Source organism: Lactuca virosa, chromosome 3 (assembly GCF_052849685.1).
Source record: "Lactuca virosa cultivar CGN04683 chromosome 3, Lactuca_virosa_CGN04683_v6, whole genome shotgun sequence".
NCBI lineage: Eukaryota > Viridiplantae > Streptophyta > Magnoliopsida > Asterales > Asteraceae > Lactuca > Lactuca virosa.
The window spans coordinates 217,555,072-217,627,160 of record NC_136428.1 but is presented as its reverse complement, the minus strand read 5'-3'; the positions used below and the strand labels follow the sequence as shown (position 1 = coordinate 217,627,160).

General features: G+C 35.4%; 1 protein-coding gene and 1 long non-coding RNA gene across 7 annotated transcripts; both read right to left on the bottom strand.

The window, feature by feature from the left end:
• Window positions 1–21,918: 21,918 nt before the first annotated feature.
• On the bottom strand, window positions 21,919–24,163 carry LOC145166985 (uncharacterized). 6 transcript variants are annotated; one of them, XR_013740840.1, is made up of 5 exons: window positions 23,953–24,163; window positions 23,674–23,709; window positions 23,286–23,354; window positions 22,871–23,190; window positions 22,313–22,622 (listed from the first exon to the last, which is right to left on the bottom strand). It is a non-coding gene; the product is annotated as an uncharacterized LOC145166985 (long non-coding RNA). The 6 variants fall into 6 exon arrangements; XR_013740839.1 differs by adding an exon at window positions 21,919–22,083 and having other exon boundaries at window positions 22,465–22,622; window positions 23,286–24,163; XR_013740842.1 differs by having other exon boundaries at window positions 22,871–23,022; window positions 23,116–23,190; window positions 23,286–24,163.
• Window positions 24,164–45,797: 21,634 nt separating this feature from the next.
• Window positions 45,798–52,227, bottom strand: LOC145166984 (7-ethoxycoumarin O-deethylase-like). Its single transcript, XM_079086054.1, has 2 exons — window positions 51,266–52,227; window positions 45,798–46,534 (listed from the first exon to the last, which is right to left on the bottom strand). Exons 1-2 carry the CDS (start codon window positions 52,139–52,141, stop codon window positions 45,926–45,928), a joined length of 1,485 nt encoding a protein of 494 aa, XP_078942180.1. The 5' UTR covers window positions 52,142–52,227; the 3' UTR covers window positions 45,798–45,925.
• Between the last annotated feature and the right edge of the window lie 19,862 nt (window positions 52,228–72,089).

The window sequence follows — 72,089 nt, the reverse complement described above, 5'->3', positions numbered from 1 at the left end:
AAAGGTATATTTAACTATTATTAACATGTTTTATTATCATCTTCATTATTGTGGTTATTTGTTATTCTTATTTTGTTAAATATCATAGGAAAAGCTTCATATTCTGGAGTTTTAACCGATGGTGTGTTGGATGAGAGAGGTTTAAAAATGAGCAAATCCTTGGGTAATATTGTTTATCCACGTTTGATAATTGAAGGAGGCAAGAATCAAGAGCTTAATCATAGCATCTCATTTTAAATTCTTCCTATTCTACTTCAAAAAACTAGTTTTCTGAAATTACAAAGTAAAACTATAATGTTACAACATTGCTATTTTAGCATAATCTTTTAGTATAGTAGCAGATTAACTGTTTCCAGTTTTTTTTATAGGAATCACCTTCCTATGGAGCAGATGTTCTTAGGCTTTTGGTCTGAAGTGTAGATTATTTTCTTGAAAACATTTCTGTAACCATTGTTCATTCTTCAATAAACTAAATTCCTCACAAATAAATTAATATCTGATATCATTCTTTTAAAACGACTGAACTTACAACAATCTATCTGAATTGGTTTAGAGAGCTTGTGGATATTTCAAATACTAACTTTGGTCATAATCTCTATGTTCGGTTCATATCTCCCAACTCGGTATGTCTATTATTCTTTATGAATAGCAATGCTTCAATATTTATTTATTTATTTATTTTAGAACAGCTAGCAATGTTTCATTTACATTGCAATGTCTTGATCAAAATTAATGTGTTCTTCATGATCAACATGCAGTAGACAAGAGTCATGAAAATAACTTGACCCACAAGCTTGTAGAGGGTGTGTTTGGTTCTTTTTAAAAGGTATGATAACTAGTCCCTAAAACATCATTATTATTACTTCATGGCTTGTAGAGGGCATGTTTGGTTCTTTCATTTGTTGTATTTTCAGATTTTAAGGTTTTTGATTATGTGATTAATATTTTTTTTTTGTTTCAGCTAATGCTTCAAGCCCTTACTTGCCATCCACGCCCGGTGGACAACCGCACATGACACCAAGTTCAACATTTTTTACCTAGTGTACCAGGTGGCAAACCAATGACACAAAGAATTTTTTACATGATATGTGAAACAAGAAGGTGTCCCTTAATAGCAATGTAGTATCAGGTTATATAGTTAGGGAAAACCCCTTACTAACAATGTACTATCTGATCACCTTAATATCCGTGTATTACAATTTTTTGATAATTTGATTGACACGATACTGGATGAAATTGATTGTTTTGGTATATATTTGTTTCCATATATTTGTATTATGTGTAAATAAACATCGTAAAGGCATTTCGTAAATGGTTGCTGAGTTTTATGACATACAAATGTGTGTCATCTTTATTTATGACAGAGGCTTTAATGATACGCAATGCGTGTCGTAAATACGCGTCGTAAGGTTATGACACGCAAATTCATGTCGTCTTCCTTTATGACAGGGCCTTCCTTGACACACAATGCGTGTCGTAAATGTGCGTCGTAAATGCTCGTCGTTAGTTTACGACACGCAAAAGCGTGCTGTCTTCCTTTATCACAGGGCCTTCCTTGACACAAATTTGTGTGTCATTTATGGCTTTTACGACATGCAATGCATGTCATTAAAGGGTATTTTTTTGTAGTGGAGGTTCATTGATGGCTTGAAGTCTTAAAATCACATTTTTTGCTAAGTCACCTTCATCATTTTCAACCTCTTTAGAACCAATAGCTTCCATTTCCACAACTTCCTCATCGGTAGATTCATCTCGGAGTGCATAGTCCGAGATTGGTTTCCATTGTATCGTTCTTCTTTCTCCCCCTCTTGCATGGGAAGGACTTTCCTCCGATGCAAGTACAAATTCCAACTTGATCTCCTCTAACCGTTCAAATAATCGTTGAAAACTTCTATTGAGCTTCTTGGTGAGTGCATCATATGCCTCAATTGTAGGAGCTTGAGCTTTGAGGTGAGCAAAGGTTTCATCAAGAATAACAAGCATTTCATCAAATTTGTGGTTTTGAACATCCACAATATGTCAGGTTGAACGAATGATCTTGATGAGCACCTCTTGAATGACCATGTTCATGGCATCTTTTTGACGAATCTCTTTCTCAAGCATTTGAATTTGCTTCTCACAATGAACATGAGTCTGCATGATAAGTTCATTGCTAGCAATAATCATAGCGTCATGGATTTTAAGCATGATGGTGGTGGTGGAGATGTGATGTTCGAGACTGTCATTGTATTTTTGCTCAACTTCTTCGATGGTACGCTTGAGACGAAGAAAAATAAGTTGATCTAAATGGTTGGCTCTGTCAAGTTCCGAGGGAGCAGCAACTTGGATCTCGGAAAGAGACTTGAGGATGAGTTCGAGCTTGGAATCAAGACCTGTGACTTTATGTTCAAGTTTTGTATTAAGTCCTGCTACTTTCTGATCAAGTGTATCGACTTTGGAATTGGCTGAGGCAATGGTATCTAGGAGTTGCAACATGGCAAAAGGATCCGTAATGTTTCTCATCTGAGGATCCCTGTCCGAGGTGGAACTTTCTGATTTCTTATTTTCATCAACATTTAGATATGTAGGCTTGGAATCATCAATTGGAGTATCTTGAGTTTTGTCACCTTGATCACCTTTCAAAGTACCTTCAGGAAGAGGAGTGGAGTGCTTGTTTCCTTCAAGATTTTCTTCTTCTTCAGATTCTTCGGAGGAAGAGGAAAGACCAAAATCAAAATGTGGTTTTGAGGAAGAAGGTTTCTGCAGAAGATTGAAGGTAGTGGGAATTGGAATAGCACCAACTGTAGTGTTGTCATCTTCAAACATGATCTCATCAGAAAAATCATCTTCGACATCAGTTTTAGGATCTTCTGTACCAACAAAATTTGAAGGATCATTCGAAGTATTGGTAGAATTTGGTACATCTCCTTCTACAGTGACAACATTCTGAGGATAAAAATTAATTTTGTTGTCAGGAGTTCGAACGTCTTCACTCATAGTCTTCTTCATGGAATCGATGAAAGGTTGAAGCTCTTGATCTATCTCTTCGATCAATGGAAAGGTGAAAGGAATACAACTTCAGAGACCTCGTTGGCGCATGGAAATGAGTGTGTATTCAACTTGTTCTTTGGTGAGGTCTGAATGCTCGTATGAGCATTGTCTACAAAATCAGACCAATCTTTGTCAAAAATACCCGATCATCCTTTACCTGAATTAGGTATCAGATCGGTTGTGGATTTCGAAGTAGGAGGGACTACTCCAACTTTCTAAAGCTTGGAATCAGAGGCAGGGGCGCCTGATTGTGCTTGTGAAGAAATGAGAGGTATTTCCAAGATGACTCGTGAGTGTGTCCTAGGGAGCTTTAAGTGACTTTGTTAAATACCAGCACCATCTTTTTGAGAAGATGGGGGTAGATTATAAGGAAAATCGTCATACGTGTGTGAAAGTGATTTTGAAGCTCCGAAGGATACTTCGGAAGAGTGGCCAGGTGGGGTAAGTTGTGACCCAGTGTCAGGTCGAATGCTGATTTGCGAATCCTTTTGAGAAGATTCACGAGCTTTAATTCTCTTTTTGGCTCGGACTTTTGAAGAGGATGCCTTCCATTTGGCATTCTATTTGATGCATCCTCTAGAGGTGGTTGATTTGTTCTCATTTGAGGTTGTATCATCCGAGATTGGGGCAGGTTGTGTTGGGACAAACACAACCGAGATCTCAAGATGATGTTTGAGATGTGGTGAGTCGGATGGAATAGTGGGCAACATATGTTCAGGTAGATGTCTAATAGGTCCGAAATCATATTGAATCGGTAACCTATAAGTCTTAATAGTTTTGAAAGAGTAGTATACCTCTCGGATGTCTGAATTGAGTGGAATGGCTTCATGTTTCTCGGAGTAGTGTTGTTGCAGAGTTGGAGCCCAGAATCTCGGACTTAGAATTTTGTTAGGTTTCCTCTTGACGGTAAACTTGCGAAAATCTTGACATAGAACCACTGGTAGGTTGACAACATTAGCTCTTTCGGTGAAAATGTTGTATACCACGTACAACCAATCTTTGCTCATGGTGTCTGTACCACCATGTTTTCCAGACAGACCTCTAAGGATGAGGTACATCAAGATGGTCCATAAGCTAGGAACGGCTAATTTCTTGAACTCCTTTCCCTTGAATTCTCCATTGTAACTAATTTGGGATAAGAACGACTGAAACTCTTCAGACGTTGGTTCCTGCAGTTGAAAACCTTTGGGGTTTTCTGAAATTCTGATTGCCTTGAGAAACATACTCTTGTGAACCGGTACAATCCTGTCATCTGTTATCTTTACTTCAAGAACATCTTTATCGATCTTCACTCTTTTAAAGGCTTTGTGAAGAAGCCTAAGAGGGAAATTAGGGTTAGGGATTTTAGTGAGAGGAAAAACTATGGGATGGCGTGAGATAAACTCGATCATGATTCGTACATATTCATCATAATCCATGGGCTCGAAAGAAAACAATTGGGTTGTATCTCTGAGAATGATATCAGTGAAGGAAGATGAAGCACACCCATTTAATGATTTCTTCTTTGTTGACATTTTTGAGGATTTGGATGCCATTTCAGAAGGTTTGGACGCCATTGAAGGAGTTTGGAAAAGCTTTGAAGAGCAGAGTACGGAAGAAATCGCTCTAAGAAGAAGATAGCCAAAGAGAAAAGTTGGAACAATTAGGATTTAAAATCCTTATATAGGTTGGAAGTTTCGGGTCGGGTCGAAGAATAAAATGATGATACCCGAAAACCAAAACGATTTGTATTTAATGCCTAGCCCAAAAAGGCTTCCTAAGTGACAATTAAGAACAAAAATATGGGACGTTTGTTTGATCAAAAAGGGAAACCGTCGATTCAGTTCAGAAAACACGCAGTACTTTATTGAGACATGTGCTAAAGCGTGTTTATTGAGAATTAAGAGGAAAATCCGTTAATATATTCATGAAATTTTTTTGGAATAAAAACTTTAATGATAACCTTAAAATTCATTTATTGAAGAGAATTTCAGAATAATCAGATTCCGAGATGGGATGTCATAAAATCCTTATATAGGTTGGAAGTTTCGGGTCGGGTCGAAGAATAAAATGATGATACCCGAAAACCAAAACGAGTTGTATTTAATGCCTAGCCCAAAAAGGCTTCCTAAGTGACAATTGAGAACAAAAATATGGGACGTTTGTTTGATCAAAAAGGGAAACCGTCGATTCAGTTCAGAAAATACTCAGTACTTTATTGAGACATGTGCTAAAGCGTGTTTATTGAGAATTAAGAGGAAAATCCGTTAATATATTCATGAAATTTTTTTTGGAATAAAAGCTTTAATGATAACCTTAAAATTCATTTATTGAAGAGAATTTCAGAATAATCAGATTCCGAGATGGGATGTCATAAGATATTTGGAAAGAATTTGAACACAACATAAGTACTTGATATAGAGAATTTCAGAATAATCAGATTCCGAGATGGGACTTTATAATGTTTCCATTAGAGAGAACAAACTTCTTGGGAGAATTGAGGATCATGCATCATCATTCCCATTTTGTTCAGAAACCCATTAAAATTGGTTTCGACTAATGCCTTAGTAAAGACATCAGCAATTTCATCATCAGATGGAACAAAAATGAGATCAATGTTACATTTTAGAACATGATCCTTAATAAAATGGTACCTAATATCAATGTGTTTGGTCATGGACTGCTGAATTGGATTGTGAGAGATAGCAATTGCACTTTGAGAGTCATAATACATAGGATTCTATTAAAATTGATAACCATAGTCCAAAAGCTGAGATTTCATAAATAGAACTTGTGAGGTGCAACTTGCAGCAACAATGTATTTCGCTTTAACTATTGAAAGACCAATACAATTCTTTTTCTTGGATGACCAGGTAACCAATCTTCCACCCAAAAATTGATAACCACAAGAAGTGCTTTTTCTATCAACATGAAGTCATCCATAGTTTGAGTCGGAATAAGCTTGAAGAAGGAAACTTTCATTTGCAGGATACCAAATTATGAGGTTCTTAGTTCCTTTGAGATATCAGAAGATTTGCTCGACAGCCAAAAGATGAGACATCTTCAGATTAACCTGGAATCTAGCACCGAAACATGTAGAGAACATGATGTCCGGATGACTTGCAGTGGGGTAGAGTAGTGATCCAATCATTCCCCTATACTTCTTCTGATCAACATCAACACCTGATGGGTCCGAGAAGATATTGTGTCTGAAACCCATTGGAACCTTTGCAGAGGCACAGGTGTCCATAGAATATTTCTTCAGAATTTCAGAAATGTATTTCTCTTGATAAATTAAGATTCCTCTGTTGGTTTGTTTAACTTGTAGTCTGAGGAAGAAGCTTAATTCACGATTCATACTCATCTGGAATAGACTAATTATTAGCTTTGCAAAATCAGCAACCATCATCAGAATAGTTGATCCAAAGATGATGCCATCGAAATATATTTGAACTAACATGAGATGGTTTCTATTCGATCTTTGGAATAATGTAGGATCAATAATTCCTCTTAGTGAGTGTCTCGTACCAGGCGCGTGGAACTTGCTTGAGGCCATAAACAACTTTTTGAAGTTTGTAACAGTAGTTCCGATACAAAAGATTTACAAACCCAGGAGGTTGTTGAAGATATACTTCAGTATCAAGTTCACCGTTGACAAAAGCACTTTTGACATCAATTTGGTAAACTTTAAAGCCGTTGTGAGCAATATAAGCGAGAAAGAATCGGATAGCTTCAAGACGAGCCACAGGAGCAAAGGTCTTGTCATAGTCAAGTCCTTCAATTTGAGTAAATCATTTGGATACCAATTTCGCTTTGTTTCTAATTATGACTCCAGCATCGTCGAGTTTGTTTCGGAAGACCCAACTTGTACCAACAATAGGGTGATCCTGAGGAGGAGGGACAAGAGTCCACACTTGATTTTTGTCAAAATATACTAGCTCTTCTTGCATCGTTGTAATCCAATCGGAGTGTTATAAGTCTTCTTTGATGGATTTATGTTCAACCATAGATATGAATGCCGAAAAGTGACACTCGTTTTGAATGTTAGCAGCAGAGCGAGTTTGAACTCCAGCGTTAAGATTTCCAATAACTTGATTCGGAGTATGATCCTTTGTTGATATATGCAATCGTGGAAGTTCATGTGCAGTAGATGATCCGATATCAACAATGGGGTGATGTTGCTCCACCCTGAACTTCTGAACCAGATATGTTAGTGTCATCATCATTTGGAAAGTCAAAGAAGTTGACATTATCTTCATTTTTGTTCAGAATGGGAGCAAATTCAGTGAATTGATCTGTTGCATCTTGAAATCTATCAACATTTGATTCTAGGGTTGTATGACTATTCTCCCCCTAAACCTATGAAGGTTGAAATGGATCGAGATCAAATGGATGAAATGTTAGGGTCGAACTAGAGACATTTTGAGAAACCGGAGCGTCATTTAAGGAAGGTCTTGATTCTGATTTTTAATCTAGAGCAGTCTCTATTGGTCCATTCACACTTTCAAAATCAAATTCATAGATAATTTGATGATTCAGAGACCCAGGAGGTGGAGCATCGGACTCCATGATGTGTGTTGTAACATGAGTAGGATCTGAGTTCCGAACAAAAATATCATCAAAAATGATATCAAAAGTTTCTTCAATTACATGTGCTCTACGATTAAGAAATCTGTAAGCTTTAGACTTGGCTGAGTATCCCTGGAAGATGGCTTCATCGGATTTTGGTTGAAACTTGGTGAGTTGAACATGGTCATTTTTTATAAAGCATCTACAACCAAAAATGTGTAAGAACGGGATACTCGACTCTCGACAATTCATTGCTTCATATGGTGTCATGTTGAGACGACGATTGATGATGCTTTGATTTTGAGTGAAGAAGCAGTGGAGACGGCTTCGGCCCAAAGATAGAGACGAAGGTTTGCAAAGTTCAACATCGATCAAGCGGCTTCAACAAGAGTTCGATTTCTTCTTTCAACCAACTCCATTTTTTGAGAAGTGTAGTGAGCATAGAAATTGTGATTGATGCCTTTTTCAATGAGAAACTTCTCAATGGTGGCATTTGTGAACTCAGATCGATTGTCACTTCGAATTCTTTGAACAAGAAGTTTAACAAGAACTTCAATTCCTTTGATGAAGTTTATGAGTTCAGACGCTGTTTCAGACTTTAGGCTTAGGAAGAAAACCCAAGTGAACCTTGTGTAGTCATCAAAAATCACAAGAATATACTTTTTGTGATGTAAAATTTCTACTGCAGATGGTCCACAAAGATCGATGTGAAGAAGTTCTAGTGGTTCCAGAATGGACTTTTTAATAATCACAGGATGACCTTTCTTTGATTGCTTCCCACATTCACATGTGGCGCATAGATGATCGTTTTCAAATTTGAGGAGTGGCAGACCTCGAACCATTTCACCAGAAACCAGATCATTCATGTATCGTAAGTTGAGATGAGCGAGCCTCCGATGCCATAGCCAACTTAAGTCAGGAACGACCTGTTGGATTAGTGTCTAAGTCCATAAATATAATTGGTATATACTTGACCCGACCCGGCATGGTCCATTTGGGTTGCATGGCATCAGAACATTTGGGTAGACCTTTTAATGAGAAGAAGATATTTGTGACATATTAATATATTATAAGTTCTAATATATTAATATGAAATCATATTTTTTGATAACTTGACCATGGCCAATCCCTATTTGCAAAAGTAAACATATGGACTCTTTGTAAGGATAAGTTTTTCCGCAAGTTTTAAAAAATAAAAGAAAAGTTTTGATTTTATTTAGTTTAAGTATCCTTACAAAGGCATTTGTGAAAAATTGTTGTTTGTTGCCATTGATAAGCAATATTGGAAAAATAAATTTGATTCTTTCGTTTGTGGTAGTGTCATAATTTATCAAATAAGGAAAAATTCTCATCACCCAAGTTTCAGTTGGATAGAAACTTGGAATCATGCAAGTTGTATTGTGTGATGAATGAGATTTTTCATCTTTGGTAAATTAAGACTAATTCCTTGTTCACATTCGCATGTGAGTCAAGCGAAGGACTAAAGGATCGGGTACATTAGGTTGTGCACTAGTCAGTTCCACCACAAAGGTTGATAAGATTATTCGTTATGATTTACTAAAGTTTAGTAAATATGATTATGCTTACAAGTTTAAGTGTAATTCTGAAACATTGGAAAAGTTTCAATATATGGCAGAATGAATAAGAAAGAATCAAATAAGGTAGAAAGATAAAAGTTTCTCCAATCTGAAGAGATGGGAGAGTACTTGTGTATCTTGTTTTATGATTATCTTAGTGATTATGGAACCATATCACAATTGATCCTCTAAGGACACCTTAGTGCATTTGTTGGCTAAGGAGAGGAATCGTGAATTGTGGAAATGGTTAAATCAAAAGATAAATGATACTTCATTCCAAAATAAAATTTTAGAGTCATACTCCAAGATTGAGCCTTGAGTGATATAATCTTAAGAAAGATTTAAAACACTTGTCAAATGTAGAGTAAAATGTTTTCTTACTCTTGTACATTTGAAATTGGTAAGTTGTGATGTTTTGGATAAAACAAAGACCAACTAAGGCCAATTGTGTGAAGTGTTTGTAAAAGAATCCGCACTATCTCTTGAATATTTGGCAAGAGATTCTTATATGTCAAGAGGACAGTGGGAGTCTAAAAGATCTTAAGATAGTTTCAAGAACTAATCAAGAGTATTGTTAATCACTAGCCCACGACTTGAGGTTTGTAACCTATCGTATTGACATATTCTTATTTCTGTGTCCATTCCAGTTAAAATTTGACTATGCTTGTGAGTTCTATGAGTTCTCAATTGTTTGCATAACAACCTGGAAGCAATGGTAGGCCCTTGTGCTGCCGGGTGGCAAGAAATTAAGATTGAACAAGTTCAGTCCATATGTGTTTGGATTTGCCACTAACCTTGTCTTGTGACTATGGTTATGACAAATTCACATGGATAGGAACACTTACACCATAAAAATCTAAGTGTCATAAGGTTTCTCTTCGATTCATGAAAATGATGGTGAGGAAACTCTTTCACTAAGCAGATTTTAAGTAGATAGCAATTGTGAGAATGACAAAAGGTCTAAACATTATGATTACGGCATCCCTCTTCATAATTGTTTAGACACACAAGTGAGCTATCTAAGGAAAGGTGTATGATTTTGATAAAGTCTTATCAAAGCATCTCGTATCAGAAATCTGAACTTTGGTAAGAAAGTCAATAAAGTATTGTTTTTCTATAAGTCCAGCTGATTTCTGAATACATGTCAAAGCTAGTGGGAGCATCAGTGTTATGCTAGTAAGATAATAATCATTATGCTAGTGGGAGCATGATGATTATGTTGCAAGTTAGCAATGTTAATTATAGAAAACAAAAGTTTCAATTCGCTTTGAAAAGTTGTTTTGCTATAATTAAGGGAGAGGATTTTATAGTTCATTCCAATTCTACAAGCTTAGATTGAGACTTTAATCAACTTTAGTCAAGAATATATATGAATGTTATGTTGGAATGGTTCAACATAAGGAAATTGTATATATGTTGCGTTCTCAAAATTCGTTTATGATTACGGCATCCCTCTTCATAGTTCAAATTGTGAGAACATGGCAAATAAAAAAATTTATAGCATGAATCGTGTCCAATATGCTTCGGGTATAGGATCGATTACATGAGCTATAATAGTTATCCTTTCTAAATCTTCCTAACTGGATATGACTAAAATGATTAAGCAATTATCGAGGACAATTTGAGGTTTACCAAAGATTGGTTACTCATGGACAATTGGAAGTATAGAGTAAGGACCATATTGACATATTTTGAAAAGAGGCAACTCTTGTTCAAAAGTGATGGTCAAAATGGGAATGTGGAATTGTTTCCATAGGTGGAAGTTATTCTTTGAATCTGTGTAAGATTAGAGAACTTAATGCAAGAAGGATGTTCAAAGGAATGTACCTTGAATTTGAGACTTCGTTTCCATGGAATTGATCTCCATTGGAATTCTCTGTAATGTTTGTTGCCAAGTCTTTTTGACTTTTGGGTATAGTCATTACAAGAGGATCATTGCATTAAGTTTAGAGTCTAACAGATTACAGTAAATGGCAAGAGTTCGGTATTCTTACATTTACAAAAGGGATTGGGATTGTGAAATGAGCATTGTTGGAGTCGTGTTCAATTGATCTATTTCACAAAAGAAAAGACCATTAGTAAACATAGTATGCATGCTTGGTGCATGGCATGACTATTTTTTCAATTCAAGTATTAAGTTGATTAATCGAAACATGAATAATGAGTAATCAATATGGTGCTTAGATAAAAGGTGTTTTTTATTTACACTCAAAGTGTTGGGGCCATACAGGATTAGTATTATTTTTGTGTTTCACTTTGCATGTTTTGACTTCCAGAATAACTAGGTCATTCTTCCCGAATGACTAAGTTATTCAAACCATCCACAGTCGGTCATATGTTGGAAGTAGATATGAATCAAGACTGTCATGAATTTGGCTTGTATGATTTGTCTAATGTGCATTAGACATAGCAGTGGTTGCTACAACATTCAGGAGTGATCATAAGTCCTGAGTATTGGATTCAACCCACGCTCATTTGGATTCACTTCATGGATTTTATCACGAGTGAATCATGAGACGATAATATCTTATATTCTTCAAACCTAGAGATATGAGTTGTTGACTACGAGTTGGTTATACATTGATTGCACGAAAATGCATTGCTAACTCGATGTTATAAAACGTGCCTTTGTGTATGATTAAACAAGTAGTCAGTACAAGCATATGAGTCGAATTTTATCCATTTCTTTTACCCTCAAAGGGATAAAAGCGATATCTGTGGGCCCCTCGATGATTTAGTGATGACAAAATGTAAGTGCTCGGCCGGGACTGGACTGATTTGATTTGTTCAGTTAGTCAGTCGTCATAAATCGGAAATCGGGAAACAACAAATGGACAGAGAGAATGATTATAATCCATGTCTCAGTCCATATGATATCTAGAATGGAGGAATATATGATCACTTATCTAATGGAAGCGTCATTGATTTGTTTAGAGTTCGGCAGAAGCTTTTAAGAGCTACGATTGCTGGTCAGGTTGTGAAGTTATACTTGCAATAATAGTTATTAGACTTATCCAAGTGGGAGACTGTTGGATTAGTGTCTAAGTCCATAACTATAATTGGTATATACTTGACCCGACCCGGCATGGTCCATTTGGGTTGCATGGCATCGGAACATTTGGGTAGATCTTTTAATGAGAAGAAGATATTTGTGACATATTAATATATTATAAGTTCTAATATATTAATATGAAATCATATTATTTAATTAGTATTGATCAAGAATTAATTTGGAATTAATTTAGTGATCAAAAAGAAACTAATTAAATATATGGGGATTGATTGTGTAAATCATTAATTCTTATATATGTGGGCTTGTGATCCATGATTCTTTATGTTGGGTTTAACCCATGTGGTGGCCCATGGATACTCCATGGAGGTTAAAACCCATGGAGCATAAGGAATGGGTAAAGTCATGGGTTACATGGTGTAACCCTAATAGCCACACTATATAAAGACCCCATTGGTTGGAGAAATTGGCACTAGTGCATAATATAGAGGGCAAGCCAATTTCTATGAACTCATATCTTCTCTCATGGTTATTCCAAATGTTTATGATGTTGTGTGAACCATTTGAGGTGTCACACTTGGGGCACTAGACTCTTAAGCTCCATGGAATCAAGCACCAAACAAAGAGGTATGTAATTCTACTAGTCTTATATTACTTGTACTTCATAATATGCTAGTTAGGATAATACCTTGGAAAAATTGATATTTGCATGTATAATAGAGAAAACATAGATCCAAGGTATTTACGGTTGCATGTACACCATAGGAGTGTTAGAATGCTCATAACCCAACACGACCTTTGAAAGAAGAAAAGGTTGAGGCTTTACGATGATCATGTTGATGTCTAAAGGATAGATATTTTATATGCGATCTGATTTGATAAGACATTTTTTCAGTCTTTTGTCATAACGTAACTATGCTTCTTGAAAAATTCAACTCTCTGGTTTGCATCAGTGAGTTGAGAAACACAAATTAGATTGTGCTTGAGATCAACTACATACGGCACATTAGAGACAGAGAAATTCCCATTGGTCAAGACTCCATATCCTCGAATTTAAGAATTTGAATTGTTGCCATAAGTAACATAACCAACATTTAGATCAAACTTCAGATCACACAGAAAATATTTTTGCCCAGTCAAGTGCATGGAACAAGAAAATCAATATACCATATTGTATCTTGTATCGAAGCACAAAAAGCCTGCAAAATCAGTGAGTTTTGGAGTTTTTAGGCTCTGAGTTAGGGTTAGGGACTTTAGCATGGGCTTTGGATTTGGTTTGTGATTTCTGAGGAGCTTGTATCTCGGTAGGCTTTTTTCGAGACTCTTTTGGAAAGAAGCAGAATGTTAAGGTCTTTTCATTTATCCAAAGGTCATACTTAACCATTGGTTGTTTGGGCACTGCTTTCCTCGGGGGGAAAGTTTTCCGAGATGTTGTTGGAAGATCTTTTTTCATAGGTGTTTCAGTTGTGTTTTTTAGACTTCTTCACTTTCCATTCAAATTTTTGTTTCAAACCTTTAAAAAGGTTTCTGAGAAATAGTGTTATGAGCATCTTTTCCTTTGTTTGCTCCATTCGAAGGCACATTAGGTTTTGGAAGTTGTTTAGGTTTAAACATCATGCCATCCGAGGTAGCAATAAACACATAAGAAGAAAATGTCCGAGGAGCACTCGTTTTCTTAGATGAGGTGTAAACAGTAACATTTTTCACACTACTATTGACAGATGTGTTCCGAATATCTGAATTAATAGGAATAGATGGGCTCTTAAGTACCCTAACAAGCATGAAGGTATTATGATTCCTAGTAGCTAGACTAACTATTTGAGACACTTTCTTTTCGAATCTCTCAAGAAACCTAGAGCATTGCCTAGACCTAGTTTCTTTTTCAAGAGCTTTCCTAGCTTCGGTCTGTGGGTTAACAATGTCTTTCTAGTTCAGCCAGGGTTTCTTCTGAGAGTCAGATGATGATTTGGAAGTTTGTCCAATCGATGGATTGTTGAAACGAGGCTTAATAGGCACTAGAGTCGATTTTGAGACCACCTTAGAATTGGAGACACATGAGTCAGACGATATGTCATCATCACTCTTAAGTTCTACATCACTATCAAGAGACGCCTAAAATGAATTGGATTGGTCTGATTCATGTCCGTTTGTCAGAAAATAAACTCCAGTACATTATCTGTTAGGTAAGGATTTTGAAGACTGATTCTGGTCTAAGGATATCAGAGGCGGAAGTGGCATGGAATCAGGACATTTAACAGTGATAGGTTTGAACTCAGGAATCAGAGATTGATATTTGTCTGAAGTCTCATGAAGGGACGACAATGGTGAGACAGGGGTATCTGAATAAATATGGCTCGGAATGTATCCCTGAACGTTAGGTTTTGACGTTCCTTCAAAGGATGAGCAATGAGTTTCAGAAACTCGCTTTCGAGACCAGGTGCTTTGGACCAAGGGTGAAGAAAATTATGTGTCATCCTTTTGTTAGCTTCAAGAACATCAATAGAATTATGCAAAGCATCAATTTTAGCATTAAAATGTTTATTATCAGTAACTAAGATGTTCCTTTCACTAAAAGTAATTTCATATTTGTCTTTCAAGATAATACATTCATCCTTAGCCATTACAAGTTCTCTCTGTAATGATTCAATCTTAAGCTTGCGGTCTTCAAAACGTAATCTAAGACGAGTCAACTCACTATCCAACTTCTTAATAACTTGTATGGCAGACTCATAGGCTCTATGCATAACTGTCATATCTGATTGAATTTGAATTAGATAAAGCTCACAAACAGACAAATCAAAATTATTAGTTGTGATCATAGATTTTACTTGTTGGATGATGCTTCGGCCAGGTGGATCATTTGCTGCCATGTAGCAGTAGTTTGGCTCAGCATCATCATCATCATCTTCCGAACCAGAAGACCAATAACCTTCATCACATTCAATTGACTGTCTAGCTACTAGACACAAATTCCTTGCAGATGTTTCTTCACCCTCATCATCGGACGACCAATAGCCATCAACATTCCTTGAAACCGTGGTAACAAAAGCCTTTGTCACTTCCAGCGAGTTCTTGTGCTCTACGAGCATAGTAGTCAGAGTCTTTTACCTTTGGTTTTCGAGGAGTTTTAGCCAAATAGTCCTTTCCAAATTGGTTTCTGAGGCCGCATTTGTGACATATAATCTTAGGTTAGACTGGTTCCAGTACTTCCTGAGGATCCAAGGGGTGATTTGGAATGTTGGGTTGATATGCCGGTGGATTTTCATTGGGTTTAGGGTAAGGTTGAGGATTTCTTTGGTGTGGAGCTTGAAATCGGTTCTGATATGGTTTTTGATTGGGGTTCAGAGGACATCTATACTTCATAGATAGAAGAGAAAACTCTTGCTAGAAATGAAGTTCATAATCACCAGCTTCTAGATCAAGTTGTACATCGTACGGGTAGTTCAGAATCGAAGATACATGTGTGATTGCTTAAGTGGGTCAGGTAAGTTGAACATGTGGGATGACTCCAAAAGGATCCGAAACAGATGGGTTCAGAATCAGTGGATTGATAGAGCTTACTAAAGCGTGAGGACCTCCTGAGAGTTCTCTCGACGTTTGAGCAACGCTGGATTCATGACCTTGTATTCTGCCAAACAACTGATACAGTTTCAGTTTCTTCAGAGATCCATTACTCTGAAGACAGGACTTAACATTTCCCCATCCTTTTCCAATGATATTAATGAACTTGAGATTGTACTCGAGTGGAGTTCAAACTACACCATGTGCTTTCATGTTGTTCACAACGATCATGTACCGATTTGATACACAGGCTACCAATTCACCAAGGGTTGTAGTGTATCCCAAATCTCTTTGGAGGATTCACCAAAGTCGTTTACAACTGATCGTTGACGCTTATCCTTCATGTTCTCAGACCCTTCGAACAAGTCTTGAAGTGTATCCCAAATCTCTTTGGCAGATTTGCATGATTTTATGTGCTCAAAGAGAGAAGGAGGAACACCAAACACCATTTATGAGAAAGCAATCTGGTATGCATGAAGCTTCTCAAGGTCGGATGCAGTTAGTGGCGCGAAACGGAGCTCTTCTTGACCCATGAGTGTAGCAGCAACATCTCTGACCAGTTGTCTTACAGGAACATGAGGACCTTCTTTCACTGATCTCTATATCTCTTCACCTTTTTATTTACCAAGCAAAGTCTCTCCATTTTAACTTTCTAGTGATCATACTCTTTAACAACTAGCAATGGGGCACGCGTTGGGAAATCCACGCTATTTGCTATTTTCATTGAATATATTTGTTGAGTTTGATTAGAAGCAGCCATTTAAGTTAAGATATTAGAGCTGAAGTGGTATATAGAAGAACTTTTGTTATGAGCACATAAATGATTAAGATACCAAAGTAATCTTCAATCAACTATAATCTATTCTTATGGATTCAAAGGACAACCACTTAGGCTCTGATACCAATTGTGAAAGCAAAAACATCCGCGCGGACAAGGTTTGAGAACTCAAACCTTGAATTAAATTAAGATCAATGTCTGCTGCTAATGATGATCTAGTCAAGTCATGTAAACCAGTATTGTCTCGAAATTAAAATATTCAACAAAGTACTAAAGATATGAATGATTAATAAGTATGAACAATGTAAATTGATTTAAGAGAAATAAGAATGTAACAGAGGATGACAAGCAGTGATAAAAAGACAAATCTGATAAAGTGCATGGACTAGAAGACATCTGTAGATCAACAGACTGACATAACTACTTGTGTTGATCTTGTTCCATGTATTGTACTATAAAAAAATAACTACAAAAAAATAGTACTAGGAACATTTAGTGCACATTACAAACTCAAAATAATAAGAAACAAAAGATGCATCTATGACTGATTGTCACTTCGGAATCAGCTCCACTTCAGAAGACATCTTACTTTGGAATTCTCTATCTCGGATTGCTAAAGGATCACTTTTTCATGTATCAACACCTTCACCTGGAGCTCTATCTCAATCTCCTGCCTCCTCGCGACCTCCTGAAGCTCAGCGAGAGTACCATAACGTTGGGTGGACACGAAATGAAGGATATCTGTCTTGAGCATGCTCAAGTACCGGGTCCTCTGATCCTGCTCAGAAGCAGCAAACTCAGTGCAAAAAAGAATCCTCTCAGTAAACATCTTGGTGATCTCTGTCACCATCTTAGTCCCTTGTCTCAGATCCAGATACTCCTGAGCCAGCCTCTCCCTCTCCACCAAGGGAACATACCTCGTGTGGAACATCTCCGAGAACTGCTCCCAAGTAACAGTAGCTCTCTGCTTAAGAGTGTAAGAGCCACTCACCAATCCTTCGCCCCTGACCAGAGAAGGTTCAGGGTGCACTTGACCTTCTGGTTAGCAGGGTAAGAACATGTGAAGAGACAACCCTCCACATCAGACAACCACCTCGTTGCCACAATCGGCTAGTAGACCCCATCGAACTCCGGGGGCTTCGTATTGTCGAAGTACCGGTACTGGAAGGATCTTTCCTTTCGAATCCCTTCTGTAGAAACATTTGCGATTGCTGTAGCAACAACAGCCTCAGAAATAGCAGCATATTGATCATCAAAGAGCTCCATCATAGCCGTCTTCATAGACAAAACATCTCCGACATAGACCTCTGGACAGCATCAGCCACCTTAGTGGCGATGATCTCCAAAATCTGATCATTAGTCAACCCTGGCCTACCCTGGCCACACGCTCCAGATCCAGAACCTGATCCCCTCGTGAACACCATACCGAAAAACGAACCAGAAATTATCACAAATTCTGCAATTCATACCATAAAAATCCTTCCAGATAAACGAAACCCTTGGGGTTTGTGACTTCATTGATACGCATGTGGGACCTATGCTTTTAGTAGTACGGGCCCATACTACCTTCCATACCTTCCTGTATTTTTCTCAAATATCATTACACCCGCCCAAAACAGATACAACAACTAGGTTTCGCATACATCCTATCCTCACTCCCTAGATAGTGGTCAATCATGCCTCATTTGACCGACTGATCACACACCTACTCACCCATGAAACTTCCACCAACCCTGCAGTCACTCGTCCATGCTAATCATACATAACACTTGATCCTATAGACAGTTGAATACTTGTTTTTACCTTAAGCCCACAACCAGAAAAGGAAAACGAAATAAGGCTAAACCAAACATTCTCAGGCTATAAAATCTTAGTTATGTACACTTATGATGCATATACTAAGAAACTATAGTCATGATGCCAATTTCATACAAGAATACCTCCTATGCTATTAGCCATCATACACAAGCAATTCTATCATGCAATTCCTGAAGATCCCTAACCTACCACTAGCATGAAGTTCTACCATAAACATCATATTAAATAAAAGTGTGGGTAACTTAGGGTATACTTTCTTGCTCCGACTGATCGTACACATCACATCCTTCCTTGATTACTTTTGAAAACAATTTGAAAACCATTTTAAAACCTTTGTAGTTCCTTATTTTGAGTATGGATTCACACGAATGTTTATCCAATTCTATCAAACCAAGGCTCTGATATCAACTTCTAACATCCCAAAAATCTTAGAAATTTAAATTTTTCAAAAACAACCTATCAACCATAAAGTGTTTACAAAAAGACCATTGTTTTAAAAGTATAATCATAATCAGAGTATCTCAAGATCCAATGTCATAAAAACAGGAAGACGTGCACGATCATGTCTTTTCTTTCCCATGATCCTCTAGAGTACCTAAAAAATAAACTGAAATCGTAAGCCAAAGCTTAGTGAGTTCCCCCAAAGCACCACCACACAACATAACAACCAACAACATGCAAATATGAGCCTTCAGCCTGACTGGACAGCCTCGCAGGGCCTACAACCTATTTTGACCGCTCTCCGGGCCTTCGGCCTAACTTAACTGCCTCCCAGGGCCTACAGCCTATCCGGAGCGGCCCGGGTGTCTTGGCCTTCAGCACAAAGCAGAACCACCTCAACCCAACTACAAAATGTCGACATATATAACATATAAACATAAACACATATCCAGTAAATACAGGTAATCATACATATCTAATAATCTATTATATAACCAGTATAACATCATCCTATATAACCACATACATAACCCAATGGGCAGGAATTGGTGCCTTCGACCCACAAGTACAGTGACGAAATCTCACCTCTCAGCCCGAAGTCTGAACAAATCGCTGAATAGGTCTGCGCTCCGAATATCAGCTCTACCCGTCACCGATTCATCAAATAGTGACCAATCTCAAATACAACTCAAAATACCCAAAATACCCTTGAGTCAAACTTGGTCAAAGTCAAAGTTAATTATAGTAGGTTGCCACGTCGTGGCCACTAAATGACAAAACAGGCGAGTCTGAGCCCAACCGCCACGCCATGGAAACCTAGGCCATGTCGTGGGCACTGCACTCCCAACAGCTTAATGGATTAAGTCAATTTCCTTAATCTTAAGGGATTCAAAGCCCATAGCTGGTCCATTCTAAGATCCAAGTGGATAAAGTTTCTAACTTTATCCCTTTATACTCTCTAAGGGATAGAGATCCCATTTCTAGATCTAAATAGGGCAAAAACCTAACTTGGCTTTGCCCATTATGCACTTTCACTTGAAGACTACTAGATCTCCATTTCTAGAACGTTTCTAGCATCAAATAACAACATAAAAATCCTTACTTTCTAAACATGCATGTCTAATGCATGTCTTGGACTCTATTAGGTCCAAATGAGGGTTTTTGGCCAAATCTTCCATACATGATGCTAAAACTCAATATTACTCCAGATCAAAAGCATCAAAGGCCCAAAATGACCTGGAGATTCATAAAGTTGCAAACTTTATGATATCTCACTACCCAATAATCAAGGACATGAAGATTAAGGCATAGAAACCTATATCTATGCACAACAAACCAAAAAGCTTGGAACTTCAGGACCTACAAGAGTCCAAAAGATGCACAATAAGATGGTGAGAATAGTTATTTGCTAAATCCAAGTCTAGAAGTCACCTCCTTCTTCTTCTAATCCCTAAAAATCAACAAAAAAAAAAAGCTTAGAGAGCAAAAATGGAGATTATGGTTTGCTTGGAGACTGAGTGAGTGTGATGGAGGTTGAGGGTGAGCAACCCTAGCCATTACATTCCCTTAAATAGGGTGCGAACCCCGAATATTAAAGTTTCTCATTAAACAGCTGTCACACCGTGGCCATAGGATGACACGCCGTGGTGGTCATTTGAAACCCGTGATACATAAACCATCACCACGTCGTGGGATGCCTTCACCACGACGTGGTACCGCCTAAAATCCAAAATAGATTACATTTAAATATCTCCAAAAATCCGGATGTTACATTATTAAGCAAAATAACTCTTGATCTACAAGTAAAAGATAAAAGACTAGATCAAGAGCCTTACAAATGATCCAACAAGATGCTTTCAGAGGTTGGGGAGTGTTTTTTGTTGGTCTCTTGCACAAAATATTCCTCCACTCTCTTTAAAATCACCAAAATCTAGCAAAAGAGCTTCAAAAGCTTCAAAGAAGATAAGGGTAAGGGTTTCCGAGGGTTTGAGAGTGATGGAGGCTAAGGATGAATAAACCCTAGCCTCCTCATTCGCTTAAATAAGGCGCAAAGCCTGGAAATTAGGGTTTCATTAAATACAACTGCAACGTCGTGGCACATATGGCCATGCCGTGGCGGATCTTTTAAATCCCGTGATCTTTGAAAACATCACCACTCCGTGGTGAGGCTCCACCACGTCGTGGCCACCTAAAATGAAGACTTAAAATATGATGGATTAGTTCATACCTGAACCGTGTGTTACAACTTCCTTGCTTAATTATGAACAATTATAACTAGTTTCATACCTATCCGGTGGACAGATTGACAAATGTATAAGTACAATATATTGATTTTACATTGTTTTATAGCATATTTTTTTTATTTGTTCCCATGTTAGCAATGAAAATGACAAATCTACCCGATTATTTTTCATATTCTGAAATAATATCTAGAATTATCTTGGAGTCGATGCTTCACACAACCTTCAAATTATTACTAAATATATACAAAAAAAAGACCATAAAACCCTTATTGTCATTTTCAATAAAAAGAACATACAAGGCAAACCAATGTTTCCTTTCCTTATACCTACAATAACCTCAATCATTCACTGAAGAGAGAGTATGTGTTTTTGGTTAAATGTTAATCTTATAAAAATATATCATTTCCTATTAGATTAACATGAGGAATGTTGGTTATATTTCTAAAATGTCCATTTTGCCCTTGTACTATTGAATTACAAAATCCAACGGATGCACATACCTTTATCTTGCATTTTCCATAAATAAATTACTTTGTTTATTTTTACATTTTTAGTATTAGATAAAATCGCTTTTGTTGTATGCAATCAATCAAATAAAATTGATACAAAAGCAATATTAAAAAATAAGGATTTTCTTTAATAAATGTAGAAATGGACCAAAATACCCCTTAAAAGTGGAATTGCAACAAATCATTAAAACAACTAAGACAGTTTTGTAAGCTAATTATATAAATATGACAGTTTTGCCCCTGCCAAATTATACCCCTGTGGATTTATACCCCCCCCCCCCCCCCCCCCCCCATTTTAAACAGCTGTAACCATATGCTACTTTCATATAATGCACCTTTGACGCTTATTTGGATAACTTATTAATAGATTAAAACAAATAACATAGTTAAGTAAAATACAATTTACAATGCAAGATTATTTATACAATATACAAGGAATAAATGGTTAAATAGTTTTTTTTGTTTCTTGTATTCAACAGTGAATCAACCCCCACCCCAAAAAAGTGTTTCACCATATTCAATTTTCTGATCATGCTCTTGTCCGCAATTGAACCGTCCCGTCGACATTCTGAAACCGGCAGAGTTTTTGTATTACCAAATGCTTTAAAAAATGGTTAGTTATCTAAAAAAAGTACAATTATTTAATATGCATTTTTCTGTAAAAGTAAGTTAACTAATGGATGCACATTGATTTATCTGGCATTTTCCATAAACACATTACTTTCTTTATTTTTACATTTTTAGTATTACATACACATGTCTTAAAAAATGAGGATTTTCTTTAATAAATGCAGAAATGGACCAAAATACCCCTTAAAAGTGGAATTGCAACAAATCATTAAAACAACAAAGAATATCCTTTCCCCTGCCAATCTTGGACTCGATGCTGAAGACAGCCTTCATATTATGTATTGCAATTAAATGTAAACAAACAAAAAGACCATAATACCCTTTTTTTGTCATTTTCAAAAGAAAAAAAAAAAAGAACATGCATTGGCTTCCATCTTCCCCTTGTAAAAATATTCCTTCCGGTGTGACTTGCTTAAGATCTTGTTTGTATTCAGACAAACCAAAATCTCCAAGATCTGGATACATGCTTCTGTCAAGCTGCATCAAAATCAGAATCATGTATTCAACCAAAATATTTGAAAAGGGAAATGTCATTTGCTTTTTTTAAGGATGCTAGATGATGCCAATTATAATGTCTTTGTTTGGATTGAATCAATCGGTTGTTTCCAAAAACCCAAATTAAAGAAGATTGATTAAAACAACACCCTTGAATCATTAACCATAAAAATTTTCATTTAAATCATCATAAAATATATGAGTTAAACGATAAGAAATATCCAATTAACCTGGTGGGACCAACTCTATCTCCTTCTTAAACTGTCCAAGATCTTCATCAGAAATTACACCATAATCCTATTTATCTTCAGAAAATCATCAAATCGATCAAATTCACTCCACAGATTTTAAAAAATACAAATAAATCTCCTTTTTGTTGCACCTTTTAGAATAAAAAACAAATATTAAAAAGATATTGGAAAATAACTATAAATTAGGGCTAGAATAAAGCATCAGGCTGCAGTAGAACACATACCAACATAGTTCTTTACCTCTTTCACTTGAAACAAAATACAAAACATCAACAAAATCGAGCATCAAACCATGTAGTCTGCACATAACACAGACACAACACGAAATTACTAAATATGATAGTTGTCGTTGATAGCTAGAGGTCGCTAACTATTGTCTTGAAAATAAAGTTACCTTCTTGAAATTGGAAAGTATTGTTTATAGTGAACATCTAGGCCTCCTTCTAGATATCTGTAAAATTAACTAAAAAAATAGAAGTATAGAGTGATGTCAAGTGAGAGAACGCCAAGCGGATCAACTACCAAAATCGAACTTTCTCCCCAAAAAAGATTAAAATCGCAAACTAAAAAATTCACGTAAAGCATCAAAAACCCAGAAACAAATAAGAATGGGAAGATAATCACAATCAAAACCCCTACTGAACATTAATTCTTCAATGAGTTGCACAAATCATGCACACTATGAGTTTGTAGAAGGAATAGGTGGAGATTGTGGATGTATTTATACTAATGAGTCAACAATAATCGTGAATTAGGGTTGTAGGATGAGTCGCAAAACGTACCTGTAGTAGCCACCGCCGGTAAGGAAGAAGACGTACCTATAAAACGAAGGAGCAACAACGAAGGAATCATGCATAGATGTTAAATGGTTGTTCTTATGTGGGGTTTATGAGAGATTGGGAAAGGTCAAAGAAGGAGACATGCTGAATCGAAGCTTATTAAGAGCAACATACATGACATTAATTTCCATCGATGAATCAGACAACAAAAAGAATGGCAACCGCAAACAAATGCAAATGAAATACAAAGAATCGAAATCGATTACACAATTGAATTTTTACCTTAGGTGAAGGTATGTCAGACGAATTGGAAGCCATAGGATCAACTGAAGCAACTGTTTTTACCAATTGAAAGCTGTAAACATATCTAACAGCGAACCATCAATTTATAGGCGGATGAGGACGAACTGATGCGGCAGTTACAGGCATGGACGCAGTTGTGGGTAGAGACGGGATCGTGGGGAGAAGAAGCAGGAGGCGATGTTTATGAGGCCCAGATTGAAAGAACGTCGAGTTTATAATAGGATTAATAATTTAGCCTTTTAATTAATTCCATATTAATTATGATTAATGATTAATTAATTCCAATCATTTTTAATTAATTTATTAATCATATAATAAATTAACAAATCACTTTATCTCTTTGCTAAAGTCATTTCTAGCTTTTTGTAATTATTAAGGGAAACCCAAAAAGGAATTTACATGTATTCCATAAAGTTATACCAATTTAATTATAATCTTGACCAATTTAGTTATAACCTTAGACACCTATTCCAACAATCTATCACTTGGACTAGTCATGAACTATAAATGCAAATATAGACTTCGAATAACTAGCAAAATGTGCCTTCCACAGTCACTGCCGAACTCTGAAATAATCAAATGTTGGCGCTTTGATAATTGATAAGCTATTCCTTCATTTTGCAAGATATTGTATGGACACGAGACATGGATACATATCAATCTCATATTCCAATATTCTGTTTCCCGATTTTCGATTTATGATAACTAAATTCAGACTACAAATTGAACACATCAATTTAGTATGAACTAGGCCTAACATATTAACATCAACATCAAATCAGAAAGGGGCACAAAGATAACACTTTTCCTCTTAAGGAAAAAGAAACGAATAAACTCCGACTACATAATTATAACCTTGATTCATCATGTTATGCATGAAACTACATTTTATAACATCCACTTACGGGTACGTCTATTTAATACCAATGTACAACAGATTTGCAAACTACAAGTTATGCATCATTTCTTGAAGAATATAATATATTATCCTCTCAAAATCATGATAGAATCCATGAAGTAATCTCTAAGCGAGCAGTTTGTTCGAATAATTAAATACTTATGAGTATTAGCAGCAATCTTCATGCCATGCCCAATCACAATGGCCAATCTACTAATACTCCATGACAATCTTAATTCAATACTAACTCCCAAGAGTGTGGGTGATTGTAGAGTTTCGAGCAAATTAATCACTCAAGAAGAAACACGCAAAATGAAACACAATAATAAACTAATTGTCTATGGTATCGTCATTTCTCATGTCTATGCCCTTAGCATGCATATCATGTTTTCTTTTGGTCATCACCATTGTGAACAAACCATTAGAAAGATATTCACTTCACAATACATTTCTATCCTTGACTTTTTTTTGAATTTAGTGGAATTTTCTCTTTCTATGCATTGACCATCTGTTATCTCAATGATCATTAGTCAACACGACTGTACCTTCACAAAATATTTTCCAATGTCAATTGGTTACTCAAAAAAACTCAAAGTTCAAGTATGAAGTTTTTCAGTCTAGGTACGCTCCTCAGATACTTCACTTGCACTAATGTAGTCTTACTCACATTGTTGAGTCTACCACCATCTCCTACATGAAACCTTTCATTCTCACAAGTATCCATTTAGACGATGAATCAAAGTCATTTCTAAAATTCATGTCACTTTAGCTCTTGTTAATCATGTTCTCTATTGTCTACAAGCAACCAATCCTTGAGATCTCTTAAATACCTTAAAATGTTCTTGACAATTGTCTATCGATTCATTCGCGTAAATTTTCAATACTCTCTCACGATGATCAAGCCATGTGAGACATCAAAACAAGCACAATTCATAGGAACATGATAAATCATATATCTGAAGCATATGGAGCTTGACTCATCTTATCATTGTCATGACTAGAACATATAACTTTGAGATCCACTCAACTCGTGACTATGATGCATAGGAACAATCCTATTCATAGAATTTTCCAAGTTGAAACCTTTCAATACATCATTTATGTATGTTCTTTGACTGAGTCCTACTAAACATTTCGATTCCCCATGTCCATCGCAGTGAAACAATTCCCAAGTTTTTGTACTTTGCAATTTAGGGACATTGTTTATTATGAGCAATATTGTCATCAACATGCAATACCAAGAAGAAAACAACACTCCTCTAGCTTTGACATGTGCTTAATACTTTTCCGTACTTCTAAAAAGACAATACTCTTTGACTCTTCTCCTGGAAGCACCTATTCCTTGCCATGCAATGCTTGTCTAGACCTATAAATACACTTCTCAAGCTTATACACCTTGTTTGGATACTTTATATGTTAAAATACTTTTCGGATGTGTCATACATCCTTTGAAAGTTTCATGTTAAGGAAAGTCGTTTAAACATCCATTTTACCATATCTTATCATCAAAGAAGGCAAAAAATGGTAACAAATAACTAAAGAAACCTTTTCTCAGCTACTAATGAGAATGTCTCCTCGTTGAGTCTGAGCAAAACCCCCTTTCACCATACTCGATTTGAATGTTTGTACATTCATATCCATGTTAGTCTTCAAATTTAACATCTAGTTCCAACCCACAGTCATAAGACTAGGCATTGGATCAATCAATTTCAAAGTTGGTTATCGTTCATGGACTGAATTTTGTTATCATTCGACCCTTCTCATTGGTAGCCTCAAGGTCCACCATTGCTTCCTAGTATCTATTAGGCCTATCCAAATTGATCAGTGTTTTATCACTAGTCAACATGTCTCCTTCTGCAGTTAAACGAAACTCATAAAACTCGGGAGGTGCTCTAACTCTACTAGATCTGCGAAGAGGTAAGGCAATGTCATTTGAATCAACTAGTATTTCAACTTCAAGTTCAGAGCTAGTGCCAACTATAGGTTCAATTTCGGTCATTTATTGAGTTTTTTCAAGGTCAATATGACTCCTACTAACTTCTTGAAATGTATATGTTCTTTCTCTCATGGAACATTCCTTTTGAGATATAAGACCACATTGTCATGGGTCATTAAAACAAATATCAAAAGTATTCAGTGAATACCCGACAATGTAACACTTCTTAGATCTTGATTCAAGTTGGTCATTGGTTTCTTTTCTAATGAAAGACCTCACAACACCTGACCTAAAACTGGAGAAACTTCCCAACTACATATTTCTTGAGGTGTCTTGAAAACCAACTTAATCGGTTACAAGGTTTCAAATATGATCTACAATTTTAAGTGTATATTTCCCAAAATGTAAATGTTAGTGAAGCATGACTTATCATAGATCGAAGCATATAACATTTGGTTTTCCCTTTCAGCAACACCGTTATGGTATGATGTTCTTGGAGGATCCAATTGGGAAACTATTCCATAGTCTCTATGATAATCATTGAACTCGATACCAAGGCATTCTCCTTTCCTTTCGGATTGGAGACCCTTTATATTCCTATCCAATCGATTCCCTACTTTGTGTTGATACTCTTTGAAACTTTTCAAGGTGTCATACTTATGCTTAATCATATAAACACAATCATATTTGTCGATCCTTATGTCGGATTTGATGGGTCAACACACATCAGTGTGTACAAGATCCAAAAATCCTTCACATCATTCACATATCCATTGGAATGGTGATTTAGTCATCTTTCTAATAACCAAGACTCGCATACATCATCCAACTCTAAGTTGAGTGATTCCAAGACCCGATCCAATTTGAGCTTGGCGATGCAATTCTTACTTAAGGGGCCAAGGCGATTATGCCACAAGCATGTTCTTATCTAAACTATTAGAGGAATCAATATTAAAGTTAACCTTACTATTATTAGAAAAACAAACTACAATTTCATGAATGCCAATTTCAAGAAGATGTTTTAAACATAAAACCACCATCTTTATAAACTGGAATACTACCTTTCCATTCTTAAATGAGATTGATATTTACGTTTATACAACGCATAAATGAAATTTGGTTTCTAGACATCTCTGAAGAGTAATGAAAAATAAATGGATTTCTTTTGACTCGATTACTAAGCATAAGCTCAAAATCTTTAATCATCGAGGCATGCAACATTTGTCCATTCCCATGATTGGATTTAGCTCTTAATGCTTAAGCTTCCTTCTTTCCATTTGATCCTATAATATTGTCCAAATGTGATTATCACATCATGCATCAAGGGTCCATGAATTGAAAGTATTTGGAGTTTGATTATTCAAGTACTTGATGTAAACTCAAACATTTGACTTTACCATCTCCAAGTACTTAGGGCAACTTCATTTCTTATGATCCCTTGTCATTGCATTGATTGCAAGTTGCCTTTTCGAATCATGATTATGAGGATAGGACATACCAGTTCCATTCCCTCATAATGAGAAGTTCAAGAAAAAACTGATCCTTTCCATTTAGGATTAGAACGTTTTCTCTTATTTCCACCAAGATTCAGAATGAAGAGAACTAGAACTCGATGAGAAATCTAACCAATCCAATTTCCATAGTTTGGAGAAGGTTTAAGAATTCCATCGATGTTTTCTCCATACTATTCATTTGCTAAATCAAGTTGAAGTTATCATAAGAACTAGTGAAAGATCAAAGAACAAGATCTATTGATAACACTCTTGTCAGGGAAAACATTGAGATTCTCAAGTTTGTCCATGTAGCTCTGATTCAGCATATACAAAATTGCCTCGTATGCAATTAGGAACTTTTTACAATTTACAAATCACTCTTGCCTTGCCTTTTGGTGAAACATTTCACTCTTTTTCAAATTCATTTCATATGTTCACATGTTCACAAAATATCATCTTGGAATATCGAGGAAATAGATATAATGATGCAAGATACCTTTTCTGATAAATCTACATATTTATGGGAATAATAATTTCTTTAAAGTTCATGCATTATTCATTTGAGGGACATGCTCATCGAGGACATCTTTCCCATTAACCAATCGAGGAAGATTCCATAATAAATGGGTTATTCCTGATAGAGAACATAAAGAAAACATAATTTGAAAGTGTGCGAGAAGGTATGAGAGGATTTCCATATAACCTAAGAGAGAAAGTACAAAGAAGTCGATTCAATCCTTACTTACTAACACAATTTTAAATTAAGGCTAGGATCCATATTTTCGATTTGAAATATAAAGAGGGATGTCGTAATCACATCACGAATCTATTTTAGGTAGGTAATACACTTTACTAATTTCAACCATCATGAAACTCCTAGACCTCTTAAGATTCATTGAACTATCAATGGTGTGTTAATCTCAAATTATGCTCTTACATTTGTGACTGGGATACCGAGGATAACAAATAAGAAATGAATAACCAAGCAAACCTGCGTGACACCCGCGTACTCATTTATGATTTCTCATTGATGGGTTGGTTACCCACACATGCTCCATTACCAATCATAAACTTGATTTGTCTCAATATTTTTACTTTATAGTCTTAAATTAGTGTGCCGGTTACCCACACACGCTACACTAACGACTCATAAAGAAATGATGTGCGTTTTCATGGATTAGCATACAAGTTCACATTTTTCCTAAGTAACTAGAGTAGGGTTTTATGTTCTAGTACTTTATGTTATAGTTTTAACAAGATATACGTCCTATCAGAACCCTTTCAGCTAACGAAAGTCCACCACACAAAAAAGTGATGAGTAAAAAAGGACATTCATTCAACGGTCATTATATAGGTCATTTCCTTATACCTTTCTTATAGCATAGCTTCATGAATGAGGCATAGTCGTGATTCGACTGACAAATTATTATTCTTTTACATATAGTATTATATACTCTTATAAATATACGTAAGGGTGTATTTTAAATGTTTAAGAATACAAGGTTTAAATATTTTACATATAGTATTATTCTTTTACATATAGTATTATATACTCTTATAAGAATACAAGGTTTAAATCTTACTAACTTAATTAACTTTTAATTGATTAATATTTAAACCATTCAATATTTAATAATTATCTTTTAATTAAACATATAACTAATTATAGACAAAATTTCACAAATAGTCCTTTTGCATTTTAATTTTTCTTTAAAATAGTCCTTATGGAACCTTTTTTTGCATAGATGGTCCTTTTGGAGCAAATTTTGCATACAAATGGTCCTTATGACTAACTTTGTTAACATAATTTGTTAAGTGTATGTGAAATGAAGAAAATGCCTTTTGTTTTATTTCACACAAACAATCCTTGTCTCTCTCTCTATCTATCTCTCTCTCTCTCTCTCTCTCTCTCTCTCTCTCTCTCTTCAAATTTAGGAATAAGGTCTGACATTGAAGAACAAGATGGAGATTGTAAAATATAGATGGAGATTGTAAAATAATAATCGATGCTCGTCGTGAAATCATGAATGTTTATCAATTTTGTAAGAAGCCTAGGATCTCTATCATTATTCAATTTCAAGTCTGGTACCAATCTCTAATTGTAATTCTCATAGGAAAGGCGGTAACCTAAGTTCAAAGGCGGAAAAACACAAAAAGTAGAGGGAGAGAAGGGGATGTCAAAACAAGGAGTCACATAGTCGATAATTATGACTTGCAAGATGGTCCCTTTGGAGAAAACCTTGCATGGATGGTCCCTTTCGTCTCTTCCCGATCAGTTGCCAATCAATCATCAAAAGCAAGGCGACGTGGACCAAAATAGGGCGACTGGGAGACCTCTTCTCTCACAACCATCACCGACCACTGCTATACCATCCAACAACTAATTGTATCTGTAAATCAGACCTGTTGGGGTATTCACAACAAGAATTTCGTACGTAATTTTGAAGGTTTTCTTACTTATGTGCTACAATGGATAACAACTCCCAGAATTTCAGTTCCCATGTATTCTTGATGATAAACCGAAGCGCGTTCTTTAAGTCTTGAAAACTGATTTTCTAAACATGCGTTTTAGTCTAACTTTGTTCTTCAGGTCAAACTTTGGTCAACAACAAGAACAAGCCACACCCATTCCCAATACATATGAGTTCTTCATCTCTGATTTCTTTCAAAAAAAGGGTATTTTAAATTCTTCGATTTCTCATGTTTACAATTTTTATTCACCCATTTGTTCATGGTAAGTTGTTTTATGGGGTTGCCAATCAAGAACATATCATAGGTCTAAATGCTCCTAATTTGGGTGTTTCTGGTTCAGTCCCCGATAACACAATCGGAAAACTCAAAAAACTTCAATATTTGGATCTAAGCAGTAATCAGATCACAAATTTGCCTTATGATATTTGGAGTTTGGGTTCACTTGCAACTGTAGCTACCTCCCTGCCGGAAAGGATCTGCATCACAAGGTTGGGGAACACAAAAATGGAGGTCCAGTTTGTTTCAATTATGAATAGGATTTTATTTTGAAATTGTGTGAACGTTTAATAAACCTTTTGATACAGGTTTGATGTTGGTTTTGGTTTTAATTTCATCTGTTTTGGTTTGATGTTGTGTGTATGTGTGTGTGTGTGAGAGAGAGAGAGATAGAGAGAGAGAGATAAAGATAAAGACTATTTGTGTGCAAAACACAAAGTGTATTTTCATCACTTCACATACACTTAACAAAATTTATTAAAAAAGTTAGTCATGTGGACCATTTGTGTGCAAGGTTTTCTCCAAAGGGACCATCCATGCAAAAATGGTTTCATAAGGACTATTTTAGGGAAAAATTAAAAATAAAAATGACCATTTCTTAAATTTTGTCTTAATTATATTAAATCTTTTAAGAATTAAGTAATTATTTTAATTAGACTTTTAATTAAATTTTTTTTCTTTCTTCCTCAATTTTCGAAATTAGGGTTTATCTAATTACCTAGTTTAAATGTTCATATTTTAAACAATTAAAGTAATCATTTATATCTAGTAATTATCCTATAGTTTGGAAAAGGCAAGAAAATCCCGAGACCCAATGTGCAAGGCAGGGTGCACCGCGCTAGCAGAGAGGCGCACTGCACCTGCGATTCAGCAGGGTTTTTCTTGGTTTTCAGTTTTTACAGTGTTTCACCAATACACGTATAATAGAAAATTCTAGGCTTTGATACTACTGATGAGTTTTCTAGGTAACAATAAAACAAAAACAATGCAGCGGAATTCATAAAACTATTATGGGCACATGCAACCTAGAGATAAATGACATTTTCTCATTATAGCAGCATACTATGAAAAACCGATTTATTCTACTTATATGAAACTATAAATCATATTAGTAAACTTACCTTTTAGTATGAACAATTATACTAACTCTTGAGTCTTCAAATGCTCCATGGAAAGCAAAACATTTAATAGTGTGAATATCTCTAATGGCTCACACCCAACAAAGCAAGAACATTAGAAATAAAGATGAGATAGGAAGGATGATGAAAAATTTATATGTATCATTTTATGAGGATTAGAGCCGAAATTTGGTAGCCAATGAGTGTTATTTATAGTTGTTGGATCTCTAGGATAAACCCTAATTTTAATAATTAAATATTCATTTTAATCTATTCAAGGAAGTTATATGTAACAACTATCATGAGACTTCCAAAATCTCATCTAGAGCTCCTTAAAACCATCCCTGGCTAGAAAGGATCTAGAATTACCTTCCTTCCTCAATTATGAACAATTACAATTTAGCCTTTACACTTTTAATTAATTTCACTTAATCCTGAATTAATTTCAGATTAATTTTAATTAATTCCAAACATTTCTAATTATGTTATTAATCATAAAATAAATTAACAAATTACTTTATCTCACTCTTAAAGTCATTTATAGCTATTTCTAGTTATTGAGCGTAACCCCAAAAGGACTTTACTTTTATTCTATAAAGTTATACCAATTTAATTATGACCTTAAACAATTTAGTTATGACCTTAAACAATTTAGTTATGACCTTGGACACCTATTCCAACATGACCGATAGTAGGTGGGATCAATGATACAGTGTGCCTGTGGAAGAGAATTGTTTATATGGAGAAACCAGAGTGGCAACCAGTTTGGAATCGAGCAAGGATGCGCGCTCTAAGATGTCATGCACATATTTAGATTGGCTCAAGAAGAGAATCTGTGTAAGCCACCTCAAGACCAAGAAAATAATTAAGAGCACCCAAATCGTTAATAGAAAATTCCTGATAAAGAAGAGAGATGAATATGAGGTAATCACATGTTCCTAATTATTGGTTATAATAAGATCATCCACATAGACTAGAAGATACATGATGCACGCATCGGGTTTGAAAACAAAAAGAGACGTGTCAGAGCGACTGCAAGTAAAACCATCACGAGTAAAAAGGCTCTATGGCAATTACACCAAGCCCAATGGGCTGTTTTGGGCTATAAAGAGCCTTTTTAAGTAGACATACGTGGTATGGAAATTATGGATGAGAAAAACCAGGCAGTTGCTTCATGTAAAATGTTTCATCCAGATGTCCATGTAGAAAAGCATTTTTTTACATCCAACTAATGTAGTTTCCACTGATTAATAATATCAAGTGATAAAACAATATGTTACGTGGATGCGTTTACTATAAGAATGAAATAATGGAGATAATCAAGGTCCGGGAACTGAGTAAAACCTTGAGCTACAAGTTTATAATTGAAGCACTTTATAAATCTATTAGAGTAGTATTTTATACGGTAAACCCACTTGGAACCAATCACATTCATATACGTGGGATGGGGTACTAGGATCCAAGTAGGATTTTGTTTGAGAGCGGTCATCTTTTCGTGCATTGCAAGCATCCATTTAGGATTTTTGGAAGCCGATGTAAAACCCTTATGTGCATTGAACACACATAAGGCATGACACAATTTGGCGTCTTCGAGAAAGGTTAAATTAGCTTGATGTTTCGGCTTAAAAATAATAGCTTTTACTTGGGTCGTCATTCATTGTGTACTAAGGAAAGAGGGTGTAGGCGAGCCACTAAGTTGTTGTGGTGCCTTTGGAGAAGGTTGTTGTTCGACTTGGATATTAGAAGGTGGAAGCTGGGTTGCAGTTGATGAAGGTGAGTCGAACCAATCACTAGACTGAAATAAAGGAGTTTGTTGGAGACTGTTGGGCCAGGGAAGAAGATGTCGTGGAAATACTGGAGCAATCGGGGCATGTTGATGAGGTACTTGAACATGTATGTGAGGATGCAACTTGTGATTCTGCAATCGGGGTTATAACAAGCCCATCTTCAAGAAACGATGTCACAAGAAAATATGACAGTGTGGTGGACGGTAGGGGTGGTCAAAAATATCCGCATCCGAACATCCGATCCGAAAAATCTGAAAATCCGATCCGAAAATACCCGAAAAATCGGATATCCGAAATTCGGATACCCGAAATTCGGATATCTGGTTTTTCGGATTCGGATACGGATATTAAAATGTGAAAATTTCGGATATTTCGGATATCCGAAATTCGAAATATATAATATAAAAAATTATTAAAAATAGTTTTAATGCATTGGGTTTTTTCATTTGAAATTCAAAAAGACAAATTATTAATATTTTTACTTGGTACGCAAAGTGAGGATGGTATAAATGTTACCTTTTTTATGTTGATTTTAGTAATTTGAGTTTGATTTCTCAAGATCTTCAGGTATCATGAGGTAACTTGCATTTAACCGGACCAAATGAAGTCTTATTATACCTAACAAATGCATGGAAACGTTCTTGTTCTTGGAGGGTTTATTTTCTTTATTTAAAACTAATGAAATTCGGATATCCGGTTTAATATCCGAATCCGTATCCGAAATTTCGGATATCCGAAATTTCGGATACGGATTCGGATATCAAAAATCAACTATCCGAATTTTCGGATATCCGAAATTCGGATATCCGAATTTTAGATATCTGGTTTTGAACACCCCTAGTGGACGGTTGCATTCAAGGAATAGAAAACAAGCTTCATTAAATCGTACGTGACGCTTGATATATACCCGAGAAGTTTGCGGATCGAGACACTGATAAACCTTATATTGAGATGAGTAAGCAATACCACACAAGGAAGACTCATCAATGATAGTTTGTGTTGAGAATTATCTCGAAGATAGGAGAATACACGACAATCGAAAACTTAAAAATTGCTATAATTTGGCAGAAGAGAATACAAAATCTCAAATGGTGTTTCTCCTTCAAGAACGGTGCTAGGAAAACGGTTAAAAATGTAGGTTTCCGATCCAAATGCATCAACCCAATAAGATACTGGAACAAGAGAATTAAAAAGAAGTGCTAACCTGATTTCAACAATGGTACAATGTTTTCATTTGGCTCGACCATGTTTGTAACGTCCCGAATTTCAACATAAATTTTTCATTTTTGATTTATATAAAACATAACTTCAACATCCCATTATCATTAAAATAATTTTCATACATTTATTTATAAAAGAGAGTTTTTAGCGGAAATCTTAAAACATTATTAATGTATTCGATGCGAGTACAATCATGCGTGAGCTTTTCCTCGATCAAAAGAACAACCTGAAAAGCAGTTATTCACCAACTGTAAGCCGAGACTTATATGCTCACTAATTGCATGCTCATTGTGTTAGTTGTTCATTAATTATTAGTACTAAGAAATCCGACCAAGATAACTAGTCATATTACAATTCGGTGATGAACTCATTAACCAATTGCACTTCTAGTGAATCAAACATAGAAACTTGGGGGATTCATATTATAGTGGAGGTTCTTCTTATCTATTGTTTCCATTTAGTTATTTTGTTTCATTTGATTAATTGAATGTTAAAACGAGTTAGTTATTTTAAACAATAAAAACCCCATTTTTACTTTTCTGTTATGAATTTAATTATCACTTGAATTATTTGATCTAAACCATTCATGTTCCCTGTGTTCGACACCCTTTCTTACCTTAAACTATGTAGGGCTTGCTTCTATTGGACCTGCAGTTGGTCAAGGTACTGCTTAAACAATAAAAACCCCATTTTTACTTTTCTGTTATTAATTTAATTAGCACTTGAATTATTTGATCTAAACCATTCCCGTTCCCAGTGTTCGACACCCTTTCTTAGCTTAAAGTATATTACTTCACGACTAGGTACACTTCCTATTTCTGTTTAAGACTAGTTGAGATTTGATAGGACTTGCATAGATAACACATCAAGTTTTTAGCACCATTGTTGGGGAACGGGTTGCATTTAGTTTAGATTTTTTTATTTTTTTATTAAATTTTGTTTTAGGTTTAATTTCTTTTTAGTTTTTTATATCATGTACTTCTAAATCCCGATGCTCTTGATGCTTTTCTTGAGGAAGCGGTATAGGAATTAGAGCTTGAAGATGAGGGATATGACTTAGACGAAGATTTGAAGAAGCTGGGAAAATGGTTAGATAACATCTTGCCTGACAAACAAGAGCAAACTGAGTTGCATGAATTAGAGCGAGAATATGAGGAATTTAATCCAGAAAGAGTTTTGTAGGAGCCGGAGAGGTTACTAGCAGAACACTTGGAAGAAGAACAAGTATAAGTTGAATTACAGGATCTACGCCGTGTTATGATCATTTACATGACATATACCCTTGTTCTTCCAGTTTGTGTTTTGAAGCATGGGATGACGATTCCAACTTTGGAGAAAGTTCTGATGTGCGATCCAGTTATCATGAGTGTCCAACCGGTTCTAAGTTCTAACATTTGTTAAAACATTTGGGTTTTTATAGATTCACGCTCGATTGGCCGATTTAAGAAACAAAGAGTCCAATTTTACGAATCGGTCTAAAAAGAATATTAAATTCAACTGATGGATTGGAAATTACGAGATTAGAAGTTTATTAAGTTGGGAGTCCAGCTCAAGACTTGCACAAAAAGAAGCGCTTATCGGGAGTCAACCCGACTTTTTTAGATTAGTTTGCATTTTTTTCATTTTATTTTTTATTTTTATTTTTAGTTTTATTTTGAATAAAAGTGCTTTTGATAATTCTTATTTTTTTACAATAAATTTTTGGCTAAGAAAGTGATGATGGGAAAAATTCAAGAGTGGGTGGATTATTACGAGAAGAGAGCGAGAGACGTGCCACAGACATAAGTGTGGGGTGCACATTTGACATGGAGAAAAACCTGACGAATCTAATGAGCTTTCAATGCTATTTATGGGAAGAAACTGATATGAGGGACTGGTCGATCAATTAGCTACTTTGAGATTGGTTGATTCATTCAGTGATGAAGAAGTTAGAGCTTTCACGAAGACGTGACGTGAACCTAGCTACCTCGAGACACGATTTTCAATTACATTGCGACTGATTTTTCCCAACATAAAGACTGCGTCACGCCAATTTTCATTGCACGCCGTGCCAAATTTTCTTCGTGGCCCATTATATGTCGTCCGTGGCAACACCCCATTCAGATTATTTTTGAGCGTTGAAGTTTAGTTGTCCGCCTACTTTTACGACACGAGTCCACCAATTTCAACAAGGATGTTTAGTTCCAGAAGTGTTCTAGCAGAAAAATTCAAGCCTAGTATCAACAAGCAACCCACGACAATCATCCTATCTTGCGACAACATAATCAAGGCAGATTTGTTCCTTTTCTCCCTCTTTTATTTTATAAGCTTTTAATTGTTTTTATACAGTGAGGACATTATATAATTTAAGTGTGGGGTAGGGAATTGAAAAAAAGGAAAATAACATGCTAGATTGAAATAAAAAAATAATAATAATGGTAGATATAATATGGAAATATATAGACTTTAAAAATGGTCTAAATAAAAAATGTAGAATTTTTTTAAAAAAATGGTTATCTTAGAACTAAGTTTGCTAGTATTGTGTGGAATAATTTGATGCGCATTTAAAGGTTTTGTTTAGCTAATATGTTATAGTATATTTGTGGCTTTCCAGTTCTAGTGAAATGTACTAAAATGTATCCAAGAAAATTTATATAGTCATTGCACTCTAGACTAACATCTTTAACCAATAAATGTTGATGTTAAGTTCCATTGCTTAAGCATATGTTTTTCTTTTAGGTTTGTAGTTTGAGAAAAAAAGTGAGTTATGAAAGAAAAAAAGAAAAAAAGTGAAAGAAGGTGTGAAAAAAATAGAAAAGAAAAAAATAGTAGTCAAAAGTTGTTGAGTGAATAAAAGCTATCAAAGTATGAAGGTCTTGAAGAAGTGAAGAATAAGGAAAATTGTCAAAAGCTAAAGGATTATTTATTGTAATTTTTCTTTCTAGGTTATTTTATGATATGTATGTTTTGGAACTTAACAAAAATACCTTGAGGTTAAGAAAGTTAGAGGGATGAAGAAATGAATGTTGTTCAAAATAAGTGGGGGACATTTATGAGGATTGTAAGTATTTTGGACTTGTGAGGTACTAAGATTTAGACACAAATATAAGCATTGAGGCAAGACATAATTTGCGAATTCAAATTGGGTTATTCTATGTGATGTTAGTGAGCAAAGTTTTGATATAGCATAATAACAATCTAGTTTGCTTGAGGACAAACAAAAGATAAGTGTGTGGTATTTTGATATGGCCTTATTTAACTATGTATTTTAGGCCATTATCTTAATATATTTGATTAAATTGTTATATTTTTAGATATATGATACTTAATATGCTTTAAAATGCTCAATTACAATTAAAATGGGAGTCGGGATGCAAAAGGAGGAGAACGGAGCTAAAAAAGACCAAAAACGATATTGCTTGCAGCTTGACCTCTCTTCAGTGTTTTAACCATATCTCGTGACTCGAAACTCCGATCGACGAGATTCAATGTCACACCCCCAAACCGGAACGACGGAAACGTTCGGGGGCGGAGGACGTCATGTAAGTATCACAACACATGCATTATAGTAATCAAAGTACAGCCAACCATTGCATTAATTGGTAGAAGTTTTACATAGGTATTTTAAATATTTCAAATTAAAACATCAAAGTAGAAACATAAGACAACAGGAGTCACAGTACGGTACTAAGCAGTCTCCTCAAAAGCTTCGGGGGTGTACCTGTCTACTAGAGCCCTGAGAATACAAGTAAGTTTTGAAAGAGTATCAGCATAAAGCTGGTGAGTTCATAAGTATTTTGTTTTTAGAAAGACGGTTCTCGGTTCTTTTGAAAAGTGCGATATCTTTCCCAGAAAACCTTATACTATCTAGTGTAATAGATGTATAAACCTTAAGTAAAATAATCTTTTGATATCTGTTGAAAGTGTTCCTCAAGAAAATCCCATATTTTCTTATGAAAAACATGATTAAACCCATTTCTTCTATGACTTCTTGGTTCATACTAGTCACGCGTGAACCAAGGAGTTATGGAGGAAATATGAATATTCGTTGGTTGATTAAGAAACCATCTGTTTATAAAATACTGATGTTTACCCTGGGAAATCCTACATTTCCATTATGTGAAAGTTATTGAATTACTCGTTCTAGATTGGAAAGTACAAGTATCTACCATACTTACATCGGTTAAGCATTATTCCTTTTGAAAACCCTGGTTACTCCCAGTAATGTATATTAGTCTTATTACATAAACAAAACTAATTGAAGAGTGAAAGTATCTACCATACTTATATCGGTTAAGCATTATTCCTTTTGAAAAACCCTGGTTAGTCCCAGTGATGTATATTAGTCTTATTACATAAACAAAACTAATTGAAGAGTGAAAGTATCTACCATACTTATACCGGTTAAGCATTATTCCTTTTGAAAAACCCTGGTTACTCCCAGTGATGTATATTAGTCTTATTACATAAACAAAACTAATTAAAGAGTGAAAGTATCTACCATACTTATATCGGTTAAGCATTATTCCTTTTGAAAAACCCTGGTTACTCCCAGTGATGTATATTAGTCTTATTACATAAACAAAACTAATTGAAGAGTGAAAACCCGTAAACCAATGATTAGTTTATACTTATTGTGAGTCGTATAACCATGCTTGATATGAATTAGAGACCTTTACAACGTTCTTCAGGCGTTGGTTAAATGACATTTGTCACCCCAGGCGTGCCCGCCTAACTGTAGCTAGCAGTTCAGGTGTGGGATTCTCAATCCCGAATAGATCTATTCACAAATCTCATGCTCTCCCTCTAGGAGACTCTGGTTATACTAGGATAGGATTTAATTCAGTACACCTAAGGGTACAGTTTTGAAGTAGAGCCTCACAATCTTGTATAATCTAGTTTACATGAAATTCTAGAGTGTTTTCTTGAATTAGAGTCCATTGGATGCGGTATAAAGTAATAATTATACTTAAATAATTATTAAATATTATAGTCCTGAGAAAATATATACCATAAACTAAATTTGTCATAGTTTATATATATTCACTCATGAATGGAACCTGAATTGGTAAAAACTGTATTTGAATTCTCCCAAACTATACCCATTATAGTTTACTTGAAATGATGTGGAATTTCTTTGTAAAACCATTCTGAAAACTATGATGTTAGATTTCCAAAATAAGAGCGTCCCTTATGCTCAACATAGTACAAAAGGGATAAAATATCTGAATATTTTATTAAACGTGGAAATCGTTGAACTGTATTAATAAGTTTAAAACTTAATAAAATACTTTCTGTTTGGCTTGTATTCCCCCTGAAAACATTAAAAATCGTAAAAGCGTAGGGGTATGAACTCACCTCGAGTGAGTGGTTTGAATGAAGGATCGATATGGGATGTTGAGTGTCAAGTGAAGCCTCGAACACAATTGGATCCTAATTATCATGTAATAACACATATATGATTCAAATTAGGGTATTTCACGACTAGACATGATAGAAAACCACCCTAAGGACTTGAAAACACTTGAACTAAGTGTTAAAGCCATATGTGGTTGAGTGAAGGAGGTGTACGACCACCCTAAGGGTGTGTGCGGCTATGGGTGTGTGGCCCATGAGTGTGCGGCCGTATACTCATGAAAGAGTGTGTATGTTGAGGTGTTTCAAGGCCCTAAGAAGCATTAAGGAAGTGTTCTAGGCCCCATGCTTGGTTGAAATGCACGTTTGATGCCCAAAATGATCATCAAAGTGGGTTTACGGCCATAGGGTGTGTGTGCGGCCATACAAAGGGGTGTGCGGCCGTACACCCTTCATGTTTATGCCCAATTTGATGACTTTAAGGTGAAACAAGGCTAGGGCCATGTCCAACTAGAAAATAGGGGTCAAACCCTCGCTTTGGAGAGCCCTTAAGGAGTGTACGACCACCCTTATGAAGGTGTGCGGCCGTACTCCTTCAAATGGTGAAGAACATGATGATTCAAGGCTTAGATCAAGAGGTCCTTCAAGTATAATAAGCTAGGTGATGGAAAACTCACATTTTTGAGGCCTTGGAAGGGTTCACGGTTGATGAAACTCGAGAGAGAAGGAGTAGTGTGCAGCCAAGAGAAGAAAGGAATGAAGGAAAGGGGTCTACTCATATATATAGGGGTGGGTGACCCACCACCTTGAGTGTGCTGCCATGGGGTGGAGTGTACGGCCGCACACCCATGTGTACGGCCGTACACTCTTCCTAAGAGAGTGTATGGCCCGATTTTGCTACTTTGTGACTTGGTAACTCATCCCTAATTTCAACCTTGGTTGTACTTGAGCTTAGAACACTTAAATGAACCCTTAAACAGTGCTAAAAGGCCACATAAACGAGTTTAACATTGATTGAATTGACTAGATGTACAAGATAGAAGTTCCGGGTTGTCACATTCAAGATGTTTCGGAAACTAGAAAAACTTTCGGATGACTTTCCTGTTTACGAAAAATTCTGATTCCTAATTCCCATGCGGTGGAAAATCCATTTTCATCACATGGAAAATCAAAAATTTCGCGCATGGGAAGATTCTATCTCCCACGACGTGGCGTTTGGAATCTTCTCGATTCTTGAATGAAGAGCTTCTCACGACGTGAACATCTATTGGTCACGACGTGAAGACATGTCAATTATAGAACCTTCTCCAACATGCACGGAAGCCTTGGCGCATACGGGATTAATATGTTTCTCACGACGTGACACTCATATTGTCACGACATGAAAGCTGAATTAAGGCAAGTATATATTTTGGACTTTAGGTACAAATCAGAAGACTTTGGCTAGAGATCCGCGATTGAAAACCGAAAAATACCATTCTAAGAACTCCTAGAAGGCAGAAGAAGATAAGAGATCAAGAGTTTACGAGATTAGAGCAAGAATACCATATAATTAATTCGATTTGCCTAGACCTAATCATGTTTAACCAAGATTTCTATTTGATTATGTGTTTTACTTCTATAATTATGGGTTAATACCCTTTAACTTTCGTTTAGATTAGATGATCCCTAATACTATGTGTTAGTTTCTCTTTTCATGGATTATTGAAGTTGGTATAGCTTGTGTTTGACAAATCACTACCTACTATGTTAAAGTTTCTATCTTTACTACTTATCATTCAAGTTTTGTGTAGTTATATGACCACTTTGATTGCATAAACTTATTTCCTGGTTATTTATGACCATTAAGTTGTTAGAGCTAGTGATTTACTAATCTTAGATTAGGTGATAAAGTTAGTTGCTTAAACTGTGCTAGAGAGCATTATTTGATCATAATATGTGATTTGGTTATTTGTCTTATTCATAGATAATTAATCCTTAGATTTACAATTCATAGCCCAAAATCTTCATAATTAATTAGGTGCCCTACTTGTACAAGACCATTTCCTAGTAGTGCATGAATCGGTGAAAACATTAGGATATGGGACAAAGACTTCTAGTAATATTTAAATTGGTAACCAACTGAAATTAATCCATGTATTGAAATTAACCATTGGAGAAATGGTGATTCGAAGCTAAACGGAAGTATCCCAATCTCTTGATTTTAAAATCGTCTTTACTTATTGCTTTAGTTTAAAAAATTTTAGTAATTAATTTAAGTTAATCTGAATTTAAAGAATCAGATAAAACCCCCCAATCTTTGTTGTTTTTCTTACTTTAACTTTTAGTCTTTATTTTTTTAATTAAAATACCGTTCCCTGTGTTTGACTCCTTACTTACTCAACTTTACTACTACGTGACTAGGTACACTGCATATTTGTGTTTTAGCTAACTTGAATAATTAGGATTATAAATTTAAAGTTTTTTGGTATATATAATAAACACATCAAGTTTTTTGGCGTCGTTGTCGGGGAGCGGCTTATTTTAGTTTTAATTTAATTTATATTAGTTAATTGATCCTTTTTGTGTGGTAAAAACCTCAAAAGTTAAGTTATAGCGTTGTTTTAATTTTCTGTTTAATCAACTTTCATGACGTGACTATTTATTCGCCACGAAACTAAAAGATTTCAGTTTTTAGTTTATCTTGTTTTAGTTCGTTTTTATGTGTTTTCTCTATTTTATTTCAGTAGCACATGACCAGGGGATCTTCATCAAAAATTGTGCCCCTACTTGACGATTCGAAATCTGCATTTCACAAGAAAAAGGACAAGAAGATTGACGAAGACCATTCACAATCCAGTTTCAAGTCGGACGTGATCTCACCTCTGAAAAGAAAACCCGACGAGCAAGAGAGTGGGTACAAACGAGAAACAAAATCTGAAAGTGAGGGCTTTGGCAGCCTATAGATGCGACTTTTACTTCGTTTTGAAGTCCACAAACCCTCTAGGGGTATAAAAGATTAACTATTAAGTATTTAATGTGTTGAGTGAAAAGTAGACTCAATCTTATTAGTCTTGCAAAATTATAAAACTATCCCCTAACTTTAAAAAATCATATTAAATAACTGGAATGTCCAAATTGCATAAAAACATTTCCCTTAGAAGTTATGAAAGGATGTTTGAATTGCGTCTTAATTAATCATAAAGTAAATTAGAGTTAATAGAAGAGAAAAATCTAAATAAGATCTAGTTTCAGTTCTATTATCCAGAGAGAGTACAAGTGAAGTTGCAATGAGAAAGAAAACTCAATGCGTACAAGTGTGAAAAAGTTACGAATCACTTAGGTACCTAACCTATTTATTGGATACTCACGGATACAAAAAATATTAGGACTCGACATTAAATAACGAATCTCTAAAGTGCCTAGCAAATACATACATAACGAAGTCTTGTGGACCTTCGTTATTTACAAACAATCATAATCAAGATAACTACCTAAGATTCGACATATTACAACACATATAGACTCTACAAGTTATTGATGAATAGTTTCATCCATCCATAGTGAATTTTTTTCTAACTACATTGGTAGTGGAATTTAAATGAATGCAGACTAGTCAGAAAATCACTAATGACTTTATGCATTTTGTATAATTCATAATTAAATGTAGGAGACTCCAAATTTCATGATATTTTGGCACGTAACTTGGTAATTATGTCAGTTTCTTCCACCAAAATACCTTAGCCTCATTCCATTCCCATGTTGTATGGAACTGGCATTCTTCACATAGTAGTTTAGAAGATGGTTGTTTGCAATAGCCATTTTGTAAGATATGTAATTAATTCTAGAAAATTCGAATTGACATGAGGTCTTGTACTAAGTTTACGCCTTGTTCCCGAGTTTTTTTGTAAATTCGTTAAAGGAAAGGGAAGGAAAATTTTGACGGAAAGAAAGCGAGGTGAAGGAAAATATTCATTATTCCGTGTTCCCGAGTTCGAAGAAAATGAAAAGAAATGAAAGGAAGATTTTAAGTTTTTGTGTTCCCGAGTAGGAGGAAAAAGAAAATAAAACTAAAAATTTTCATTCCCCCCGCTTTCTTTCCAAATCCCCCCAATTTGGGAGGGAAATTTGGAAGGAAAATATGACTCCAAAATCCTTCCCCTCCCCTCACTTTCCTTCCATTAATGAAACTCGGGAACACGATTTTCCTTCGATACCCCTCACTTTCCCTCCGTATCCTCCCATTTCTCTTCTTAAGTAGAACTCGGGAACAAGGCGTTAGAGAAAGGAGTATAGTAATACTTTTTACCAAGACATAATCTTCACTCCTTCGATTGTTTTGGTAACCATCTTTACAGATTGGTCCAAATTGTTGAATGGTTTTTATAACAAATCTGTAGGATTTATAGAAAATGATGGAAAAAGCATTAGAGCATGTTCCTTATGTTACCTAAAATCTAAGGAGATGTTCTTTAATAATAACTATTTAGTTTTAAAAGAAATGGAGATAAGAGGGATAAATCGGTCCACGAACCAATTGCTATCATGATATTAGAAGAGAATAAAAAATATATTATGAAGTATTAATACATAATACATGAAATATGAGTTAAGTAAATATTATTAAGTTGGTTGTATATAAATATGTAATACATGAAATATGAGCTAAGTAAGGATTATTAATGTGGTCGTAGTTGTTTAGAGAGTTGCTTTTGGTTAGTTACATTAACTCTCTTATTATGTGGACTATATGATTAGGGTTAAAGTTCTTGACTCAAGCCTATTACACGAAAGTGGTCAATGATTGGTCAACCATGAGAAGCCTCTTAGAGCAAATCTATTGTGTCAGCTCTTGACAAAGCCTCTTAGAGGAAAATGATGAGTTCTTATATTGTAGTATCTTGGAAACCCCTCGGTCAAAAACCAATTTACTATAGGGTAGAAGTTGGTGCTGGAATTATTTGATATGTGATTGTGTGTTATGTGCTATGTATTTCATGTGTCGATGTAATGAGTATTGTGTATACTCAGTAAGCCTTATATTTACCCGTTGTTTATTAAAAAAAAATTAAGACCCCCCCTCCCCCCCCCCCCCCCCCCGGTGTGTGCAAGGGGAAGGACCCGATATGACTATGATCGCGACACATTCTCATAGACATTTATCTCTATTATTGTTTTTATGACATTTAATATGTAATTATGGGATTTGAGTTCCACACATTTCATATGTTACTATGGATTTTAACAACAATACTCTTACTGTAGTTTAAGGATTTATGATACATCATTTGGAAGATTGATTACAAATGGTTTCAAGAAATTGCATCTACGGTTTCATATATTATAATTATTAAAAAAGCAAGTTGGATGTTACATTTTTATTATCTTTTATTTAGCCCAAAGGAAAAGGCAAAGTAAATGACGTAAGTGTATATAAGCTAATTTAGCGGAACTGGAACAACACAAAGAGGGTTAGCCTTTTGCAAGGTGATTCCAAATTTTTCATTCATGTCCAATTCGTCATGCCCAAGTCCACCATCAAGGTTCCAATCGAAATTATTGAGTAGTGATCCTAACATCACATGAAGCATACGAACTGCAAGTGGCAAACCAGGACATATTCTTCGTCCAGCACCAAATGGTATTAGCTCAAAGTCACGACCCCGAACATCAAGACTTGAGGTCAAGAACCTTTCTGGTATGAACTTCATTGAGTCATCCCACAAAGTTGAGTCTCTCCCTATAGCCCATGCATTGACAAGCACCTGTGTGCCCTTGGGCACAATGTAGCCATTGAGTTTCACTTCGGTTTGAATTTTTCGGGGGATCAAAAGAGGGACTGGAGGATGAATCCTTAGGGTTTCTTTCACGATACAACCTAAGTAAGGTAGCCTTGAGATGTCCGACTCTTCTATAATTTTCCCTTTGCCAACTACTTCTTCGAGCTCTTTTTTAGCTTTCGTCATGATGTGTGGATTGCACAATAACTCTGTCATTGCCCATTCTAAAGAGTTTGACGTCGTATCGTTGCCAGCAACAAACAAATCCTACAACATATATACAAAATAATATGCTAATAGTGAAATAAGAAATAAGAAATAAGAAATAAGATACGCACCGAAATAATAGTTGCTAATAGAAATTATTTGCAAATCATTAAACAATACTTCAAGGTGCGTATCATACAATTGTTGCCAGTCAAAGTTAATACCTATAATATCGGAAACTTTTCAAAATCAATCAAACTAAATTGAAAAATAATGAAAATTTATTAGAATAACTTAACATCTAATTTAAAGATTTAAGAGTGACAGGTTCATGTAGGCATAACTTTACTAGTTGGGCGTAAAAACTTATTTAGTAGGAGTTTATATGGGCTGTATGATGAGACTAGGTAGACTTGTATATATGCTGTATGGATTGGAGGGTGGGGAAGTGGATTGGTAAATTTTACAATGATGCAACGATTGTATGAGCTTTTTGTTATTATTTGTTATGACAAATATATAAAGAATGTGTTTAAATGATAAATAAAAAAAAGTTATTATTATGGAACTGGATGAGTCACCGATTCTACAAGACTCAAAAACCGGTTGTGTTGAACCACTAAACACCAACGGTTTAATCAAAAACCGGTTAAAACCTAACTGGTATAACCACTAAACTGATTTTCTTTTTAAAAGTATTTGGACAATTTCCGACTCCTTATTAGCTAACTCTAAAAGCAAACTAGACTTTGCAAGTCTACTATTGTCGTTTACATCACAATCGTTTTTTCTTCACCTAAATAAGATAACTCAAAGTAAAAAAATCATATTACCCATATGGATGTGGGATGCACCTTCATCAATTAACTTTTTTTCTCTGTACATTCCTTAGTTCAATTTATAAACCATTAAAAACACGATTAAAATAATAGTTTATTTTACAAATTAGTTTGTAAGACGCGTTATATATATATATATATATATATATATATATATATATATATATATATATATATATATATATATATATATATATATATAAAAGTTCATAACTTTTTATCCTTCATCCATTGATATCAAATTTGATAAAAAAATTGATCATTCACACTGAATTTGTTCAAATTCACATTGTGAATTTGTTCAGATTCACATTGTGAATTTGTTCAGATTCACCCTGTGAAATCTGTGTTGTGAAATCTGTGCGGATTCACACTATGAATCTGTACAGATTCATACTGTGAATTTGTCCAGATTCATACAATGACTTTATATAAAATTAATGATTTATAGTATAGATTCACAATGTGAATATGAAAATATAAAAAAAACAATTCTTTTTATCAAATTTGATATCAATGGAAAGAAGATAAAAAGTTATGAATTTCTATATTTTTAGAATTTTTTTTTAAAATATAATAAAGTTTAAAACTTGAAAAAATAATGGTTTCTTGGTTCTATGTTTTCAAATGGTTCCTTGTTGAACTTTTGCCTATATATATATATATATATATATATATATATATATATATATATATATATATGTATATATATATATATATATATATATATATATATATATATATATATATATATATATATAGGTTAAAATATGGATGACATCTATTGTGCGGACGTGTGTGGAGTGTGCTGTTCTATCAGAACAACTGAGAGAATTTATTATTTCATAATGTGAATACGTTCAACATCACATAAATATCGTCATTACCATGATTTTAACTAATTTGTATTCATTTTTGTATCACACATCATTTTTCACAAATCCTCATTCTTACACAATACGAATATTAGGAACACATTATGATAGAATGATAATCATAAAAAAAGACCATAATACCCTTATAGACGATTTTAATTAGTGAAAATGCATGATAATGATAATAGTTATGCGAGGTTGAACGTATTAACATTACAAAACAAGAAATTCTCTTAGTCATTTTTACAGAATACCACTGTCCACACATCCGCACAATAGATGTCCATCTACATATGAACCTAATTCTCTCTCTCTCTCTCTCTCTCTGTATATATATATATATATATATATATATATATATATATATATATATATATATATATATATATATATATATATTTATGTGTGTGTGTGTGTGTACACACACATACTTAAGTTCAAAAGAGAAAAATTATGTAATTGAGAACGCAAAAATAAATCTGGACCACATATTTCTTTTTGCCACAAACCCTCCAATGTACCGTTGCGACAGAAGAATGTAATATTTATATGTGAATATAAAAGTAATTATATCCTTGCGTATTTCAAATCTGCCGCTAAAACGCTCCAACGTACGAGGACGACAGAGCAGATAATATTCATATATGAATAAGTATATTCATATATTCATATATAAGTATATTTATATATGAATAATCACTTGAGAATAAGCACATATTCATATATGAATATATACTTATTCACATATGAATATTATATTCATAAGTCGTGTTAGTATGCTGGAGGGTTTTGCGGCAAAAAGAAATATATGGCCAAGTGGTAGTTACGGTGGTGGTAATTTATATTCACATTATGAATATTACATATCGTCGCGACGATACACGGGAGGTTTTGCTAAAAAAATAAATATGTGGCCTACATTTATTTTCGTGTTCTCGATTTCATAATTGATCTCACTTGAACCTTCATATATATATATATATATATATATATATATATATATATATATATATATATATATATATATATATATATATATATATATATATATATATATATATATATATATATGTACATAAAAGGATTACTAATTTGTTTTTTGAAAAAAAAAAATTTAGTTCATGTGTGTGTATATATCATACACACCCAAAAAAACCATCAAACATACGTATAACTTGTGTCTATTACATTCTTTTAAAAAATCCATTTTAAAAAAAAAAAATGCATACGACATGTCATGTTGAATGTTGATACCCACCCCTATCGACACCAAATTCGAGAAAAGTGCAACAAGAAGACCATCATATGAAGATCCTACCCTTTATCACATCTTTGTTGAGGTCCTTTAGTACCTCATCTTTAGTCTTCTAAACATATCTTACGTGATTCAAGAAATTTGCCTACATAAGCATATACCTAAGCCTCACACATAGTTGAACATAAAATGAGTACTACACTTCATATATATATGGGACATTAGACTATAGTCTTACCTGCTATAAATCACCCTTACCTCATCTCACAACTTATTGTGACGCCGACTAGGCAATGTGACCAATCACATGTCCATCCGCCTTCCATTATTGCATTTTCTAAGATACAACCTTTTATATATATATATATATATATATATATATATATATATATATATATATATATATATATATATATATATATATATATATATATATCATGGTATTCAAAACGTCATGCTACCATCTATCTCGAATGTTGAGGCAAAAATAATAGCTAGTGTAGTGTTTGAAACATATTGGATTCACAATTTACCCGTCGAACTATTTTTACCTATCACTAAGGTAACCTTAGTCTATTTTGAATATGTTAGAACAACCTATCTCTTTAGTAATCTCGTCAATATCAACGCACGAAACACATTGAGTATGATAAACATTTTGTATGTGAACAAATTGCCAATGGACAAGTTCGTGTCATGCATGTTCTTTCTCGATATCAAATTGGTGATATCTTCATAAATTATCTCCCAAATATCATGTTTGAAGATTCCAAAAAGTAGTCTAAGGGCATCCATCACAGGGGTTTTTCAAAATGAAAAAAATTATTTCCTATAATGGAAGCTTTTTGAAATAGAGGTTTTTCAAATGGACTAGCTAGTTTGTAAGCTTTTTCTCAAAAGTTTTTTCATTATTTTAGTGAGACCTATAGTTTATAGAAAAATTAAAGAAAATTAACAAATACTTATTTATTCAATCTGGTGGGGCCTATATGTATTTTTATTATTTTTATTTCGAAAAAACCTAATCAAAAAGCTTATCTATTATGGAGGTAATTAACGCCTTTTATTTTGTTGAGTTGACATTATATTTAGTTGAGGTGATATGAAAATACTTACGTGAAAAAGTTTTGTTATTATAGATGTTTTAAGCATTTGTCATCCCCATGCTAGCTCTCTCATTGAAGGGGTGTATTATATAGAATTATCATAAGATTATTGTTATTGTTATTATTATCGTTATCGTTATCGTTATCGTTGTGGGTATTTTTATTGGTATATGTATTTTTATAGGATTAGAATTATTGTTTATCTTTTTCAGAAATAGATTGTCCTTAACACTTGTATAAATAGATATAAAGTACAATGAGAAGACGATTCAATCTCTCTATTAGCTATTGAAAATCAAGGAATGTTTTTTTTCTTATGGCTAAAAAATGAGATAATAGTTTTTTGATAATTGAATGGAAAAAGCAAGGTATTCTTTTGTATTTAATTGAATAATAAATATACCTATGGATATTTCCTACAGTTTGATTGAAAATCACTTAAACCGAATTTCCAATTAGGTTTCCAACCTAACCCGAATGCAATATTAATAACAAAGACGAAGTTGTATTTAAGAAAGTAGGTTTATGTATGGTAGAAAATGTCAGCTGATCAAGAATCCAAGGTGGTAGAAAATGTCATGTTTTTTTTTTGGGAAAAACCTAATATAAAAATTCTTGATTATGGTTAGAGTCTTTGAGACATGGAATAACTACCAATTAAACTTGATACAATTATTGCATGTTTGAAATACAAGAATGTTAAATAAGTTACGTACCAAAAACAAGCTCTTGATATGTGTTCGATTGATCTCATCTGGATTCTCTCGACTTATTTTCAAACAGACGTCCAATACATCATCGTGCTTCGACTCACTCATCCCCAACCTCTCTTCAATCAATTCCTCAAAAATCTCATTAATCCTCCCAAAATAATTCGTCATTCTCCTCCTGATCCCTTGTGGGTCGATCTTCTTCAACACCGGGAAAAAGTCCACCAGATTTGGCTTCCCAGCCTCCACCATGACGTTATCAACCAGTTCCTTAAACTCTTTACCGGAATCCTCATACGGGTCTGTCAAATCCTTGGAGAAAAGAGTGTTGGATAGGAGATTTAGGGTGGTTCTGAAAGCAGCTCGACTGATATTGACTGAATCTCCGGATTGGCTGGCTTTCCGGCAGTATGCAACGAGTTCTTGCACTTTCTGCTTCCGTAATTGCTGATTAGTATCAAGGGATTTGGTGGTGAAGATGTTGGTGTTAAGGATTCTGCGGAGGATCCGCCACTGGGTGGCAGCAGGGAGCCAGACAACGGAGTGAAGGGACTGATTATGGGCGCTGAGGGCGTCGGGGATATGGCGGGAGGAGAAAGCAAGGTCTTGCTTTTGGAGGACTTCTTTGGCGGCAGCGGCGGAGGAGATGACAAGAGCGGTGGCGCGACCAAGTTTAAGGAACATGATTGGGCCATAGATCTTGGAGAGCTTGGCTAGGGATTGGTGTGGTTTGTCGCCGAGCAGGTGGAGGCTTCCGATGATTGGCAGCGGGGTTGGGCCTGGAGGTAAGTTCTTGGGTTTCCGGAGGCTGAAAATTGTGAGAGTGGCTCCAAAAAGTGCGTTGAATAAGAACAGGCCAATAGCAATAACTACAAACTCCATTGATGCAGGGTCGTATAGAGGTGTTATGGAAGAGAGTGTCAAATATTGCTTTTTTATACTATATATTGCATAAGTTGGGTTAACAAAAAATGAAGTAGTATATAAACAACAAAAAGGCCGCAAATCTTTGACTTTACGGACTCATATTTATGTGAAAACACTAAATGAACTTTTTTTGATTGAATGTGGTTTCTCGCACTACGAGTGCTATAAATACTTTGTAGGTTATAAATGTCAATATTTAAGTAATTGAGTTAATAGACTTAAAAATCCATATGACAAACCATTAATTTTTTTCTTTGATAAATAGATATTGTAATCATATCATAAAATTTAGTGTTTACGAATAAGATATTAAAAATTATGATGTTAAAATTAGTGCAAAATGAAATAGATATCAATGTAGTTTTATCTTCTTATCATATAATATTTTTTCGTATATTAGAGAATTGTTTTTTAAATTATTCTTTGTTAGAACGAACAATCAACTTATAACTTTCATTTATATTATAAATGTCATTTTAATATGTGGTTAGAAATAAATAGTTATCTCAAATCAAATTGATTTGAAAGCTATATTATTTTACATTTCCTAAATTAATAACTACAATAGTTATAAATTTCGAATACTGTTTTATATTTCTAATTTTATATATTTTATTATTATAAAAAGGTCAATCATTTTAGTGAACTCGCTACACAAAATTCACATACAAAATTTAGAGAAACACAACGATAAAGAAGCAATAGATCGATAAGCTTGAATATTTTTGAAGTTTTGATTGATAAAAAAGATTATAGGATGGTGATATTATGTTGGTGTTATTAAGGTAGCATGTATAATATCTCAACCCTCACAGAACCGGAAACCTCAATTAACATCGCTGGCTGACTTATGCATGTCGTTGGAACCTGTAAGTGAACCTTTACCAATCACAACTTATGAAGATTTGAATTCAGTTTGGTGTCCGAGATGTGAAGTGGTACGAGATGAGTTTATGGTACGAGATAAGGATGGAGTCCGAAGTGAAACTTTTCAAGTTGGTGCCTGAATCCGAGATTGTCTATCTGTTCACCATTTATTATTCTTGCCTTTTTCTATGATGTAACATTACATAAGACTAAGTCTCTTTAGTTATGTAACATTACATAAGACTAAGTCTCTTTAGTTTATTTGGATAATCAAAATGTCCGAAGTAGTGTGATTATCCAGTCCTTTGTATGTTTCTCAATTTGTACGTTGTTGCTCCTTGACTATTTAAGGACTGTTTTAATGACAATAATAGCACGGATTGTTCTTCCAAAGATAGCATATTTTCACATTAACTCTCTTTCACTTTTCTCTCAAGTCAAGAATATTCAAACATTCTTCTTCTTCATTTATTGTCTCTACATTTATCATACTCAAAGTTCTTTCATTAAACACGTGTGTACTTTGTTGAATATTATCTTCAGTCGACTGGTCTTACCAGACTTGACTGAAACTTCAATTAAGAGCAGACATCAATCTTTTGATTAACTCAAGCTTTGAGTTTTCAAACCTTGTCCTTGCGCATTAAATCTTGTACTCACAATTGGTATCAGAGCTTGAGTGGTTGTCCTTTGAATCCATAAGAACATATTATAGTTGATTCGAAATTACCTTGGTATTTCGATCATTTTTGTGTTCAGGATAAAAGTTCTTCTATATACCGCTTTTGCTCTTATATTAAAGATTCAATGGTTGCTCCTAATTTTCAACAAATATATTCAATGCAAATAGCACATAGCGTGGGTTGCCCTTCTCGTGCCCCATTGCTAGTTGTTGAAGAGTATAATCACTGGAAAGTCAGAATGGAAAGGTTTTTACTTGGAAGAAAAATGTGGAGTTATCTGGAGATCCGTTAAAGAAGGTCCACATGTCCCTGTAAGACAAATTGTGAGGGATGTTGCTGCAACTCTCATGAGACAAGATGAACAGCGTCAAGCACCTCTTACTGCTGATGACATCGAGAAACTGCATGCATATCAAGTTGCATTCTCCGAAATGGTGTTTGGTGTTCCACATTCTCTCTTTGAGCACATTAAGTTGTGCAAATCTACTAAAGAGATTTGGGACACACTTCAAGACCTGTTCGAGGGATCAGAAAATATGAAGGATAAGTGTTTAACTTCGGTTGTAAACGAGTTCGATATGTTTACTACAACTCCTGGTGAATCTGTTGCCTCAACTTTTAACAGTTACCGAATCGTTGTCAACAACATGACAACTCATGGAATAGTCCGAACTCCACTTGCATACAACCACAAGTTTATTAACAGTCTTGGAAAGGGCTGGGGAAATGTGAAATCGTGTCTTCAGAGTAATGGATATCTGAAAAACTGAAGCTCTACCAACTGTTTGACGAGCTTCAAGGTCATGAATCAAATGTTGCACAAACCCTTTGAGAACTCTCAGGAGGTCCTCTAGCTCTTGTCAGTTCTTATGAACCCCAAGTTCCGAACCTCTTTGTCTCTGTAACAACCCGTTATTTCAAGTCAATGTAAGTCAAACTTGTGCAAATGAAATTCTAAATATTAACCAAGTGTAAGTGAATTCACAACATAACTTGAGGCAATAAAAGTCAACAAAGCTTACACTAGTTCAAATAAAGGTTGCACTTATTCATACCGAAGCCTAATACTTAACTTAAAATCATAATATATTTTATGTATATATGGTTTTCGGTTTAGGGAATCTTATCCCAATTCAAAACCGAAAACACCCTCTTTAATAAAGTCAAAAACCGAAATCCCTATCTAGTTTACACCTAGACCGAAAACCCTATTGTGTGCCACCTTAGGACCGAAATCAAGGGAGATTTCGGTCATGTAGGACCGAAAACATAAGGTTTAAGGCCCATTATGGCCGAAAACCCCTTCTATATATATAGTTTCATCCGAAAACACAATTCATTTCTCAACTTTTGGGCCGCAAACACCTTCAATTTGCTCTCAAATATCATCCGAAAACCTTCATATCTTCATAAGATATTGCCCATATCTTCATCCAATCTTCAAATCTTCAACCAAAATCATCATCCCACCTTCAAATCTTCATAAGTTCCTTCATATCTTCAAGTTTTTCCTCAAGAACACCAAGAACACCTTCAAATAATTCCTAAGGCTTTTTGTAAGTATTTCTTACATAATTTAGTGTTTTCTAACACTTTAAATAATTATTTAAATTAATATTTTATTAATTTAAATACGATATCGTGTATAGTTATTATTAGGATACAACTATTCACACGGGTCCTAACCAGAGGATCACCGCTACCACTTCGTATCCAAACGAGAACACGCATTCGAGGTAAGTTCATACCCCTACGTTTTCACTATTTTTCCATGTTTTTAGGGGGGGGGGGGGATAGAAGTACAACACAAGGAATTTTTGTGTTAACATACAAACGATTTCAAACTATTTTTAAACTGCTTCAAGCTATTCTAAATTATTTCAACTGCTTCAACTATTGTTTTTACCAAAACAAAGTTAAATATATATATATATATATATATATATATATATATATATATATATATATATATATATATATATATATGAGTATAAAACTTTAACCCTTTTTGTAACATGCCGAGCAAAGGGATATTTTCATAAATATTTTTCAATACATACAGAACTTACTAATAAACTATAATATGTATAGTTTATGGAAAACACATACTACTATACTAATTCAAGAAACAATAAAAGAACATACTTATAAACTATAATAGGTATAGTTTATGGAACACTTACATCATTGTTACTAAATTCAGAGATACAATACAAAAGAACATATAAACTATAATAGGTATATTTTATGGAATATTTGTACTATTTTACTAAGTTCAAGTTACACTACAGAAACAAACATATAAACTATAACAGGTATAGTTTATGAAACATACATACAGTTATTCATTACCAAGTGATTTTTATTTATTCTACACGTAACCGCAGTATAGCTTTGTGAGACACACTTCAAGTACTTACCCAAGTACTAACCAAGCCCTGAAATTATAACCAGAGTCTCCTGGAGGGAGAGCGTGAATTCGTGTATAGATCTATACGAGACTGACAATCTCACACCTTAACTGTTAGCTACAGTTAGGTCGGCAGGCATGGGGTGACAGATGTCATAACTATTCCGACGCCTGAAGAATGTCGTTTCAGGCCATCTTAGGCCATCAAGCATGATTATAATAACTCACAATTTGGTATTGAACAATACGATTAGTGTATGAATACATAAAGAACTTCAAGTAGTTTTATTAAATAATAGAACTATAACATAGTATTTTACATTACAGCTGGTGAAATCTAGGCACATACATTTACAGAGTTTTCATACAAGTACACTACATAATACTATTTTCCAGTACAGAAAAACTTACATTTCAGAGGAACATTCATTTTCACTTGGTTTTATTTAATAATAAGACTATGATATACTATTACTGAGTACAACATCACTTACACATTTTGGTCTTATGGTATTAAGATTACAATTCATTTACAATAGAAAATATAGGATTTTCTGGAAGAACATACTCACATTTTCAAAGAACAGCAGACTAATTTCAAATACAAACATGCTTATGAACTCACCAACTTAAATGTTGATACACTTTCAAAATCACTTGTATTCTTAGGGAACCAGTAGACAGGTACACTTACATGTTTTGAGAAGACGGAGCACTATGCAGTCACGTCTTATAGTTTTTCCTATACACTATTGATGTCATAAAAACTCTGTTATGAACAAATGTAAAAACTATACTTTATCAATGTAATGGTTGTGTTTTCTTTGATTACTATAATATAAGTGTTGTGGTATTGTACATGACGTCCCCCACCCCCGAACGTTTCCACCGTTCCGGTTTGGGGGTGTGACAGTCTCGGATCCTTTCAAAGCCATTATCCCATCTATCCCACCTGTTCAACCCTCTCCACCAACATTACCTACTCATCCTATTCCAAACTATCAGTTTGATGGAGACCTTGATTGTAACATTCCATTATTTTCTATATGTAAAGTCAACCTTAGTCCACCGAAGTCAAACTTAGGTCAACTAAAGTCCTTTTTGTTATATTGGATTTTATTAAGGTTAGTATGATAACCTTTGCATGATAAAACCCTAAGAATGGAATAAGTTAGAACTTCATAACACTCTTTCTTCTTTCTTCTTCTTCTCTTCGGACCATAAACTTCGGGCCGCAAAAGGTTCACGTCCGTGAACTCCTCGGACCGTGAACCCTCGCAGCCGTAATCAGCTTCTCGGCCACTGCCGCCTTCGGACCGTGTACGAGGTTCACGGCCGTGAACCCTTCAGACTGTGAACCCTCGTATATATATTGGAGTGTTGTCATTTTTCTCCTCATTTTCACATCTTCCAGCCATGATCCTCCCATTCTCTCTCAAGTATCATCAAGTGAAAGCCCTCTTTTCACTCCAAAAACGTAAGTATCGCATCCCTCTTTCTTATAGTCCCTTTGAAACACTTGATTCTAGCCTATATGAAACACTTCTTTTCATGATCTCCAAGAGTTCACGGCCGTGAAACCTTCATAGGGCCGTGAACCCTTCATGTTGGGCCGTGAACCCTTCATGATGGGCCGTGAACACTCATGTGTTCTTGGGCCGTGAACAACCCAAGGGCCGTGAACAACCCAAGGGCCGTGAACCCTCCTTGTTTGGCCGTGATCAAGTTTCAACCTCACACTTTCACTTCTAACACTTCATTGAAAGTGTTTCCTACTTCCTAGAGTTGTTTCCCTTACATATTAGTAGTTATAAACACTAATTATATGCCTATATATGTCTATATATGCCAATTAGGATCCATTTGTGGTCGGGACTTCACTTGGCATACCAAACATCTTATATCATATCTTCAATCAAATCTCCAACATAAGGTGAGTTCATAGCCCTTTAATCTACCTTTTAAATGGTTTTTAATGCTTTTAAGAGGGGGGGGGGGGGGGAATACAAGTCAAACACAATTTAATTGTGTTAAAAATTACATGTGATATCAATCACACAAAGGATTTCCTTATGCTTTTAAGGATTTCCAAATACTTCCATAATGACTTAAATGTTGGATTAGGTGTCTAAGCCCATAACTATAATTGATATATACTTGAATTGATAGCAGCACAGTCCTTTTGGGTTGCCCTCAAACCTAGCAACTGGACAAGGAAATTATGAAAGGAGAGATATTAATTTATAAGATTAATAAATTAATATAAATGATTTATTAATATGTTAAAAGATTAATATATTAATTAGAAATCATTATGTTTAATTAATAGTTAGCCATAAATTAATCAGAATTAATTTTGGGGTTAAAAGTATTAATTATAAAGTGCAGGGACTAGTTTGCAATTATCAGATAGTTGAGTGGAAGGCTCCAGAACCTCCTTGGAAGGAGGTGGACGAAATCTATAGGGGAAACCCTAAGGATTTCGTCCAAGGGGCTTTGGATAAGGCCTTTGGATTAGCTTAGGCCCCAAGCAAAGGAGTATTAGGGTTTTCCCTAAACCCTAGATCCCTCAACTATATAAGGAGCCTCCCAGCTCCTAAATTCGGCCACTCCTACCTTGGAAGAAACCCTAGGCTGATTTTTGCATACCCTACCCTCTCTCCTTCAAGTTTCCTTCTTGCTAGTTCTTGGGTGTGATTCCATTAGAGGCATTACATTTGTGGTGCTAGGCTTCCAAGAAGATCAAGTTCAAGAGGATTATCAATTGTTTACTATAACAATTGAAAGGTATGTAACTCTTAAACCCTAGTTAGTTATTTTCGAAAATAGCCTCTCTCCTCTAGGGTTCTTGTTTACAATTCAAAGTTATATGTTCAATAGTTAAAACATAGATCCAAAGTAGGTTGCATGTGAACTTAGGAATTGTTTTCTAGTTTATTTGTTTTATCTAAAACCCATCAGTGGTATCAGAGCCATTGTTTGTTTTAAATTGAATTGCTATAATAGTTGAATTGCAAATTAGGGTTTATAGCCATTAAACCCTAAAGGCCAAAATTTTCGATTTTAGGGTTTTGGTTCAAAGGGTTTTCAAAAAACCCTAGCCTCCATGAACCCTAATCGAAATTAGGGTTAGGGTTTTGGAAACCCTTGCCTCCTCCCTTAAAATTTCGAAATTTGCTAGTCCCTTTTAGGGTTTCTTTGTTTTGGATAATAGTTGCCTTATTGGATAATTGAGAAAAATATGGAAATTATCTTATCCCCATATTTTCGAAATCTAGAAGGGATATGGATTAGGATTAAATTAATTGTTTAATTTAATTAGATAATCCTTACAAGATTTAATAAATTAGTTAAAAGTTAATTAATAGATAAATATTAAATCTAGTTATTTGGTTTATTTAAAATTAAAATTAATGTCTTAATTTTCGAAATTTATATATAAACCCTAAAGTTTTAAAAAGTTTAAAACACACCTTATATATATATATTATAATTGAAAGTTAAATATTATATATGTATAAGAATATGGTCAGTCAAATCGCTAGTATGCCTCATTCACGAAGCTAGTCTATAAGGGGGGTATAAGGAAACTGCCTATAAAATGGTAGTTGAATGGGTGTCCACTCTCACCCACCGCTTCCTTGATTAGTGGAGGGTCGTTAGCAGAACGGGTTTGATAGGACAACTACATCTCATTAAAAGTATAATGTTATTAAAGAAAGTACTAGAACATTATTTTACAAAATCCCAACTCTAGTTACTTTAGGAAAAATGTGAAAAGTATGCTAATCCATGAAATTGCACATTATGCTTTATTGGTCGTTAGTGGAGCGTGTGTGGTTAACCAGCACACTAAAAGGCACTAATAAAGAGTACTAATGGGTATCTCATAATTGTCATTTTGATGGAGCGTGTGTGGTTTACCAGCACATCAATAGTTAATGATAAAGACAATGAGGTTACCAAGCACATTTGCATGGTTATTCACATCTTGTTTGTGATCCTCGGCATCCCAGTCACAAATAGAAGAGCATAATCTGAGATTAAAACATGCCATTGAATAGTTTCAATGTATATCAAAAGAATTAGGAATTTCACTTCGTTTATTTCGTCTAATGGTGGAATTGGTGAATCGTCATTAACCTACCTTTATGAAATTTACACTTGGATCTCGGCATCCCATTTCTAAGTTGTGAATCTTCATAGTTGGATCCTAACCTTAATATTATATCTTTGGGTTATTGTATTGAGGTATCTTGAAATCTAACTAAAACTTTCTTTCCTTTCAGATGTCTACTCCTAGAAACACTTCTGCTTCATCATCCTCCAACCACAACTTCTCTTTGCTCAACATTTGCTCCAAAGTCGTTATGGATGGCTCTAACTATAACGATTGGATGCGTAACATCAAGATGGCGCTTCGATTTGAGGACAAAGAATATGTCCTTGAAAAGGAGCTCAAAGAGCTTGATGAGTCTAAAGCTACTCCTGAAGAATATACTGCCTACAAGAAACATTATGATGATGCTACCAAAGTGGCATGCATCATGGTCGCAACCATGTCCCCAGAACTGCAGAGGTACTATGAGGACTACTGGCCCTCTGAGATGAACAAGGACCTTATGGAAAAGTACCATAAGCGAGCTCGTCAAGAAAAGTTTGAAGTAGTCAAGTCACTCATGGCTTACAAGATGAAAGAAGGGGAGTCGGTTGTGTCTCATGTGCAAAGAATGCAACGCTACATAGAGCGTTTGGTCAAGCTCAACATTCACTTTGATGAGGAATTGGCCATTGACATGGTCTTCAACTCATTACCTGATTGTTATGGTCAGTTTATTCTAACTTACCATTTGAACAACACTGAGCAGACACTGGCCCAATTGCACAACTTGTTGCAGACAGCTGAAGCAGGGATGAAGGGTAAAAGTATAGCCTCCACTCCTGTAAGTGCCCCTGTCTTGGCTATTGGACAGGGAAAGGGGAAAAAGAGGAAAGGTCCTCCTAAGCAAAACTGGAAGAACAAGGCTCAAGCTGGGTCATCTAGTAATGGCCCAAAGGCTAAGCCCAATGCTACCATTCCCCATGTTTCTGATCCAAAAGATGCAGATTGCTTTTATTGCAATGACAAAGGGCACTGGAAGAGAAGCTGCCCAAAATATCTGCAGGATATCAAAGATGGCAAAGTGAAGCCATCTTCAGCAGGTATTTACACTATTTCTTCTAATAACTCATTATCTTCTCGTTCATGGGTCCTTGATACAGAATGTGGTTTTCACATCTGTTCTGATTTACAGGGGCTAAAAGAAAGTGAGGAGATAGAGCGAGGAAGGATAAACTTGATCATGGGAAACAAGAAGTCTTCACCAGTGACCAAGATCGGAGTTTATCAACTTTTTCTTAGAAATGATGTTAGATTAGATTTATTAAATTGTTGCTATTCGTCTGAGATGACGAGAAACATTATTTCATTTCATGCATTGTTCAGACAAGGTTTTAAATATTCTTTTAATGATTTGAATGGTTCAATTTCTTTTTATAAGAATGGTGTTTTTGTGTTTGAAGCTTTGCCTTGTGATGGTGTGTATGAAACAGTGACTTGTGTTGATAGCTTAGGAAATATTGTATTTAATATTGACTTGTCTAATAGTGTAGACAAGGCATGCTTGTGGCATTGTCGTCTTGGACACATTAACAAGAAACGCATAGCCCAACTCCAAAAGGATGGAGTGTTGGAATCGTTTGACCTAAAATCAGATGATATGTGTGAATCATGTCTTTTGGGAAAGATGACAAAATCACCATTCACAGGGTCTTGTGAAAGAGGTGAAGGTCTGTTGGATCTCATACATATAGATGTGTGTGGGCCCTTCAGATCAACTACAAGGGATGCTAATAGATTCTATGTGACTTTCACTAATGATTATAGCAGATATGGCTATATCTACTTAATCAAACATAAGTCAGAAACCTTTGAAAAGTTCAAAGAGTTTAAGCATGAGGTCGAAAATCAATTGGGCAGGAAGATAAAGGTACTTAGATCCGATAGAGGCGGGGAGTATCTTAGTATCAAGTTCAACGACTATCTGAAAGAATGTGGGATAGTCTCACAATTAACTCCTCCTAGGATACCACAGTTAAATGGTGTAGTTGAGAGGCGTAATCGAACCTTGTTAGACATGGTTTGTTCTATGATGAGTCATGCTTCGCTTCCTATTCACTTCTGGGAGTATGCCTTAGAGACAGCCGCCCACATCCTCAATCTTGTCCCTACAAAGAAGGTTGCCAAAACACCTCACGAAATGTGGACGGGGAAAGTTCCCTCGTTAGCACATATTAAAGTCTGGGGTTGTGAAGCTTTCGTAAGACGGGAGACTCACGACAAGCTAGCAGCTAGAAGTGAGAAATGTGTTTTCATTGGTTACCCAAAGCAGTCTTTTGGATATTTGTTCTACAAACCTAGTGAAAACGTGGTCTTTGTAGCACGAAGAGGAGTTTTTCTAGAAAGAGAGCTCATATTCAAAGAGGACAGTGGGAGCACCATTGACCTTGAAGAAATTCAAGAGTTAGCCAATGAAGGAACCTTAGATGACACTAGCACTCAACCAGAGGAAACAGTTCCTGTTGAACCAGTTGATAACTCATTACCTCTTCGAAGATCCACTAGGGTGAGTGTGCCACCTGAGTTGTATGGTTTTCATATTACTTCAGACGGTGACACATTCATCAGTGATAGGACACTGGTAAATTTAGATGAACCAGTCACTTATAAGGAAGCAATGGCAGGCCCAGAGGCTTCCAAGTGGAAGGAGGCAATGGACAGCGAGATTAAGTCCATGTATGACAACCAAGTTTGGAATTTGGTTGATAGTGCACCAGGTCGTAAGACAGTTGGGTGCAAATGGATCTTCAAGAAGAAGACAGACATGGATGGAAATGTGCACACATTCAAGGCTCGACTGGTTGCAAAAGGTTTCACTCAAACCCCAAGGGTTGACTATGATGAGACCTTCTCGCCAGTAGCTAAGATTAAATCTATTAGGATATTGCTCGCTATAGCTGCCTTTCATGACTATGAAATCTGGCAGATGGATGTCAAGACTGCTTTCCTTAATGGGAAGTTGGCTGAGGATGTTTACATGAATCAACCAGAGGGTTTTGTTGATGCAAGGTTTCCCAATAGAGTGTGTAAGCTTGAGAAATCCATTTATGGATTGAAACAAGCATCTCGCAGCTGGAATCTTTGCTTCCATGAGAAAGTCAAAGAGTTTGGTTTCTCTAGAAGTGAAGATGAGTTTTGTGTGTATATCAAGGCTAGTGGGAGTATAGTAACTTTTCTGGTGTTATATGTCGATGACATATTACTCATTGGTAACGACGTTCCAACCTTGAAAGATGTTAAGTCTTGGCTTGGAATGTGTTTTGCCATGAAAGACCTTGGAGAAGCTGCATATATTCTTGGGATTAGAATATTGAGAGATAGAAAGAAGAGACTAATTGGACTTAGTTAGAGCACATACTTGGATAAGGTACTAAAGAGGTTTAGTATGGAAAATTCCAAGAAGGGAGAGCTACCTATCCAAAGCAATACCAAATTGAGTAAGACTCAATGCCCGAGTACAGATGAGGAAATAGCAGACATGAGTCATGTACCTTATGCTTCCGCTGTCGGATCGATCATGTACGCTATGACATGTACTCGCCCTGATGTGGCATTTGCTTTGAGCATGGTCATTCGCTATCAGGGAAACCCGGGTAGAGCTCATTGGATAGCAGTTAAGAATATACTCAAGTATTTGCGAAGGACAAAGGACTGGGTCCTTGTGCTTAGTGACAATGATACTTTGAGAGTAGATGGTTACAGTGATGCCAGTTTTCAAACGGATAGAGATAACTTCCGTTCTCAATATGGATGGGTATTTTTACTGAATGGAGGAGCGGTTACTTGGAAAAGTTCCAAGCAAGATACGGTGGCTGATTCTACTTGTGAATCAGAGTACATAGCAGCGAGTGAAGCGTCGAAAGAAGCAGCTTTGTTAAGGAACTTCATCGGAGATCTCGGAGTTGTTCCAACCATCCAGGAGCCTATGGAACTGTTCTGCTATAATGAGGGAGCGGTTGCCTTAACAAAGGAACCGAGAGATCATGGTAAAACCAGACATATCGACAGAAAGTACCATTTTATCAGACATAGAGTAGAAGAAGGCCATCTTGTAGTAAAGAGGGTGTCATCTGAAGATAACCCAGCAGACCCCCTCACAAAGGGTCTGAGTAGGGCTAAGCATATTCAGCATGCTCGGAGCATAGGACTGAAAGATGATATTAGTTTTAGTAGTTAGATTAGTTTTGTTCTGAAACTTGTAACAAAGTAAATGTAATTGACTTTTGGTGATTAAATAATAAAGTATTATTTATAAGTTTGGTTACTGCCTTCTGTCGATTGTTTATTATTATATTTCATATTTTGCATGTTTTACTTCCCGAATAATAAGATTATTCAAACTCCACAGTCGCTCGTACTTTTGGAAGTGAGTAGTGAATTAAGACTGTCGTGAATTGGATTGCAGATTGTCTGAGGATAGACATGGCAATAGAATTGCTGCAATGTTCATGAGTACTCAGAAATTGAGATTTGAGTATTGGATAAACCCTCGCTTAGAGTATCACTACATGGAATTCATCACGAGTAATACTGAGACGATAATATCTTATAATCTTGAAACGAAGATATATGAGTTTTAATTTACAAAGTCGGTTATACATTGGTGATACGAAAACGCATCAGTAACTTGGTGTTATAAAACGTATTGTCATGTATAATTTGATGAGTAAAAGATACAAGCATATGAGTCAACGTTTATTCGTTCCTTTTTCCCTAACCAGAAAAGCGATATCTGTGTGCCCCTCGATGATTTGGTGTTGACTTATGTGCTGGGCCCAGCCAGGACTAAATTGATGTGTTCAATTAGAAGTCCTACATCATCACAAATTAGAAATCCGGAAACATAGATTCTGGACAAAGAGATTGATTACGTTCCATGTCTTATGTCTGGGGATATCTTGCAGAACGAAGGATTATATGATCACTTATCTAAGGACACGTAACTGACTGGGTCAGAGTTCAGCAACAGCTTTTGGAAGCTACAATTTACTGGTCAAATTTAGAAGGCATACTAGCAATTATAGTTACAGACTTATCCAAGTGGGAGACTGTTGGATTAGGTGTCTAACCCCATAACTATAATTGGTATATACTTAAATTGATAGCAATTCAAAGTTATATGTTAAATAGTTAAAACATAGATCCAAAGTAGGTTGCATGTAAACTTAGGAATTGTTTTCTAGTTTATTTGTATTATCTAAAACCCATCATTAAAGTCATGTTAACTCTTTTAAATGTCACATAAACTCTTTTTAGAATGCCGTTAAACTCTTTTAAATGTTTTTATAACTCTTTAAACTTATAATTATGAAAATCATGTTTATATATGTATAGATATATAAATAAGACTTAAAGGGCTTAGGACTAATGAATTGCCTTATTTCCTTTTCCTTGTCTGGATGTGGACTTAAGGTGGTGTTATTTGTCCAAAGGTCGTTTCCTTCTTAATTATGTATATTATACATATATGAATATAAAAGGTTACTTCCGTCGGTATCATTACCATTGTATCATGCTGAGCAAAGGGGTACAATCAGGAGAGATCATGCTAATAAGATAGAACATATAAATTATAATAGGTATAATTTATGAGACAAACGAGAAATCTATTTTCTAGATAAGTATACGAGGTCTAAATTACTTTGTCAAGAAAAAGGTATAATTCGATATTTACTCAAACTAAAATGTGATGGTACGTATTCAGGACATAGCAATACTTGCTATGTTATATTCTTGTAACCAGAGGCTCCTGGAGGGAGAGCGGGCATTGTGTGTATAGATCTATACGGGACTGACAATCCTACATCCCGACTGCTAGCTACAGTCCGGCAGACCAGCCATGGGGTGACAAATGTCACATATTCAGTTTCGACGCCAGTAGGTCGTCGTGTTCATTCTAGTCCAGCATGGTTATAACTTTATCACATTTTAAACCCTAATTAACCAGGTTAATATTAGGGTAGTTATTCTTTAGTAGTTTATTTTTAAGAAATACTACTGTATTAATCACTTTCCATAAACAAAACGGAACGGTTTTATGGGGATTTAAAACTACTTTACGGAACAGTTTTATGGGGATTTAAAACTACTTAATAGAACAGTTTTATGGTATTAAAACTACTTATCAGTTGTAAAGCAGAAAATATTGGATTTTCTGGAACGTATTCAGTCACTTTCTTAAAACTAGAATAACATAAAGGACCGTTAGTGGTTAATTCTATAATTCCTTAGTTTATACACCAGAGTTATACATAATTAATATTCGAATGGCAGTGGAATGTGTGACTTCCGCCTCATTTCCTGTTCCTTGTTTAGTTGTGGGCTTAGGGCAGATTCACACATTTAACTGTCCGTTTGATATTAGATTATATATAGCTAGTATAAACTAAATGATCACAAAAGGAAATATTGTGGTTACCAATTTACTTAAGAAAATATATGATTTTCTTAAAGAATCTTTTTATCAAATGTCAAGGGATTATTACAGTTCACTCCGTAAGCACCTAATGAATACATCAGGGTTATATACAATGAGGAACTAACAAACAATGGAATGTGTGACTTCCGCCTCATTTCCTGTTCCTTGTTTGGTTGCGGGCTTAGGGCAGATTCACACAATCGATTGTTTGTTTGATCTGGATTGTATATAACTTGTATTCATTAAGTACTCATAGAAGAAATTGTAAGAGTCATTTTTACTTATCTCTCTTCATGTTCTGGTTTGGGGGTGTGATATTGATCCAGAAGCAATGGACTCTGAACTACGTTTTCAACAAGAGTTTGCTTTGCTCTCCATGAAATACAAACGTCCTTTCAATCCCTCTCACAAACCGTACCATAACTGTTTCCAAGATCCTGCTCAAAGTAATCCCCAACCATACCCTAAACCTTCCGAAAATCCACCTGTGTACAAGCCAAATATTCCTACACAAGCTCACTCCTCGGAATCTCACGAGACTCCGGAGTAGAAAAAACCAAAAATTGTTTGTCACAAGTGTGGTCAAGAAAACCTCTTTGCCAAAGATTGCTTAGGTGAAGCTCCACAAAAACAAAAGATCAAAGATTCAGCATACTATGCACATCGAGCTCAAGAAATGGCTGCTAGTGAGAAGGCTTTCGTTATCACTGTATCGTGAGATGTAGAGGGATATTGGTCATATGGAGATGATGATGATGTGATTACTAGAAGAAACATGTGTCTTATGGTTAGACAAACCATCGAATGTGATGAAGGCTATTGGTCATCAGGATCAGAGGAAGACGATGATGATGCTGAACCGAACTACTGCTACATGGCTACCAACGACCCACCCGAAAGAAGCATCGTTCAACAGGTAAAATCTATGATTACTGATAATAATTTTGATTTTTCTCTTTGTGAACCACATCTAACCCATAACCAATCAGATATGAACATCATTTACAAAGCCTATGAGTCTGTCATAGAAGCTAGTTAAAAGATGGAAAGTGAATTAAGTTGTCTTAGATTACGTTTCGAGGATAAGAAGCTTAAAATAGAGTCTTTAGAGCATGAACTTGTAATGTCAAAAGATGAATGTATCATTGTTAAAGAAAAATGTGAAATCACTTATTCAGAAAAAAAAATCTTTAAATTTCTGATAACAAACGTCTGAATGCCACAATAGACGCCTTGCATAATTCCATAGACATTCTTGAAGCAAATGAACGAATGACTCATAATTTTCGTCATCCTTGGTCCAAATCACGTGGTCTTGGAAGCGAGTTTCCGAAACCAGTTGCTTGTCCCTTGAAGGAGTTAGAGAATCTAACTTTTATGGGAGACATTCCGAACCACAAACATTCGGATACGCCTGTCTCACCTTTGTCACCACTTCATGAGACATTGGACATTTTTTCATCCCTGATTCCTGAGTTTCATCCAATAGTTGTCAAGTGTCCTGATTCCACGCCTCTTCTGCCCCTGATACCCCTGGACCTGAATCAGACAACACAATTCTCTCCCAAAATTCCCAACACTGTAGTTCACATTCCGAACCACAGTCCTCCTAACAATTTTCTTGTTGAGGAAATTATTCCGGAGACAACTGGACCTGAATATGAAAAAGCAACCTTTGTTTGGGCATCGTTACATAATGACGTTAATGTAGAAACCATAAGTGACAATTCATCCGATTCATGTGATTCCGACTCTCAAGTGATTTCCAAAACCACCATAGTTCCAATCAAACCCAAGTTTAACAATCCATCTGTTGGCCAAAATTCCAAGTCAACATCTGACTCCAGGAAGAAACCTTTGTTGAATAGAAAAGATGTCGTTGATCCTAAGATAGAAGCCAAAAATGCTCTCAAAAAGGAAATTAGGTCTAGACAAGATTCCAGATTCATTGAGAACTCTAAGAAGAAAGTATCTCGGAGTGCGAGTTCGGAACCTAGGAACCATAAAACATTTACGCCTGTTAAAATCCTCAAAAGGCTATCAAACCTTCCTAGTCCAGTTATTCAAGAAAAAGCTGCAAATCCCATTCCAAAAAAGACTCTAGATACTTGTCCCATAAAGAATAACTCTCCTCGGACTGTTTCCTTTGTTTTCATTGCTAAATCTGATGGTACAGTTTTTAAACCTCAACAACTTTCAAAACGAAGTGCATCATCAAAAACATTAAACAAAGAACGTTTTGTTATAAACACTGTCACTCAAACTTTTTCAAAGAATTGAAAACAAAAATTTGAGTGGAAAGTCAAGAGTGTCGAAAAAGATTTTGCAACTTCAAGTAATATTGTGATTCCTACAAAAACAGTTGTTCTGAGAAAAGTTGTTCCGAAACCACCTATTGTTGAATATGATTTATGGATTAATGAAAAGACCTTAGCGTTTTGCTTCTTTCCCAAAGGATCTCGGAACATGTCTTCCGAGATACAATACGGTATATTGATAGTTCTTGTTCCATGCACATGACGGGGCAGAAAGACTTTTTGTGAGATCTCAAACTTTCACTAAATGCTGGCTATGTGACGTATGACAACAACTCCAACTCTCAAATATGAGGTTATGGAATCCTCACCAATGTAAATTTCTCTGTATAAAACGTGGCATATGTACCTGATCTCAAGCACAATCCCATTAGTGTGGCTCAACTTACCGATGAAAATCGTTGATTTGAATTCTGCGAGAAACACAACTATGTCATGTCCGATGACCGGAAAGAATGTCTGAATAAGTCCAATTGCAACAAGAACATGTATCCTCTCGACATCAACATGATCGTTGGAAAGCCTCAACTCTGTCTTCTCTCAAAAGTAGTCCCTGATGTTAGTTGGTTGTGGCATCGAAGGCTTGCTCATCTAAACTTTCGATATACGAACGATCTTGTTTCTGGTGAAATGGTCAGTGGTTTGCCTCTCCTCAAGTTTGAAAACGACCATTTATGTGCTGCCTGTGAATGTGGAGAGCAATCGAAGAAAGGTCATCCTGTCATCATTGAAAAATCAATTTCAGAACCGTTAGAGCTGGTACACATTGATCTATGTGGAGCCTCCACGGTAGAAACTCTACATCATAAGAAATACATTCTTTTGATTGTAGATGATTTTACAAGGTTCACCTGGATTTTCTTCCTCAGGCTAAAGTCAGAAATTGCCTCGGAACTTGTTACCTTCATCAAGGGTATTAAAGTTCTTGTAAAATTGCATGATCGTCGAATCCGAAGTGATAATGGCTTGGAGTTTACCAGTGTCACCATTGAAAGATTCTTATCCGAGAAAGGAATTGACCACAACTTCTCTCCTCCTTATACTCCACAACAAAACGGTGTAGTCGAAAAACACAACAGAACAATAGTTGAAGTTTCTAGATCCATGCTTAGATTTGCAAATCTTCCACTCTATCTTTGGGCCGAATCCGTGTCAAGTGCTTGCTTCACTCAGAATCGGAGTATCATCAATCGACGCCTCAATATGACACCATACGAAGCCATGAATGGTTGTAAGCCAAGTATCTCTTTCCTTCACATTTTTGGTTGCATATGCTTCATCAAAATTAACCTTAATCAACTTACAAAGTTTCAACCCAAAGCCGATGAAGTAATCTTTCTTGGATACTCAGCAAAATCAAAAGCTTATCGAGTTCTGAACCGTCGAACTCGTGTTCTTGAAAAAAGTTTTGATGTCATCTCTGATGACAACTATGTTCAGAATTCTGGCCCAACTCATGCTACTACCCCATCATTGATATCGAATCCTCTGTTGCTCAAGAATTTTCGAGACTACACGTCAGGACCAAGGATCACCCTCCGAACCAAGTGATTGGAAATCTAAAAACCGGCGTTCAAACTCGTTCTGCCACAAAAATTCAAAAAAAATGTGATTTCTCGGCATTCATCTCAATGGTTGAACCCAAATCCATCAAAGAAGCATTAGAACATGCTGACTGGATTACGGCCATGCATGAAGAGCTGGTAGAATTTCATCGAAATGAAGTATGGACTCTCATTCCTCCCCCTCAGAATCATCCCATTGTTGGTACAAGATGGGTGTTTCGAAACACGCTAGACGATATAGGAGTCATCATTCGGAATAAAGCAAGAGTGGTGGCCAAAGGAATCACACAAATCGAAGGGCTTGACTACGATGAGACCTTTGCTCCTGTTGTCCATCTTGAAGCCATAAAAATCTTTCTTGCTTATGCAGCTCACAAAGGACTAAAGGTTTACCAAATGGACGTCAAAAGTGCCTCTCTTAATGGTGAACTGGATACTGAAGTATATCTCCAATAACCTCCTAGTTTTTTCAATCTCTCATATCCTAACTACCGCTACAAACTCCGAAAAACTGTTTATGGCCTCAAGCAAGCTCCTCGCGCATGGTACGAGACTCTCACCGACTTCCTTAAGTGTTCTTGTTTTCAAAGAGGTATTTTCGACCTACCTTGTTTCGAAGGTCAAATAGAAAACATCTCATGCTTGTCCAAATATACGTTGATGACATCATTTTTGGATCCACGGATCCATCAATGGTTGCCGACTTTGCTAAGATAATGATCAATCGATTCCAAACGAGTATGAACCGTGAATTGAGTTTTTTCCTCGGTCTTAAAGTAAAGAAAACCAATAGAGGAATACTCATTCACCAAGAAAAGTACATCTCCGAGCTTCTTAAGAAATACTCAATGGACACATGTGCCTCTGCCTAGGTACCCATGGGTTTCGGACACAAAATTTTCTCTAACCCATCAGGTGTTGCTGTTGGTGAAAAGAAATATAGAGGAATGATTGGATCACTACTCTACCTAACAGCAAGTCGTCTGGACATCATGTTCTCCACATGTTTGTATGCCAGATTTCAAGTCAATCCAAAAATGTCTCACCTCTTGGCAATAAAGCAAATATTCTGATACCTGAAAGGTACAAAGAATCTCGGAATATGGTATCCAACAAATGAGAGTTTCCTCCTTCAAGCATATTCCAATTCAAACTATGGCGGTCTCCAACTGGACAGAAAAATCACCTCTGGTGGCTGTCAATTTTTGGGTAGAAGACTGGTCAGCTGGCCATCTAAGAAGCAGAACTGCATTGCTCTATCAACAGCCGAAGCTGAATACATTGCTATAGCTAGTTGCAACTCTCAAGTTGTTTGTATGAAATCATATCACAGCTCTTGGATTATGGTTACCGGTTTCAACAGATTCCAATCTATTGTGATTCACAAAGTGTCATTGCTATTTCACACAATCCAATTCAACATTCTATGATGAAGCACATTGAGATGCGGTACCATTTCATTAAATATCATGTTTTAAATGGTAAT

Bases quoted from the DNA above. Each gene is read 5' to 3' on its own strand.
- LOC145166984 (XM_079086054.1), bottom strand. From the start codon at position 52,141: ATGGAGTTTGTAGTTATTGCTATTGGCCTGTTCTTATTCAACGCACTT. The intron at 46,535-51,265 runs GTACGTAACTTA...TATATGTTGTAG, and splicing joins ATATCAAGAGCTTGTTTTTG to GATTTGTTTGTTGCTGGCAA.